This window comes from Phocoena sinus, chromosome 6, assembly GCF_008692025.1.
Source record: "Phocoena sinus isolate mPhoSin1 chromosome 6, mPhoSin1.pri, whole genome shotgun sequence".
Lineage (NCBI taxonomy): Eukaryota > Metazoa > Chordata > Mammalia > Artiodactyla > Phocoenidae > Phocoena > Phocoena sinus.
The window spans coordinates 82,770,474-82,825,438 of record NC_045768.1 but is presented as its reverse complement, the minus strand read 5'-3'; the positions used below and the strand labels follow the sequence as shown (position 1 = coordinate 82,825,438).

The 54,965-nt window shown below is 37.2% G+C and overlaps 1 protein-coding gene across 3 annotated transcripts; it reads left to right on the top strand.

Annotated features, from left to right (window-relative positions):
- The first annotated feature begins 4,862 nt into the window (after window positions 1-4,862).
- On the top strand, window positions 4,863-54,038 carry UBQLN1 (ubiquilin 1). 3 transcript variants are annotated; one of them, XM_032634057.1, is made up of 11 exons: window positions 4,863-5,596; window positions 33,458-33,609; window positions 34,702-34,817; window positions 39,013-39,275; window positions 39,746-39,904; window positions 40,077-40,311; window positions 45,769-45,911; window positions 48,843-48,926; window positions 50,133-50,248; window positions 50,506-50,674; window positions 52,041-54,038. In XM_032634057.1, the coding sequence occupies exons 1-11, from the start codon at window positions 5,414-5,416 to the stop codon at window positions 52,191-52,193; spliced, it is 1,773 nt and encodes a 590-aa protein (XP_032489948.1). In that variant the 5' UTR covers window positions 4,863-5,413; the 3' UTR covers window positions 52,194-54,038. The 3 variants fall into 3 exon arrangements, with proteins under 3 accessions (XP_032489948.1, XP_032489951.1, XP_032489949.1); XM_032634058.1 differs by having other exon boundaries at window positions 5,139-5,596; window positions 48,882-48,926; window positions 52,041-53,249; XM_032634060.1 differs by lacking the exon at window positions 48,843-48,926 and having other exon boundaries at window positions 5,130-5,596.
- The last annotated feature ends 927 nt before the right edge of the window (window positions 54,039-54,965 follow it).

Here is a 54,965-nt window from a genome sequence, read left to right as displayed (position 1 = left end):
ATAGTTCTGTATCCTGGCACCTAGTTATGGTTACATGCATCTATACATAGGATAAAATTGCATAGAACCACATACACACATGCACAAATCAATGAAGATTTAAAAATACGGTGAAAACTGAATATGGTCTGTAGTCTAGTTAACATATCAATTCCCTAGTTTGATATTATGCAGCAAAAATTTAAGATGTCACCATTGGGGGAAGCTGGGTGAAGGGTACAAGAGACTCTTTGTAGTACTATTTTTGCTACTTCCATCTGAGTCTATAATTATTTCAAAATAAAAGTTAAAAAGAAATGGTGAGGGGGCTTCCCTGGTGGTGCAGTGGTTGAGAATCTGCCTGCCAATGCAGGGGACATGGGTTCGAGCCCTGGTCTGGGAAGATCCCACATGCCACGGAGCAACTGGGCCCGTGAGCCACAACTACTGAGCCTGCGCGTCTGTCTCACAGCTGTGAGATCCTACTTAGCCTGTACTCTGCAACAAGAGAGGCCACGATAGTGAGAGGCCCGTGCACCGCAATGAAGAGTGGCCCCTGCTCGCCGCAACTAGAGAAAGCCCTCGCACAGAAACGAAGACCCAACACAGCCAAAAATAAATAAATAAATAAATAAATAAATAAACAAATAAAAAGGAATGGTGAGTGACTTCCCTGGTGGTCCAGTGGGTAAGACTCCATGCTCCCAATGCAGGGGGCCCAGGTTTGATCCCTGGTCAGGGAACTAGATCCTGTATGCTGCAACTAAGAGTCCGCATGCCACAGCTAAGAAGCCCGCATGCTGCGACTATGAGCCTGCATGCCACAACTAAAAAAAAAAGATCCGCATGCTGTAATGAAGATTCCGCGTGCTGCAACCAAGACCCAGCACAGCCAAAATAAATAAATAAATAAATTAATTAAAAAAAAAAAGAAATGGTGAGACTGGAGCAAAATAAGAACACAGGTGTGTTCTTCAGAGAGGTTTCTCTTCCCTTGTGCCTCTGCTGGCCCCCTCGTTGCTTCTGTGTGTTATGCAGTGGCTGGCACAGCTGTGAGATCCTACTTAGCAGCTTGTATTCAAAGCTTGTGGTGGCTGTAGATGTATTTGTACATTCTACCCAGTGGTCTAAAGTTTTAGTTGACAAATTAATAAACAACCATCCTCACCACCTATTCCGCAGTCCTAAGGCTCAGAAACTTATTGAACATTTTACCCTATTCCCTTTGATTTGGAAGTAGCCCTAGAGATATTTGTGGACTGTTCCTAGGATGTGGACCACAGTTTAAGATCAGTGTCCTAGCAGAGTTTCTATTTCTCACCACTGCATCTTTCTCATGAAGTTGCCCCTTTCAACATACTTAACGAAATCATATCCATTCCTCAAGGTCTGGCTCAAATCATTTCCTTTAAAATCCTTCTCTGACTCTCTTTCCTTCCCTGGCACCAAGCAGGGAGTGAATAATGTTTCTTTCCACTGAAACTATTGCAAAGCAAATAAGGCTCAGGTTATGTATGGTATGTATTATCTATCTATCATCTACCTATCACTGCACTATAAACCTTGGAGGAGACAAAGGAGTATAAACTATGATTTACTGATCTAAATGAATTTCTTCTCTAGTGGTAAAAATGACAGTTCAACAATTCATGTTAGCAGTAAATGCTCTCTTGCCAAGAAATTAGCTTAGGCATTGTGTGGTACTAATGATGATTAAGACTTGATCCCTGTATTCAAGGACCTTGTCTAATAAAAGAAATATGCACATAATTTAAGTGTAACACAAGGCAGAATGTGATAAGTGACAGCAGAAAGGTAATAAAGTCATATGGGAATATATTTAGAGAATATGTCTGATCAAAAAATGTAATCAGGGAAAAATTGTTAGGGAATATCACATTTCAGGTAAGTCTTGAAGGATGGGTAAAACAAGTCAAAATGAGAGGGAAGAATTTCTACTTGCAGTGAAAATGTTGTGTTGAAACCTACAGGCAGGAAAGCACAAGGCAAGCTTGGAATGCTTAGTGGACTCACTTGGTTGAGGGTAAGATATGAATGAGGAGCAAGGTTTTTTGGTCACAGAGGGCCCTGGACGCCATGCCACAAGTTTAGATATTATTCTGAAAGTTTGGTGAGAGTTAATGACAACTTTCTGGGTGTCACAATGGAAGCTTAGTTCTGGAAGGATAACATATGGCACCAATAGAAAATAGTTTTGAGGATGGTGACTTTAGACTGAGGCAAAGGAATCTGTAGGATGTTATTGTTGCAATCTAGGCCAGAATTAATGAGGGTGTGAACTAGACTGGTAGCAGGAGAAACAGTTTTAGATAATAGAAGATATGTTACAAGTGATGAATTGTCAGGTGAAGTGTACAAATGATTATGATGGTCAGAGGAAAAAATTATTCTGCTTGGGTGTTTTCTAAGAGAGAAAGCAGCAATAATGGACACAAACTCAGGGGGTGTAGTGACTTGAAGGAATGATCATAGGTGAGAAAACTACAATGTACATGTGCTTCTAGAGATGAGAGTAAATATGTTTGACTGCAGCAGATTGTATCTATAAAGTAATGGGAGTGAAGCTTGAAAGACCAGGAGTTAGTTGTAGAAGGCCTTGCATCCAGTTAAGAAGCTTGGGCTTCAGTTTTGAGACAATGGGAGTTTAGAATGGATCTCGAGTAGGGGAGTAACATGATGAAGGCGTGTTATTTACACCATTTATTTGACGTATGTACCATCTTGTGTTATTATGTAAGTTTAATCCTGGACACAGGATTAAAGTTTGCTCAATAAATTCTTGTTGATTGACTGAATTGATTGACTCATTTTGTCAAGGAAGAATTCTTCTACCACGTGAATAATAATCTCATTAATATACTTTAATTTTGAATATTGAGACTTATAAAAAGGGATCTATCCAGTTAGATCTGGCTCATATTGGCTTGTGAAAACTGAATGATAAATTTTAGGAATTTTGTGAGCAAGGACCACAAGTTGGTAGCTTGAGATTGGCCATTTTGCAAGTATTTACATCAAGGAGATTGGGAAATGCTAAAAAATCAAAGCTTGTTTTCTGGAGAGTTGGTTATTAAACATATATTACCACGGCACTGCTTATCTCCACCTCCCTTCATTCTTCTAACACCCCCCCCACCCCGCAAGGTTTTTGAGGGCGGAGACTGAATCTTATTTGTCTCTGTATCCTCAACACAGTATTTAAACATTAACGTGCTCAATTAATGTTTATAGAATGAATGAAATATGCTCTTGTAATTTTTTTCCAGACTATTTAATAAACAAAAATCATTCAAAAGAAATTCAAATAGAAATCTAGATCTTGTGGGCCAAATCAGATCCTATGCCTGTTTTTGTAAGTAGTTTTACTTGGACACGGCCAGGCTTAGTCATGTATGTATTGTCTATGGTTGCTTTGTGCTACAAGGGCAGAGCTGAGTATTTGAGACAGGAAATGTATGGCCCACAAAGCCCAACATATCTACTATTTGGTCCTCTCTGAAAGTTTGCTGATCCCTGATCTAGACCCACACATCCAACAGTTTCTTAAAAGGTAGGATTGTTTCTAAAAAGGGCCATAATGAATTACTATACCGTATATTCTTATAGATAAATTATATTACTTCATAAATTGTGCATAGACATCAGAATTTTGTAGAAATTAATGTAGACACAGATAATTATAGAGCAATTTCATAAGCGTAGGGTTAGATATAAATGGTTTTCCAGTGGTGGAACTTTCTACCTTGAGAAGTAATGATTACTTCACATGTAAACATAAGCAAATAGTCATCCTTTAGCAGAAAGCCTTGTGTAATTTGTTCATGTTATTGAACAATGCTGCCAGAAACATAGCTGATATGAAATGATGTCTATATTGCAATTTATACTTTAAGAACTTCTCTTAGACACAGATTCCAAAATGGCTCTGCTAAAAAGTGTTCTTCATGCAAGAGTACTTATAGCCAGAACACAGTTGTATGGTTTAAGAACAGAAATACAGTGTATCTTTGCATACACGGTGTGGTGTCAAGAGTTTACATTTGCAATACTGTTAATAAAGTTCAGGTCCAGTATTGTACATTCCTTGCAAGTCATCTTTAAAGGCAAATGACGAGGTCATTTAAAATTTAGAATTCTCTACGGGAAAATTAACTTCCTGTTTCTTATTTGTACCCATACTACATCGATAATAATTTTTGAACAACTACCTTTAATGCCACCTAAAGTCTGAAATGGAGCAGTAACTTAATTTGATAGAATATAAAATGAACACCTCAGCTACATTAAACTGTCCCAGTTGGGTGGGCACTCCTTGGGTACCCTGTTTCTGCCCCAAACATCCTGGGGAACCGCATTCACAGAGAATTCAGGGGTGGGCTAGCAGGGCTGTCAGCGAAGGCCACTGTCAACACAGGTGGCCTGATCACCTGACCAAACCGGGCTGACCCGAGGGTGGGAAGCTCTGGTCGTGGAGCAATGACTCCGCGTAACTGCGCAGGGTAAGCTACAGGCGCGTACACCATTTTCCCTTCGTTATGATAAGGATTTTTTTTCCTCCATTAACCTTTCACCTCCGGCGCACTGGACTGTAAGAGCAAGCGTTTAAAATTTTTCAAGTATGCAAAACTTAAGCACATTTAAAAATGAACCACATAAAAAAAAATGAACCACAAAAAAACCTCGCAGGCATGTTTCAGACCCTCCTCCCAGTGGGGTATGCGAAGCCAGCACAGGCGCGGAGTGGGCGCGCACCGTAACCGCGGGGTGTGAGAGAACTGGGTGGAAGAAACTACCTAGCTCGCCAGCGCGCAGGCGTATTTCCGACCTCAGCGCCCAGTGGTCGAGCCCCCTTTCCAGTAATTTCGCTAGCCGTGACGTCATCCCGGTGCGCCCTTACGGTGCCTCCCAGAAGCCGCAAATTCATTTTTTGGTAAAGGGGTAAAAAGGAATGAACTGACCTCTTCCGCCCCACTTTGTTTTTAGTCCTTCTCTCTGAACGCGCCTACGCTTTGCAATGGAACGGGAGAGGGAAAGAAAACCGGCCAGAGCTCCAAGCGGCAGCAGGCAGGCATGACTCGGCGACGTCGCCAGCCACGTTACCCGGCGTGCCCCGCGCGGCGCCGGCGGAGGGACGTGGGGGGAGGGGTGGGGAGGAGAAGCGGCGGCGGCTGCGGATGTCGCTGCGACCGAGTGGCGACTGAGCACACGGCGGCTGCTGAGCGCCCGAGCCGGGCCTGCGCCGGAGCCCACGCCAAGCTCCGCGGCCCCTCGCCCGCTACGGCGGCCTTGCGCCCGTTGTCACTGAGGCGACGTGCCCCACATTCTCCGCTGCTCGGGCTGGCCGGCTCTGGCGTCCCCTGGCTCCCCCTTGCTCGCCCGCTCCCTCCTGCGCGCCTGAGTCACCGCCGCCGCCATGGCCGAGAATGGTGAAAGCGGCGGCCCTCCGAGCTCCCAGGACAGCGCCGCCGCTGCCGAAGGTGCCGGCGCCCCCGCCGCCGCCGCTGCCTCCACGGAACCCAAGATCATGAAAGTCACCGTGAAGACCCCGAAGGAGAAGGAGGAGTTCGCAGTGCCCGAGAATAGCTCCGTCCAGCAGGTGAGGGCCGCCCGAGGCTCGGGGCGGGGTGGGGATGGCGGCAGGACCTCCTCCCGCGGCGGGAGAAGCTTTTGCAAGGGCCTGGGAGGAGGGGGTCGTCCCCGGAGCTGCCCTCGGCTTTTCTCCCGGGCCTCCTCCCAAGTTAGATCACACCCAGGTTCGTGGGTTTGCACCTGGGGACGCCGCAGAGGTTTGTGGCGGGGCCGCGCGGCCTGTTTGCGGAATGTGCCGACGCCGCTTTCCACAGCGCCTTCCTCCTGCTCGGGCTTCCGCAGACCCCCAGCCGCCTCCCCCAGCTCCCCGCCCCCAGCCGCCTCCCTCCGGCTCCTCACAAAGGAAAGGGACCCGCCGCCTGGCTCCAGGCGGGGTGGAGGCTGGGCGAGGGTTTGCCTTAGCCTAGTCCGCGGTTTTGTCTCATGAAGGAAAAAAAAGAGGGGGTGCTCATTGTTTTACCTGCCTGCGGGTTAAGGTGGATTTTGGGGGGTGAGGATCACGTGTACATTTAGTTCTGCTGAAATCTTCCCCACCTTCCAGTCTTTAAAGAAAAAATTAACTATAATGTAGAAATTGCTTTCAGCCGCATTTTAATAGTACAAGGCTTAAGGAGAAAGGTGGATGACTTTCAGTTACGACTTGCTGGATTTCTTTTTAAAGTATATTTGTTATCCCTTAGATGCTAATCGTTGGGGAGGATTTTGTTTCATTTTAGAGGGATAGCTATGTTCTTCAGATACTAGCGCTTGCAATCTGATAAAAGAGAACGAAATTGGAGTTACTGGAGAAAAATAAAAAATAATTCACGGCTTAAAATCTGTTCAGGAATACAAATTTTGTAGTTAATAATCTTGAGGAATTTAACAAATCGTTTTAGTTTGTTGTTGAATATACGTCCCAGGATATTGCCCTAATTATTGAATTGATTTCAGGCAATGTGAACAGTTTATGAAGAAGCAAAAATTCCTGAAATGTACCTACAGATTTCCCTAGGAATAATAAATGATTGGGGTATTTTTTAATGTAATTCTGAAAGGTGGTGTGTAGTGAGAAACTTTGACCACCTATTGAATCACTTCTTTTGGTCTCTCAATTCTCCTATAAAAATTTTCCTTAACATTTTAATATTTTGCGGCCTACAGGAAAATTGAAATGTGCAGTGAACACCCATGTGTCCCTCACCTAAATTAGAGTTTTGCTTTATTTGCTGTATGGCACAATTAATCATTTACCAGTCAATTTGATTTTTTGGGTGCATTTCAAAGTAAGTTGCAAGTATTAGTACATGTTACCCTTAAAAAGCACTTAAGCAATGTGCATATCATTAACCTGAGTTCAATTTTTAACTTAAAATTTTTTTTTACGTAAGTTTGACTTGCAGTGAAATGCGCACGGTTGCCATTCCACGAGTTTACACAAATACATACACCTGTTTAATCCGAAGCCTAATGGAGTTGTAGAACTTCGTAATTAACTAGAAAGTTCCCTCTTGCCCTTTTCCAGTCAGTTCAGTCACTCCCCTCTGTCAACCAGTGTTTTGATATTTTTCCTCCATGGACTTGTTTTGCTTATTCTAGAATTTCACATAAGTGGGATTATATGGTATGTACTCTTGGGAAAGGCTTTTTCATTCAGCTTAGTGTTTTTAAGTCTCGTGTATCCTCAGTAGTTCTTTCCTTTTCAGTGCTGTGTTGTCTTCCGTTGTATGAATATACCACCATAATCTATCCATTTTCCTGTTGAGGGTCACCTGGGCTCTTTCCAGTTAGTTGCTATGAGTACTCTTATACAAATCTGTATTGTTGGACAAGTGCGTTTATCTCTCCTGTTACAAGTGCTTAGAAGTGGAATGACTGGGTCATAGCATAGCTGTAGGTTTAGTTTCATAAGGAGCTATGTTTTTTAAAAGTGCTTGTACCATTTTACAGTCACACTGACAGTACATGGGAATTCCCGTTGCTCCACATTCCTCCTAACATTTGATAGTATCAGTCTTTTTTTAGTGGGTGTGTAGCCATATTAACTTTTGAAGCCTGTAGTTCTATCTAGGATTCCTGGTTCAGGTCTTCGCCATCCTGGCTACTTTCAGTATTTTACTGTAAAAGATTAGAAATAAAGTCAATATTTTGTAAATAGAAGAATTCATTTAGTTCAGTTTATTATGCTTTTATCTGTGAGGATTTTTTAACTTTTTGTGATGGTGAAACTAGAATTTCAAATTCTGTGCAAGTTTTAGTTTTACTCCTCTGTAACCAAAGTAAAATTTTAATAGATAAAATTAAAGTCTCTGTAGCAACTTTTTGTCATGGCAGTTGAATTTTTGTTTTGACGAATACTTTCTGTTGAAGCAGAAAACGTGATAAAGATTGAAGCTCATCACTGCGTCAAGAACCAGAAGACAAATTGAACTACCTATGGGCTCTGTTAGGGGAAGTACATACAGAAAAATGTACAAGAATAAGAAAAGTAGTTTTCACATGGTTTGTAAAATTCCACCTGAAGCACAAAAAAAAGGATCTGTCATTTTATAATTTTAAATTTTTTCTAAGGGTTTCACAGATTTAAACTATTTGCTACAGATTAAAATTTGTCATTAAAATAAACTTAATGACGTTGAGATTTCACTAAAAATGTTTAGTAAAAAATTGGGAAGTATTTGGTTCAGAAAATTCTTATCTAATCTTAGAGGTAAAGAGGGTAAGCAAAAGACCTACAAAAGGATGATATTGAAAGCTTAGGCTTTCTATCAGGCAAATCCCATTTTCTGCAATTTAAAATTTCTTTCACTGTTTCTATATAATGTAAATTCTCAATACATTATGCTGAAGTAGTATTTATATGAACATGTTCTAATAATTGATGAAACTATATTAAATCTCTTAGGAATAAAAAAGTTGTAAGGTGGTTATTAATTTTCTTGTTTTTCCCTCAATTTCTGTTTGTATATAACAGGCAGAAACAAGATACTTTAATACAGTTTGTATTTAACACTCTTAACTTGTTCAATTGATAATAAAGCTTATACTTTTTTAAAATTAAAGTGAAATTTATTTTTCATTGCGTACTCAGAATCAGTTGAGTAATGTTTAAATTTCTAACTAAAGGTGGTTAGAATATAAACTTCACTATGTATGTTCCAAGATGATTTCATTAATAAGGGTTTTCATAATATAAGTAGATAGATTTTTAAAAATGTGTAATGGCAAAAAGTCCCTGTGTATGAGATTATGTTTTCTATTAATTATTCATTATTTTCTGTTGGAAACAGTTTGAGGATTTCTAAGTGTTAAACAAGATGAAGTCCAGAGGAATGTTGTCTGTGTGTGAGTGGTTAAAATTAGTGCAGAGAATGGGAAGGGCCGTTTTGTATACTAGCTCCTAACTAGCTTGTTCTGGGATTTTTGTGGCTCTCTAGATGATAGTGTAAGATTTTGAAATGCAGTCACCTGAAGTATTCAGGCAGTGTGTATTCTAGTTTTAGAAAATACCTTTGTCACTTGAATCTTTTAGAAAAATACTAGCATACTTAGACATAACGTAAATATTATGTATTGAATAGAAGTGAACCTTTCCTTGATAAGAGAAATTATATTGCATCAGTGTCATCATCACAAACATCATTTAAAATTATAGTTTATAGGGTAGATCTAGAGCTCTTGTCCACAGTGGTGCCACCAGCCACATCTGACTGTTGAACACTTAAAATATGGCTAGACTGATTTGAAATGTGCTGTAGGGATAAAATACACACCAGATTTTGAAAACTTTTGGCTTGTTTCTTTGCATAATGTTTTCAACATTTATCCATGTTGTAGCATGTATCAGTACTTCCTTTTTATTGCTGAATAATATTCCCATGTATGGATATATATGTTACATTTTATTTTTCAATTAGTTGAGGAACATTTGGGTTGTTTCTACTTCTTCACCATTATGAATAACGCCTATGTGAATACTTATACAAGTTTTTTGTGGCCATATGTTTTCATATTTCTTGAGCATATGCCTGTGAGTTGAATTACTGGGTCATGTGATAGCTCTGTGTTTACCTTTTTGAGGGACTGCCAAACTATTTTCCAAAGTGGCTGTACCAATTTTTATTCCCACCAGAAGTGCATGAGGATTCCAATCGCTTTCCATTGTGTATAACACTTGTTATTGGTCTGTCTTTGATCGTAGTCTTCCTAATTGCTATGAAGTACCTTACTGTGATTGCTTGGCTTCCTGTTGCTCAAGCAGCAGTTCTTAATATGGTCTGGGGGGTCACCAGGGCCCTTCTCGGAGGATCATAAGATCAAAATTAGTTTCATGATAGTTCTGAGAGGTTATTTGTGTTTTTCACTCTAGTTTTATCACAAACAAGCAGCGTACTTTTTCAGAATCTTTTAGATGTGAAAATCCAATTGTCTTCTATTATGAGACTAAAGTGATGTGCAAAAATTTAAAACAGTGCTATTTGGGCTTCCCTCGTGGCGCAGGGGTTGAGAGTCCGCCTGCGAATGCAGGGGACGCGGGTTCGTACCCCGGTCTGGGAAGATCCCACATGCCGCGGAGCGGCTGGGCCCGTGAGCCATGGCCGCTGAGCCTGCGCGTCCGGAGCCTGTGCTCCGCGGCGGGGGAGGCCGCGACAGTGAGAGGCCCGTGTACTGCAAAAAAAAAAAAAAAAAAAAAAACAAAACAAAACAGTGCTATTCTTCAAACTAGGAAAATAGCTATTTTTCATAAAAAAGGTATTTAATGTAATGAGTTTGTTATCTTGAATGAATTTTTCAAAGATTTCTCAGTTTTAATTTCTAGTATATCAATAGATATAACCTACATAAACAAAAACTCTGGGGGTTCAAATTTGTAAGAGTTGTGTCCTGAGGCCAAAAATTGCTGCAATGGAGTATTTAATAGATTACGTAGATACTTATAAGATTGAGGATTGGGCTTCCCTAATGGCGCAGTGGTTGTTGGGAGTCCACCTGCCAATGTAGGGGATGCGGGTTCGAGCCCTGGTCTGGGAAGGTCCCACATGCCATGGAGCAACTAAGCCCGTGAGCCACAACTGCTGAGACTGGCGTGCCACAACTACTGAAGCCCACGCGCCTGGAGCTGTGCTCCATAACAAGAGGAGCCAACTCAATGAGAAGCCCACGCACTGCTACAAAGAGTAGCCCCTGCTCGCTGCAACTAGAGAAAGCCCGTGCGCAGCAGTGAAGACCAAGGCAGCCAAAAATAAATATATAAATTAATTAATTTTAAAAAAGGATTGAGGATTGACTTCAATAAATTACCGTTATTTCTTGCCTAGAAACTGTGGTAGCCTACTGGTCAGTCTCCCCCATTAATTCCTAGAGCAATCTCTGAAAAATATTAATCGGATCATTTTATTCTCTACATAAAACTAACAGCTCCCCATTGATCTTGGACTTATGTAATGTGGCCATGAGGCCCTGTGAGATAAGATTCTATCCTGTGTCTCCATTCTGACACCATCTTTCCTCCTTGGCTCTTGCTTTATTGACTTCTTAGTTCCTTGACCTGTTAATCACATTTTTTTTCCTGCCTCAGGAGTTTTGTGCAGTTTGTTCTTGCTACCTGGAACGCCTCCTACTCTTTGCCCATTCTCAGTGCAAAGGTCACTTTCTCAAAGAAGTATCCCTGATTTTCCAGAGTTGATTGGGATTCCCCATCGTACTTTCTCACAGCACCCTGTTTTTGGTCATAATTTATTACAATTTAAAGTCTATATGTGATTATTTGATTAATGCTTTTTTTTTTGCTAGAGAGGATCTGTGATTGTTCACTATTGTGTTACCAGAGCTTAGCACATAGTATGTGTTCAGTAAATATTTGTTTACAAGTGAATCTGTCATATGCATGATGTGTAATTAATAATTACTACCAGTTGTTCAGTCATTACTGAATGCAGTACAGTTGTCCCTCGCTATCTGCCAGGGATTGGTTCCAGGACCCACTGTGGATACCAAAACCCACAAATGCTCAAGTTCCACAGTCGCCCTCTGCATTTGTGGATTTGGATGGCTGAGTGTGTACATAATCTCATTGGTTTCTAGCCCTCCTCTCACGGCTTCGTTTTAAACTGCTTTCGCCTTAGCTAACCACTCTTGACTGCCACAGGGTTCACTCTCGCTTCTGGTTACTGGAACAATTCTAGAATAGCCTTTCTTTTTTTTTTCCTTTTTTTTTTGCGGTACGCGGGCCTCTCACTGTTGTGGCCTCTCCCGTTGCGGAGCACAGGCTCCGGACGTGCAGGCTCAGCAGCCATGGCTCACGGGCCCAGCCGCTCCGTAGCGTGTGGGATCTTCCCGGACCGGGACACGAACTCGTGTCCCCTGCATCGGCAGGCAGACTCTCATCCACTGCGCCACCAGGGAAGCCCGAGAAGTTAATTCTTTACATAAAGTAGGGTGTGCTGCTAAATGTTTTATCAACTAGTTCTTTGGGGAAAAACAGCACTGATTTACTGTAGTGTTTGCTGATTTCCATTTGTAAATACCTCTCACCATGGAAGATTTTAGGCTACTGATTTTAAACTGGCTTACACAATTCCTGAAAATTCAGCAGTCTAGCTGGTAGGAGCCATTGCTTACAGTGGGTGTCTTAAGGCAGGTGTCAGCAAACTAGAGTGGGCCAAATCCACCATGCCCATGCACGTCTCTATTATCTATGCTTTCAGGACAGACCATGTGGCCCACAGAGCTGAAAGCATTACTATCTGTCCCTTTACAGAAAGTTTGCTGACCCCTGCCTTTAGGGCATTAGGGCTTACTGGATCTCGATTTTGTCACACTTCCTCAAAACCCTTCTCATTGGAAAATTTTGCCATGACTTAAGTTTAACAGTGTGACCAATAGAGATAATGCAAGCTACATATGTAATTTAAGTTCTCTCAGCCACTTCAAAAATAAAATTAATTTTTTATTAGAATATTTAGAACATAAAATTTACCCTCTTAACCATTTTTGAGTGTACAGTTCAGTGACATTAAATACATTCATATTCTTGTGCAACCATCACCACCATCCATCTCCAGAACTCTGTTCACCTTGAAAAACTGAAACCCTGTACCTGTTAAACAATAGTTCCCCATTATCTCCTCCTGCCAGCCTCTGGCAACAACCATTCTACTTTTGGTCTCTATGAATTTGACTACTATAGGTTTCTCATAAGAGTGGAATCATAGTATTTGCCCTTTTGTGACTGACTTTCACTTAGCGTAGTGTCCTCAAGTTTCACCCATGTTGTAGCATGTGACAGAATATCCGTCCTCTTTAAGGTTGAATGATGCTCCATTGTATGTGTATACCATTGTATGTATATACCCACTTTGTGTATCCATTCAGCTGTCAGTGTCACTGGGTTGTTTCTATCATTTGGGTATTGTAATGTTAAATATGTTTTATTTAACCTAGTATATCTTAAGTATCATTTCAACATGTAATTGATATTTTAAAAATTGAGATATTTTACTTTTTTTTTCATATTAGGCATTCAAGATCTGGTGTGTATTTTACACACACAGCACATCTCAATTTGGACTAGCCCCATTTCAAGTGCTCAATAACCACATTTGGTTAGAGACTTCCGAATTAGATAGCATAGCTAATAAAGTCTTCATGCTTCATTCCCTACTTACCTCTCCCCCTTTATTCACTGCATTTCAGCCATTTTTAAGTCTTTCCCTCCAACTATCACTAGCTCTTTCCCTTTCTGAGCTTTTGCCAATGCTGCTAATGACAGTAACATAACAGTACTTATTCCAGGCTTATCAAGGCATACTGCATTATTGTTATTTTTTTTAAGTTTCACTTTATGGTGAAAGTACTGTTGTTTCCTCTTTTTTAAAGTGAAGAAACCGGAACTCAGATTAGTAATGTGATTAAATTTATACGCCTGTTAAATAGTGCAGCCTAGATTGAAATCCAGTGACTAACTTTGGAGCCCACACCTAACCACTGCTCCAAGCTGCCTTGACTTTCCTCTGGTTGGCTTTTCAGCCTTTGGGTTTATTTAAATGTCAGTTCATTAAAGGTTGATTGGACTCATCAATCTAAATTAGATCAATGACTATAATCTCTTGATACCATTTTGTGATTATATGGACTTTTTCCTCTCCACCCCATACTGTCAGAATTTACAAAGGTAGGGGTGTTTTGCTTACCTCTTAATCCCATTGTACCTACCTCGTATTGCACTTGGCACACATTGAGTAATGCAAATATTTATTGACTGAATGAACAAATAGTGTTTTAAAGATTTATTTGCAGTATTTTGTACTTAGTTGGGACTATTTTAACAAAGTGATTTACTTAGAAAAATGTGACGTTTATTCGTCAAATGTCTAAAGGCATTATTTTAGTTGTTTTTGTATCTGAGCAGCTTAAAAAGAAAATCCCATTAAAATTAGGATTGGGAATTTATTAAGAGACTAAAGTTGCTATCTTCAAATCTGTTTGATGCAAATATTACTGAGTTAACATACCGAACAAATTCCATTTATTATAAGCATAAATAAAATGTATATATATGCGCCTCTATCTTGCAAATACTTTCATTACAAGAAGATATGAACTCTGGTTTGTTCCAGGTAAGTTCATGCCATTCTGAGTTAGTTTGATGTTCTGTAGATATGACAACACAGACTGCTTGGTTTATTGATTAAGCAGCTTCTATACAGATTTCTAGACTAGTAAAATGTTTTTGATAAATTTTGTATAGCCTTTAAAGCTCTCTCCAGTTTTCATAAAGGATATGGCTTTATTCATTTTTAAAATACAGACTGCAAAGAAAATGAAATACATTATGCATGCTGTTACTTTAGGAAGTTCAAATGATGTAGAAAAGTATGAAACAAGGGGACCCGTTCAAAAAAAGTTACTCTAAATGTGTATCTATCTATCTGATTCGGTCCGGAAACGTGTTTCTCTATTTACCCATATATAATTTTCTATTTATTCCTGTTAAGCAGATGGATTATTACCCACACTTTTACCTTACTCTTTTTATTTGTATCTTTGCAGTCTTTCCATATTGGCATGTGTAGAGCTAACTCATTCCACTATTTATGATTATTTGTGTTTTTATTAATATTTTGAGAAGTAGGGAAAGGGTGTTGTCATTATTAACATTGAAATGTGGTCTGCATTTTGGAGAGAGCATGAACCTTGGAATTTGAGAGATCTGACTTTCGGCAAGGCGCTTGACGCCTCTGAGCCTCACAGGCCACATTTTTTTTTTTTTCTTAACAACTTTATTGGGGTATAATTGCTTTACAATGGTGTGTTAGTTTCTGCTTTATAACAAAGTGAATCAGTTATACATATACATATGTTCCCATATCTCTTCCCTCTTGCGTCTCCCTCCCTATCCCACCCCTCCAGGCGGTCACAAAGCACTGAGCTGATATCCCTGTGCTATGCGGCTGCTTCCCACTAGCTATCTACCTTACGTTTCCTAGTGTATATATATCCATGCCTCTCTCTCGCTTTGTCACAGCTCACCCTTCCCCCTCCCCATATCTTCAAGTCCGTTCTGCAGTAGGTCTGTGTCTTTATTCCTGTCTTACCCCTAGGTTCTTCATGACATTTTTTTCTTAAATTCCATATATATGTGTTAGCATACGGTATTTGTCTTTCTTTCTGACTTACTTCACTCTGTATGACAGACTCTGTGTCTATCCACCTCATTAGAAATAGCTCAATTTCGTTTCTTTTTATGGCTGAGTAATATTCCATTGTATATATGTGCCACATCTTCTTTATCCATTCATCTGATGATGGGCACTTAGGTTGTCTCCATCTCCGGGCTATCGTAAATAGGGCTGCAATGAACATTTTGGTACATGACTCTTTGAATTATGGTTTCCTCAGGGTATATGCCCAGTAGTGGGATTGCTGAGGTATATGGTAGTTCTATTTGTAGTTTTTAAAGAAAACTCCATACTGTTCTCCGTAGTGGCTGTATCAATTTGCATTCCCACCAACAGTGCAAGAGTGTTCCCTTTTCTCCACACCTTCTCCAGCATTTGTTGTTTATAGATTTTTTGATGATGGCCATTCTGACCAGTGTGAGATGATATCTCATTGTAGTTTTGATTTTCATTTCTCTAATGATTAATGATGTTGAGCATTCTTTCATGTGTTTGTTGGCAGTCTGTATATCTTCTTTGGAGAAATGACTATTTAGGTCTTCTGCCCATTTTAGGATTAGGTTGTTTGTTTTTTTGTTATTCAGCTGCATGAGCTGCTTGTAAATTTTGGAGATTAATCCTTTGTCAGTTGCTTCATTTGCAAATATTTTCTCCCATTCTGAGGGTTGTCTTTTGGTATTGTTTATGGTTTCCTTTGCTGTGCAAAAGCTTTGAAGTTTCATTAGGTCCCATTTGTTTATTTTTGTTTTTATTTCCATTTCTCTAGGAGGTGGGTCAAAAAGGATCTTGCTGTGATTTATATAATACGGTGTCCTCCCTATGTTTTCCTCTAAGAGTTTGATAGTTTCTGGCCTTACATTTAGGTCTTTAATCCATTTTGAGTTTATTTTTGTGTATGGTGTTAGGTAGTGATCTAATCTCATACTTTTACATGTACCTGTCCAATTTTCCCAGCACCACTTATTGAAGAGGCTGTCCTTTCTCCACTGTACATTCCTGCCTCCTTTATCAAAGATAAGGTGACCATGTGTGTGTGGGTTTATCTCTGGGCTTTCTATCCTGTTCCATTGATCTGTCTTTCTGTTTTTCTGCCAGTACCATACTACCTTGATTACTGTAGCTTTGTAGTATAGTCTGAAGTCAGGGAGCCTGATTCCTCCAGCTCCATTTTTCGTTCTCAAGATTGCTTTGGCTATTCGGGGTCTTTTGTGTTTCCATACAAATTGTGAAATTTTTTGTTCTAGTTCTGTGAAAAATGCCATTGGTCATTTGATAGGGATTGCATTGAATCTGTAGATTGCTTTCAGTAGTGTAGTCATTTTCACAATGTTGATTCTTCCAATCCAAGAACATGGTCTATCTCTCCATCTGTTTCTGTCATCTTTAATTTCTGTCATCAGTGTCTTATAGTTTTCTGCATACAAGTCTTTTGTCTCCTTAGGTAGGTTTATTCCTAGATATTTTATTCTTTTTTGTTGCAGTGGTAAATGGGAATGTTTTCTTGATTTCACTTTCAGATTTTTCATCATTAGTGTATAGGGATGCAAGAGATTTCTGTGCATTAATTTTGTATCCTGCAACTTTACCAAATTCATTGATTAGCTTTAGTAGTTTTCTGGTACCATCTTTAGGATTCTCTATGCATAGTATCATGTCATCTGCAAACAGTGACAGCTTTACTTCTCTTCCGATTTGGATTCCTTTTATTTCCTTTTCTTCTCTGATGGCTGTGGCTAAAACTTCCAAAACTATATTGAATAAGACTGGTGAGAGTGGGCATCCTTGTCTTGTTCCTGATCTTAGTGGAAATGCTTTCAGTTTTTCACCATTGAGGATGATGTTGGCTGTGGGTTTGTCATATATGACCTTTATTATGTTGAGGAAAGTTCCCTCTATGCCTACTTTCTGCAGGGTTTTTATCATAAATGGTTGTTGAATTTTGTCAAAAGCTTTCTCTGCATCTATTGAGATGATCATATGGTTTTTCTCCTTCAGTTTGTTAATATGGTGTATCACATTGATTGATTTGTGTATATTGAAGAATCCTTGCATTCCTGGAATAAACCCCACTTGATCATGGTGTATGATTCTTTTAATGTGCTCTTGGATTCTCTTTGCTAGTATTGTGTTGAGGATTTTTGCATCTATGTTCATCAGTGATATTGGCCTGTAGTTTTCTTTCTTTGTGACATCCTTGTATGGTTTTGGTATCAAGGTGTTGGTGGCCTCGTAGAGTGAATTTCGGAGTGTTCCTCCCTCTACTATATTTTGGAAGAGTTTGAGAAGGATAGGTGTTAGCTCTTCTCTAAATGTTTGATAGAATTTGCCTGTGAAGCCATCTGGTCCTGGGCTTTTGTTTGTTGGAAGATTTTTAATCACAGTTTCAATTTCAGTGCTTGTGATTGGTCTGTTCATATTTTCAATTTCTTCCTGATTCAGTCTTGGCAGGTTGTGCATTTCTAAGAATTTGTCCATTTCTTACAGGTTGTCCATTTTGTTGGCATAGAGTTGCTTGTAGTAATCTCTCATGATCTTTTGTATTTCTGCAGTGTCAGTTGTTACTTCTCCTTTTTCATTTCTAATTCTATTGATTTGAGTCTTCTCCCTTTTTTTCTTGATGAGTCTGGCTGATGGTTTATCTATTTTGTTTATCTTCTCAAAGAACCAGCTTTTAGTTTTATTGATCTTTGCTCTTGTTTCCTTCATTTCTTTTCCATTTATTTCTGATCTGATTTTTATGATTTCTTTCCTTCTGCTAACTTTGGGGTTTTTTGTTCTTCTTTCTCTACTTGCTTTAGGTGCAAGCTTAGGTTGTTTGAGATGTTTCCTGTTTCTTAAGGTGGGCTTGTATTGCTATAAACTACTCTCTTAGAACTGCTTTTGCTGCATCCCATAGGTTTTGGGTCGTCGTGTCTCCATTGTCATTTGTTTCTAGGTATTTTTTGATTTCCTCTTTGATTTCTTCAGTGATCACTTCGTTATTAAGTAGTGTATTGTTTAGCCTCCATGTGTTTGTATTTTTTACAGATCTTTTCCTGTAATTGATATCTAGTCTCATGGCGTTGTGGTTGGAAAAGAGCCTTGATACAATTTCAATTTTCTTAAATTTACCAAGGCTTGATTTGTGACCCAAGATATGATCTATCCTGGAGAATGTTCCATGAGCACTTGAGACAAATGTGTATTCTGTTGTTTTTGGATGGAGTGTCCTATAAATATCAGTTACGTCCATCTTGTTTAATGTATCATTTAAAGCTTGTGTTTCCTTATTGATTTTCATTTTGGATGATCTGTCCGTGGGTGAAAGTGGGGTGTTAAAGTCCCCTACTATGAATGTGTTACTGTCGATTTCCCCTTTTATGGCTGTTAGTATTTGCCTTATGTATTGAGGTGCTCCTATATTGGGTGCATAAATATTTACAATTGTTATATCTTCTTCTTCGATCGATCCTTTAATCATTATGTAGTGTCTTTCTTTGTCTCTTCTAATAGTCTTTATTTTAAAATCTATTTTGTCTGATATGAGAATTGTTGCTCCAGCTTTCTTTTGGTTTCCATTTGCATGGAATATCTTTTTCCATCCCCTACTTTCAGTCTGTATGTGTCTCTAGGTCTGAAGTGAATCTCTTGTAGACAGCATATATATGGGTCTTGTTTTTGTATCCATTCAACCAATCTGTGTCTTTTGGTGGGAGCATTTAGTCCATTTACATTTAAGGTAATTATTGATATGTATGTTCCTATTCCCATTTTCTAAATTGTTTTGGGTTCGTTATTATAGGTCTTTTCCTTCTCTTGTGTTTCCTGCCTAGAGAAGTTCCTTCAGCATTTGTTGTGAAGCTGGATTGGTGGTGCTGAACTCTCTCAGCTTTTGCTTGTCTGTAAAGGTTTTAATTTCTCCATCAAATCTGAATGAGATCCTTGCTGGGTAGAGTAATCTTGGTTGCAGGTTTTTCTCCTTCATCACTTTCAGTATGTCCTGCCACTCCCTTCTGGCTTGCAGAGTTTCTGCTGAAAGATCAGCTGTTAACCTTATGGGGATTCCCTTGTGTGTTATTTGTTGTTTTTCCCTTGCTGCTTTTAATATGCTTTCTTTGTATTTAATTTTTGACAGTTTGATTAATATATGTCTTGACGTATTTCTCCTTGGATTTATCCTGTATGGGACTCTCTGTGCTTCCTGGACTTGATTAACTACTTCCTTTCCCATATTAGGGAAGTTTTCAAATATAGTCTCTTCAAATATTTTCTTAGTCCCTTTTTCTCTTTTTCTTTTGGAACCCCTATAATTCGAATGTTGGTGCGTTTAATGTTGTCCCAGAGGTCTCTGAGACTGTCCTCAGTTCTTTTCATTCTTTTTTCTTCATTCTGCTCTGCAGTAGTTATTTCCACTATTTTATCTTCCAGGTCACTTATCCGTTCTTCTGCCTCAGTTATTCTGCTATTGATCCCATCTAGAGTATTTTTCATTTCATTTATTGTGTTGTTCATCATTGTTTGTTTCATCTTTAGTTCTTCTAGGTCCTTGTTAAATGTTTCTTGCATTTTGTCTATTCTATTTCCAAGATTTTGGATCATCTTTACTATCATTATTCTGAATTCTTTTCCAGGTAGACTGCCTATTTCCTCTTCATTTGTTAGGTCTGGTGGGTTTTTATCTTGCTCCTTCATCTGCTGTGTGTTTTTCTGTCTTCTCATTTTGCTTATCTTACTGTGTTTGGGGTCTCCTTTTTGTAGGCTGCAGGTTCGTAGTTCCCGTTGTTTTTAATGTCTGTCCCCAGTGGCTATGGTTGGTTCAGTGGGTTGTGTAGGCTTCCTGGTGGAGGGGACTAGTGCACAGGCCACATTTTTAACATGTGATATAATATCTGCTTCACTAGATTGTTTGGAGGATTTCATGAGATAATATGTAAAAGTACCTGGCTCAGAGTTTATATACTTTACTTGTATTGGTTTCTTTCCTCCTGTACGCTTTTGTTTGCCAGTGAATTGAGTCTTAATTTTTTTGTAGTAGAAGGAAGAATGTGAGCTTGTGTAAGTGAAGCATTTAGTTTGTGGATGTTAGATTTAGGTCATAGAAACTCCTAGAAATTACATTTTTATTGATAATGCACTATAACATTTTTGACTGAGTGTTCAGTTTTATATTTATAAGAAGGTGCCCTTTTCTCATATAGCTGCTTATGTCTCTAGTTTATCTTATACCCAACATCTTCGTGTAAGATTTATGCAATGTTTTTTTTTTAATATATATTTTTAAAATTTATTTTTGGCTGCGTTGGTTCTTTGTTGCCGTGTGCGGGCCTTTCTTTAGTTGTGGTGAACGGGGGCTACTCTTCATTGGGGTGCGTGGGCTTCTCATTGCGGTGGCTTCTCTTGTTGCGGAGCACGGTCTCTAGGCTTGTGGGCTTCAGTAGTTGTGGCTCACGGGCTCTAGAGCACAGGCTCAGTAGTTGTGGCACACAGGCTTCGTTGCTCCGTGGCATGTAGGGTCTTCCCTGACCAGGGCTCAAATACGTGTCCCCTGCATTGGCAGGCAGATTCTTAACCACTGCGCCACCAGGGAAGCCCCTATGCAATGTTTTTTAATGAGGGTACTTTAAGGTTACTCAGACTCAGGCATTTGTTGCAATAAGTTTTATGTTTCTGCAGACGAATAGTGTTTGTGGACTGCCTCTGTCTAAAGCTGCTTTGAGAAGTTTTAAGATAGCTAATTGTTTTTTTTCCTGAGTCAGTATTACTTAGTTTCTGATTTTTTGTTGTAGTATACAATAAAAGTTTAGTAAGTAAAACAGACATAGAAGTAAAGTTCAAATGTTAGAGATCAAATTTTGGAAAATTTGAAGCCACTGTAAGCTATTTCCTCTGCCTTATTTTAGAGTGCAGAATAGAAGTTTAAGGATATATGAAGTATGTGCAGGATTTTTGGCTCTTCTACAAACATAACATTGTTTAAGTTGATCATATTTGGATTAAAATTTTATAAAATGCAGCTTATTTGGAAAAGTATAGCATATCTCTTTGATATGGTACAGTTAAACACTAAGATTTATTCATTTTTGTTTCTAGTGGAGTGGCAGGCAGCTGAGCGTCATAATCCTTGGGTTTTGTAAGTTTGTTCCAAGCTTTGGGTAACTTACTCAGAGTAAGTGAATATTACATTAGTCTATTTGGGAGTAGTTCTAATACCTAAATTGTTTGACATCGGTTGTTTGAAATGTAAAATTTATTTGTATAAGAATTAGATTATAATAAGTAGTCAGATTATACAGTTTCCCTTTGTATGGCACTAGAAGTATAGCTGTACCCTATCTGTCATAATGCTCTCCAACTTTCACCATGAAGTGCTATAAACTCATACTTTTGAATTGCCTTAGGTGCCCCTCAGAACCAAGAGTTCAATGAGGCTAGAGGATCCTAGTATCAGTGATGCTAATTTTCAACAATGCTGTGGTTCTGTAGGAGGAAGTTATTTCTTATGGGTCTTGTTAAGGACTTTGGTTTCTTGAGATTTTGTTGTGAGGATTGAATGAGATGATGTGGGGGTGTGGTTCCAGGCACAGTGTAGCTGCTAAATTAGCAATGAATGTAAATGCTTTTTGAACTGTGTGCCTTAGGATTTTACTCTTTTGCATCTAGGATACACCATAGAGAAGCCCCTAGTCTGTCCAGAAAGCCCACCTATCCTTCCTAACACTGACAACTCATGGCTAGTAGGATTCCAGCCCTTAAATATTACTAAGGGCTCAACTAAACTATTCACAACTGTTCTATAAGCATTTGATGCTAGATAATGATGTTCATGGATGACCGTCTCTTACTCTTGAGTGATCATTCCTGCTGTGATTTACGCCTTATAGCCATTCTGGTCTGCTACCTAAAACTAAGGTATCTTCCCCCCCCCCCCAGACAAATTTTATTTATTTATTTTTAAATTTTTATTGGAGTATAGTTGATTTCCAATGTTGTGTTTTCAGGTGTACAGCAAAGTGAATCAGTTATACATATACGTATATCCACTCTTTTTTTACATTCTTTTCCCATATAGGTCATTACAGAGTATTGAGTAGAGTTACCTGTGCTATACAGTAGGTTCTTATTGGCTGTCTATTTCATGTATAGTAGTGTGTATATGTCAATCTCAACGTCTCAATTTATCCCTCCCCCTTTACCCCCTGGAAACCATAAGTTTGTTTTCTACATCTGTGACTCTTAAAACTAGGGTATTTTCATCCGAATTTGCTTCTGATGACCTACCCAAGACCAGGTATATGATAGATTTCTGGCTAGTTGAGTCACTTGAAATTGGATGCTCAGGAAAGTTGGTCATTTACATTTCGACTTTCTGCTGTTTCTTATGTGTAGGGCATTCACAATCAACTTTGAAACCTATTTTAATTTAAGTATAGTACAGAAGAATGCACACATAAATGTACAGCTTCATTTATTAGCACAAAAGTTAGAAGCAGAATATTATCAACTTCCCAGATGTCACTTGTGATCCCTTACAATCACCACCTCCTCTTAACTACAACTTTTCTCACTTTTGACACTATGGTTTTTGCCCCTTTTTTTCTCTTTTAACTTATGTTAATGATAACTTATGTTAATGAAATAACGTAGTTTATTGTCATTTGTGATTGGCTGCTTTTGCTCTACATTGATCCATGGTGACATGTGGTTGTAGTTCATGTGTTGTCATCATGTGTAACAGTCTATTGAATATATCACAATTTGTTCTACAGTTGAAGGTTTGGGTTGTTTTAAGTTTTGGGGTAATAAAGTTTGAACTTCCTTGAACGTGTCTTTTGGTGTACCTGTGAACACGTAATTCGTTAGATAAAATCCCAGAAGTGGAATCGTTGAGTCATACAATAAGCATAAATTCAGCTTCTACTGTGAAATGTTTTTCTGAAATATGTGAATTTATACTTCTGTTTGCAATATATGTGGATTCCAGTTGGTCCAAATCCTCTGCAACAGTCTGTAACAGTCTTTTTAAATAGTACAACCAGTTTGTTTATTTATTTATTTATTTAGGCTGCATCAGGTCTTCGTTGCAGCACATGGGATCTTTTGTTGCGGCACCTGGGCTTCTCTAGTTGTGGCCAACGGGCTCCAGAGCATGTGGGTTCTGTAGTTATGGCGTGCGGGCTTAGTTGCCCTGTGGCATGTGGGATCTTAGTTCCCCCACCAGGGATCGAACCCTCATTCCCTGCATTGGAAAGTGGATTTTTAACCACTGGACCACCAGGGAAGTCCCTGTAACAGTCTTCATACTGGACTGTTCAGTGGGTGTGTCACTGGTTTTAAAGTTACCTGATGTTGTTAATTAGGATGAGTCCCCTTTGTTTGTATTATTGGCCATTTAGATTTCATTTTTGTGAAGTTCCTATTTCAGTCTATTGACCAGTTTTCAGTTGGGTTGTGTCTTGCTGATTTTCATGCTTTATGTATAAAATCTGGATTCAAGCTCTCTGTTGGTTTTTGGTATTGTAGATATTTTTTCTCTGTTGCTTATCTTTTTACTCTATTAATGATAGTTTAATTTATTGTGCCTTTTTTATGGCTAAATCTTTTTGTGTCCTGTTTAGGAAATCTTTTCCAATTGAACTAATATTTTATTGATTCATCTTTTTGGTACTGTTTAATTGCAAGGTACTGTTTAATTTGCATGTAGTTAAAGTACATACTCCATATGATTTAAAATTTTTGAAATATGTCGACTTACTTTATGGCCCAGTATATAAGTTTGTAAATGTATTTATAAAGAATACTTATTCTGTAGTTGTTGGGTACAGTGTTCTATACATGCCAGTTGGGTCATCAGTTAATTTTGTTGTTCAGAGCTTTTATATCTTTTTTTTTTTTGCCCTATTTTATTCTATCAGTTACTGAGGTAAATATGCTAAAATATCTTACTGTACTTTTGGATTAGTCTGTTTTTCTCTGTAGTTCAATTTGATTTTTGCTTTATGTATTCTGAAGCTATATTATGTACATATACACTTAAAGTTTTATCTTCTATGTACATATACACTTAAAGTTTTATCTTCTTGTGAGTTGAACACTTTATAATGTTGAAATGTCCTAGCTGCTTTTGTATTAAAGTTTGCTTTTTCCAGGGAACTATATTCAATATCGTGTGATAAACCATAATGGAAAAGAATATGAAAAAGAATGTATATATATGTATAGCTGAGTCACTTTGTTGTACAGCAGTAATTAACACAACACTGTAAATAAACTACACTTCAGTTTAAGAAAAAAGTTTGCTTTGTCAATTAGAGTAGCCTCATTAACTTTATTTGGTTAATTTTTACATGGACTATCTTTATTCATTCTTTTTATTTTCAATCCTTCTTTTCCTTAGTAGTTTATGTATATATCTTTTTTAAGCAGCATGAAGTTGGGTTTTTAAATCCAGTCCGGCAGTTTTATCTTTTTAACACATAGTCTGTTATGTAATCACTGATACATTAGGTTTACGTTTACCATTATACTATTTGATTTCTGTTTTTCCTGTCTCTTATGTTGCTTTTTTCTCTTTCTTTTGTATTGTTTCGTATTATTCCAATTGTTCCCCCCCTTTTTCCCAGTTTCCCCTTTTATTAGGTTGGTAGATGCATGCTGCTTAAACTATTCTTTTAGTAGTTATCCTAGAGATTACTATATGCATCTTATAAAATGTCTAAATCAGTAAGTACTTGTACTTTCCAGTTAATTCAAAAACCTTAAAACAGTTGAACACTGTTCACCTGCCTGTGGACTACACTTGATCTTCCTTCCTTCCTTCTTTCCTCTCTTATTTTCTTCCTTCCAACACAAGACATTGTTACTAATGCTTTATAAAGTCGGTTTTTATTTCAATTTATTCTTTCTATTTTTTTATTCCTTCATCTAGGAGAGGATCATTTTCTTCTGTCTGAGGAACATTTCCTGTAGTCTGTATATGCTGGGTAACAAATGCTGTTTTTGTGCGTCTGAAAATGTCTATTTTGATTTCATTTTGAGGGATTTTGCACTGGGTATAAAATTTTAGTTTGGCAGTTAATCTTCCCTCTTTATAATTTTTTTCTTAATTGTTTTTTTCTTGTTTGTGTGTGGTACTCGGGCCTCTCATTGTTGTGGCCTCTCCCGTTGTGGAGCACAGGCTCTGGACGCGCAGGCTCAGCGGCCATGGCTCACGGGCCCAGCCGCTCCGCGGCATGTGGGATCTTCCCAGACCGGGGCACGAACCCGTGTCCCCTGCATCGGCAGACAGACTCTCAACCACTGCGCCACCAGGGAAGCCCTTTTCTTAATTTTTAAATCATGGATAATTTTAAATATACAGAAGTAGAGATAATCCTAAATTAGCTCCACCATGAATCCTTCACCCAGCTTTGACAATTAATTTTGGAGCCAGTCTTGTTTCAGGTGTACTTTCCCTTAAGGCCCCTCTACATACCGCATTATTTTGATGCATCTCTTATGCCTTATATCACTTCATCCTTTAATATTTCAGCATGTATCTCTAAAAGCTAAGGATCCCTTTAAAAAATGCAATATATTATCCTGCTTTACCAATTAATAATGTCTTAATTTCACCAGTCCAGAATTTCCCCATTGTTTCAAAATGATTTTTTAAGTGTAATGTTGGCATGGATTTATTACTATGTAGTTTTAACTTTTGAAAAATACTTTACTTTTTTGAGCAGTTTTAGATTTACAGCCAATTGAGCAGAAAGTACAGAGTTCCCATACTCCCTGCTCCCCCTACTTTAACCTCCCCCACCATCGACATCCTGCTCCAGAGTGGCACATTTGTTACAATTAATGGACCTCTATTGACACATCATTATCACTCAAAGTTCATAGTTTAAGATTCACTCTTGGTGTTTTGACAAATATATAGTGTATGTGCTCTACCTCTAACCTAACTCTTGGCAACCACTGATCCATTTACTGTCTCCATAGTTTTGTTCTTTCCAGAATGTCGTCTAGTTGGAATTATACAGTACGTAACCTTTTAGCTTGGCTTATTTGACTTAGTAGTATGCATTTAAGGTTCCTCTATGGTTCTTTTCATGGTTTGATAGCTCATTTCTTTTTATTGCTGAATAATATCCTATTGTCTGGATGTACCAAGGTTTATTTATCCATTCACCTGTAGAAGAATTTCTTGGTTGCTTCCAAGTTTCAGCATTAATGAATAAAGCTGCTATATACATCTGTGTGCAGGTTTTGTCTGGACATAAGTTCTCAATTCCTTTGGGTAAATACCAAGGAGAGGGTGATTGCTGGATCGAATGGTAAGAGTATGTTTAGTTTTGTAAGAAATTGCTAAACTGTCTTCCAGAGTGGCTATACCATTTTGTATTCCTATCAGCAGTGAATGAGAGTTCCTGTTGTTCCATATCATTGCAGCATTTGGTAGTGTTATCTGTTTTGGTTTGGCCATCCTAGTAGTTGTATAGCGCAGTCTCCTTATTTTAATTGGCAGTTCCCCTAATGGCCTATGATGCAGAGCATCTTTACAGATATGCTTATTTGCCATCTGTATATCTTCTTTGATGAGATGTCTGTTAAAATGTTTTGCCCATTTTTTAATTCAGTTGTTCAGTTTCTTGTTGAGTTTTAAGAGTTCTTTGTATACTTTGGGTAACAGTCCTTTATCAGATGTGTCATTTCCAAATATTTTCTCTCAGTCTAGCTTGTCTTCTCATTCTCTTGCAAAATATTTTTTTTTCAAGTGGGATCCAAATAAAGCTCACACATTGCAAGGGACTGATAAGTTTCCTATTTTTCCTTTTCTGGCAAGTATGCTTTTATTTCTTCTTCCTGCCTTGTTGCATTGGCTGATGTTTTTAATATGCTGTTGAATAGAGTGAATAAAGAGCAGACATCCTTGTTTTGTTACTGATCTTAGAGGGAAAGCATTCAGTTGTTCACCATTACTACACCAAATTGTAGATATTTTGTAGATGCGCTTTATCAGATCTGGGTAGTTCCCTTTTATTCCTGATTCCCTGGGACTTTTGTCATGAATGAATAGTTTCAAATCCTTTTTTACTATTGATTGATAAGACGGTGTGGATTTTCTTTTGTCAGTGTGGTGAATTATTGATTTTTCAAATGTTGACTTACTTAGCGGCACATTTCTAGGATAAACCTAACTTGGTAATGAAGAATTACTCTTGTTCTATATTGCTGGATTTGTTTGCTAGTATTTTACAGAGGATTTCTGCATCTGTGTTCATGAAGGATATTGGTCCCTAGTTTTCTTTTCTGGTTTTGGTATCAGGGTAATATTGGCCTCACAAAGTAAATTGAGCAGTGTTTCCTCTTCTGTTTTCAGAAGAGAGTGAATGAGTTCTGGCAGCTTGAATCTTTCAAGAAATTGGTCCATTTCATCCAAGTTGTCACATACTTGCATGTAGTTTTCCTTATTCTATTAATAAAATCTGTGAGGTCTGTACTCATTTCCTTCTGTTGTTCCTGATATTGCTAGTCTATGTCTTCTCTGTTTTTTCCTTGGCCATTCTATCTAGAGGTTAATCAATTTTACTAATATTTTAAAAGATTTTTCTCTGGGCTTCCCTGGTGGCGCAGTGGTTGAGAGTCCGCCTGCCGATGCAGGGGACACAGGTTCGTGCCCTGGTCTGGGAAGATCCCATATGCTGCGGAGCGGCTGGGCCCGTGAGCCATGGCCCCTAAGCCTGCGCGTCCGGAGCCTGTGCTCTGCAACGGGAGAGGCCACAACAGTGAGAGGCCCGCGTACCGCAAAAAAAAAAAAAAAAGATTTTTCTCTTATTTTTCTGTTTTTATTTTGATTTCTGCTCTTATTTTTATTTTTTGTTGGGTTTCATTTGCTTTTTGTCTAATTTCTAAAGGTTGAAACTTAGATTACTGATTTGTGATCTTTCTTAAATTTAAGCCTTTAATACTATAAATTTTCCTAGGCATTGCTTTAGCTGCATCTCAGAAATTTTGACATATTGTAACTTCATTTTTGTTCAGTTGAAAATATTTTCTAATTGCTCCTCAAGACTTTCTTTTTGACCCATGAATTATTTAGAAGTATTTTAATTTGGGAGTTTTCCAGATATCTTTCTGTTACTGATTTCTAGTGTAATTCCATTATTGTCAAGGAATATACTTATATGGCTCAATTATTTAAAATTTCCAAGGTTTGTTTTTATGACCCAGTTTATGGTCTTACCTTGGTTGAGTGTCCCTTGTGTACTTAAAAGTATCATTTCATCTATAGGTTCCCCTCTGCTTTTTCCTCATAGCAATTTATTTGTTAAGGACACCTTTTTTGTTGACTTTAGTAGCTGTATCCTTTTAATGTCACTTAATGTATTCCTTTGTTGCCTACAAATCTGGGGGAAATTTATTAGACCTAGAGCAGGCAGTGGTTCTTAGTAGTATCCATCAGAATCACCTGGGAAGCTTGTTAAGCCATAGATTACTGGGCCCCATCCTCAGAGTTTCTGATTTGGTTGGGGCCTGAGAATTTGCATTTCTACCAAGTTAACCTGAGAATGGTGAATGTTGCTCACCTGGGGACAACACTTTGAGAAGTACAGCAGTTTCTCAATCTTGTTATTGATTACATTTTGAGTTGGAAAATTCTTTGTTGTTGGGGCTGTCCTGTGCATTGTAGGACGTTCAGCGTCTTCGGTCCCTACCCACCAGTGGTTAAGCCCTGTTGTGACAACCAGAAATGTCCTTAGACATTGCCAAATGCTTCCCAGGGCAGATAGAGACCTCCATTCACTTTAGGAACCGCTGCTTTAGGGTGACTAACTGGGGAAAACTCTTAGATCTTTATCTCTAAGTTCTTTTATTTTAGCCTGGTTAGATTCTCCTTGGAGACACTATATATTACAATCTTTCTGCTTGGATGTTGAAGGTCCAGATGCCAGCATTCTGTTTGATGGGTGTGAGGTGAAGGGGGAAAGGCTCAGTATCTGGTATGTCTCTGTTTACTTAATCTTCTGTTTTTAGTGTTTTATGTCTGTTCTTAATGTGTCTGGTGTGTTCTTTAGTTCAGAGACCCTCCGTTCCCCTTCCAGAGAGAAGAAAAAACTTCTAGTCTTTTGTTGGGTTTGGGGAGGGACAGTTGCTTACTTAGTGTGCAGTGAAGATGTGTCTGCTTCTTAGACTTTCAAATCCCGTTATTTTAGCCCTTAGGCACCTCTCACCTTATACCTTATCCTCAGCCTCTGGTGGTACCATGTCGAGTCTTCCAGGAATTCCGTAGATTGTGGGGATTGAATTAGCTTTTAGCTTGGCTTTCTGTATTGCCAGTTCAGGATTCAGTTCTCTTGGGTCCACTGGATGTCTGGGTTGAAAACTTTGTTCCAGTTAAGACCAAAAGGTCTCAATTTGTTCTGTTGTATGAGTTTCTGCTTTAAAAATTTCTTTGTGCAGATCGTATGTCTGATAAGACTTGTATGTAGAATATATAAGGAATATTTACAACACAATAATAGGAAGGCAAATAACCTAATTAAAAAATGACAAAGGATGTTAATAAAGTTCTCCAAAGAAGATATATAAATAAGCACATGAAAAGATGCACAACATTGTTAGCCATCAGGGGAATGCAAATCAAAACTACTGCACATCTACTAGGATGGCTATTAAAAATACCAGTCAGGTAATAAATATTGGTGAAGGCATGGAGAGATTAGAACCCTTATACATTGCGGGTAGGATTGTACAATGGTATAGCCATTAGCCACTTTGGATAACACTTTGGTGGTTCCTCAAATGATTAAATCAAGAGTTACCATATGACCCAGTAATTTAATTCCACATCTAGGTATATACCCAAGAGAAATGAAAACATTTGTCCACAGAAAAACTTGTACATGAATGTTTATAGCAACATTATTCATAGTAGCCCAAAGGTGGAAACAGCCCCCATGCCCATCAGTTGATGAATGAATAAACAAAATGTTGTATATTCATACAATAGAATGTTGTTTGGCCATAAAAAGGGATGAAGTATTGATATATACCATGACATGGATGTACCTTGCAAACATTGCATATTATATGATTTCACTTATTGTGAAATGTCCAGAATAGGCAAATCTACTTGACAGAAAGTAGATCAGTGAGCGGTTTCTTTTTTTGTTAAATTGGTATCTGTGGAGTCACTGACTTTTTTTTTTTTTTTGGCCGTGCCACGCGGCTTGCAGAATCTTAGTTCCCCAACCAGGGATTGAACCTGGGGCCCTGGCAGTGAAAGTGCCTAGCCCTAACCACTGGACCACCAGGGAACTTCCCGATTAGTGGTTTCTTATGGTTTGGAGTGATGGGAGAATAGGGAGGTGATAGCTAAAGGGTACTGGTTTCTTTTTGAGAAGATGAAAATTTCAAAATTGACTGTGGTGATGGTTGCACGTATCTGTGAATATACTAAAAACCATTGTACACCTTAAATGGGTGAATTGTATATGTGAGTTAGTTATATCTCTATAAAGCATGAAGAAATCTTTCATTGTTTTTTCAGTGGGCATTTGAAAGGATGTAAGAGATGTGTGTCATCAATCTGGCATCTTACCTTCAAGTCCTAAAATGTGCTAAAATGCTATATAATTGTATGTTAAACAATTAAATTATATGTTTTGGAATGACATGAGGTGTATCAAGGATTCTGAAAAGGATATCTTAGTTTAAGGTTAAGAAACACAAACTTAGATTAACCTCATTTTACATATGAAAATGTTTTGATGTTCTTGAAGTCAGACCTAGATTTCAAGCTTAACCTAGCAGTTTATTAGCTGTGTCACTGTGAGAGGAGGGGGACATATTGAACCTCTCTGTTTCTATATCTGAAATAGGATTAAAAGTCATCTTCAGGGCTTCCCTGGTGGCGCAGTGGTTGAGAGTCTGCCTGCCGATGCAGGGGACGCGGGTTCGTGTCCCGGTCTGGGAGGATCCCACATGCCGTGGAGTGGCTGCGCCCGTGAGCCATGGCCGCTGAGCCTGCGCATCCGGAGCCTGTGCTCTGCAACGGGAGAGGCCACAACAGTGAGAGGCCCACATACCGCAAAAAAAAAAAAAAAAAGTCATCTCTTCAGTTACTCAGGATTAAAAGAGCTGGCATTGTAGTAGCTACTATTTATTGACCACCATGTATGTGACTGATGCTTGAATTTTACATACATTCTCATTCAGTCCTTATAAAAACGTGTGCTCTGCTCGTTACCTTATGACTATTTCTAATAGCTGCCAAAGGGAGAATGAGATGTTTAATAATAGGAGAATGGTTAAATCATGATTTGACTTAACTTCTTTATATAGAATATTGTGCTAATGGTACTTTAAAAATATTTTTCTTGTTGGAAATTGCTTACCTTAGGTAAAAGGGTTATATATCATTTATTTCCTTTCTTTTTAAATTAGTTTTTATTGGAGTATGGTTGCTTTATAATGTGCTAGCCTCCACTGCACAACAAATGAATCAGCTATACACATAAAGACATCCCCTCCCTTTTGGACTTCCCTCCCATTTAGGTTACCACAGTGCATTAGGTAGAGTTCCCTGTGCTGTACAGTATGTTCTTATCAATTGTCTATTTTATACATAGTATCAATAATGTATATGTGTCAATCCGTCTCCCAATTCCTCCCACCCCACCCCTTTCCCCCATACATTTGTTCTCTATGTCTGTGTCTCTATTTCTGCTTTGCAAATAAGATCATCTGTACCATTTTTCTAGATTCCACGTATATGTGTCATTATATTTGCTTTTCTTTTTCTGACTTACTTCACTCTGTATGATGCTTTTTAGGTCTGTCCATGTCTCTATAAATGACCCAATTTCATTCCTCTTTATAGTTGAGTAATATTTTGTTGTATATATGTACCAGATCTTCTTTATCTGTTCCTCTGTTGATGGGCATTTAGGTTGCTTCCATGTCCTGGCTGTTGTAAATAGTGCTGCTGTGAACATTGGGGTGTATGTGTTTTTTTGAATTATGGTTTTCTATCATATATTTTCAAATGAAGGAAAGTCAGATGGAAAAGGTTCAGAATATTTACTGCGGTATAATTTCGCATTATCTATATGATTTTTTTAAAAACCAGTTGGTTACATTGAATGTTGTAACTTGATTATGGAAAATTTCATTTATACACAAAGGTAGAATGTGATGAACTTTTGTGTACCTCTCATTTTCAACAGTGATTGACATATGGCCTATCTTGCTTTATATTTGTATTCCTCTTCATCTCCCCTCCTGCCCCTGCAAGAAAATGTTAGATATCATTTACTGTGTCTTTCCACTTACTGTGACAACCAAAAATATCCCCTTTTATTTCCAAAACATTGTCTTGGCGATAATGCTATCATCTATCGAGAGCCACTTCTGTAGGGCATTGGTGTCTGTAAGGCATTGGGGTAAGATGTGATTCTTTGAATTTCTTTACCACCCTGAGGTTTCCTGACTTTGACAGTGGAGTAAAAAAACCTAAGTATACAGGTGATTTTGATGAAGGTTTGAGAAACTGATCTAGTGTAGAATAAGTAAGCCTTTCTTATAGTATGACACTCTTTTCTATTCTCTGTTTTTGCATTTTATTCTTGTCCCTGGGAAGCCTTTCTTCAGGTTTTCCTGGCTACTTTATAATTAGTTTTCACTGGAAAACTTTCTCTAACTACCCTTTGTGCTTCCTCTGTACTTTGTGGTTTACTGACTGCTCGCCTTCAGGGAAAGACTTTTGCTTTCTATCTTTGCATCTGCATGATACTGCTTGTTAATAAATGTTCAATGAAAGAGGTGGGGCGTAAAGTCAGTATAATTGGCTTTCTTTATATTGAACTAGAAAGGAGCAGGATTTGAGATGGAAATCTGAGGAAAAGATTATTGTAAACTTGGTAAGAGCTATGTGTGGCTTGAACTACGTTTAGCACCATTGATATAAAAAGAATAAGGCTATGACAAAGAAGTGAATTATTGGATCTTAGCAGAAGATTGAATATAGGATATGTACATCTATAATAAAATGTTTGCATTAGAGATGAGTGAGGTGGTAACACTCATTTCCCACTAAGATCAAGATATGGACACAGAAAGACTATGTCTTTATATTTGAATTGTTGCAGTATCTGTAGTGGGGGCTTCTTTTGAGGTACTTTTCTAGAAACTAGACTAGATGATGTTATACAAACATCCGTAATACATATTTATTTTATCTTATTTAGTTCAAGGAAGAAATCTCTAAACGTTTTAAATCCCATACCGACCAACTTGTGTTGATATTTGCTGGAAAAATTTTAAAAGATCAAGATACTTTGAGTCAGCATGGAATTCACGATGGACTTACTGTTCACCTTGTCATCAAAACGCAAAACAGGTATGTTTGTAGAAGACATTCAACTTTAAACCATGAATAAACGTTTACATTTCTCTCTTAAAAATAACCAGTCTTGGCTTTAAATGGCTTTCTGTCATTAATATGTAAATGGATTAAAATTCATTTATTTGCTGCTCACGTAGATAGCAAATGTTTTAATGATTCAGTAATGCTAATGCTTACACATCTCATTTTAGAAGGTTTATCATTATTGAGTTATTATTTGAATTACAAAACAAGCAAATTAATGTTTTTAGCTATGTTTTTTGTTTAGAGAGATTTTTGGACAGAGATCAGGGGTGACTCATCTTCTTGGCAAAACACAAATTAGTAACCATGTTTCATTAAATCTAAGGCACCATTCAGTTTTTAAGAGATACCTTTATTTGTGTACCACTAAGTAAAAATATCGTCAATCAAATTGGTGTATTTTCTTTTCACTTAAAATTATTTTATACTTAGTGAAAGAGCTCCTAGAGCTCCCTTAGACTTATTTAGATATGGTATTTTATCATCATTCAGATGAAATGAGATTCAGAACTCTTAACTGGTGTCACATGGAATGGGTTTCCAATAAACTCTCCTTACTTTTTACTTAAGGATATTAAGTAATAATCAGTTATTACTTGTATTGATTTCTCAGCCTTCTTTTGGTGAAGTCTCTCTTTATTTTTTACTTTTAACTTTTTTAGTTTCTGAGTAAAAGTGCCCCCCCAACCCTCAAGAACTTAGAAAGGGGTAGATAAAAAGTAGCTTATATAGTCAAGCTTTGTGATTGTGACCAGTCATTGATTCTCTTCTGTGAGGTGACCTGTCTCCCTCTCTTACGTAATCAGTATGATTGAAAGTAATAAAATATTTATGACAGTATACTTCAGGAAGGGCAGTTGAAATATAGTTTGGATTTTGTGGGGTTTTACTATGTTTCTTTATATTTGTGTTCCTAGTGCTTAGTTATTTCAGGGTATTTACTCTATGATAATTTGAGTTGTTCTGAAAACTTAAACTTTATTTCTGCATATTGGAGTTCCAGAGGTTCTTTTGAAATAATTAGCTCCAGTGTTTATACCATGATATAATTATTTTTCCTAGGCCTCAGGATCATTCAGCTCAGCAAACAAACACCAGTGGAAGCAATGCTACTGCATCATCAGCTCCTAATAGTAACTCCACATCTGGTTCTGCCACTAGCAACCCTTTTGGTTTAGGTAAGTATCTTTAGTCATTTTTTATAAGGATTTTTAAAAAACTTCCTTCCCCCCAGGGTAGTTTTAAATAAAATGATAGAATTAAACATTAAGTCACTTTAGCAATGAAAACAAAAACTTGTATAGCTTATTTCTGTAGTTGTAGGTATTAAGGGAGTAGTAGTTGGAAATACAGATGTACTTGCTTAGCTTACATTTACATATAATAAGTGGTCAGTAAGTGACACATTTCTTTTCAATAATGAAATGTATGTATACCTGATCCGACCACCACATAATTGACTCTGGAGAGGATTAGCTAGTTGTTGATCATAAGCTAACCCCCTGAACACAATTTTCTTGTTTGTAAAATGAAGGGATCAGATTGCATTAGTGATTTCCTAACTGTTCTGAATGCGCACAAAAAGGCCTGGGCCTGGGAGCAAGCCCAGTGGTTAAGAATCTTCTGCATCAGCTAAAACTATCAATTGTTTTCTTATATCAGTTTTTACACTGAGGTTCTTTGGGAGTATTTTTTTGGGAAAAGAGTGGTCTGAAGCTAACAAAAGTTGAACTAGGTAGATAAATGGCTTAATGCTTCTTTCAGTTCCGAAGTTGTATGACAAGTATAGTACCTTGAAATGACATTTAAAAAAATATGTACAGTTTTCACATATCGAGGATCAAACCTTCCACCTCTTCCAGAAAAAGTTTTTTAGTAATGGCATGGATTCACATTTGCCTTTTTTTAAATGCTTGATGCTCTTATTTTTTAAAATGATCTTGGGTTAAATGTGTCTCTTTTGGTTGAAGCAGATGAGTTTTAGATGGCAAAATTATTAACATGAACAATCTAGAGAGATTAGGATGAAATTGTTTAGTGTTCGGACTCATGAAAGGTGTTTTTGAGGTAAGTCTCTCCCCTCTTCCCTCATTTTATAGGCAAAGAAATTGAAGCCCACGGAGGCTTTTAGTTAATTTGTCTGAGGCCATACATCTCCCTAGTCTCTTCATTTCTTATCTCATTCCCACCCTCTCCTATCTTAGTTACTTTTCTCCATCAGTTATTCCACTTACCCTACATATTCAGCTTTTCTTTTGCTGTCTCTTTTCGTTAAGGTCTATTCCACGTTTAAAAGCCACAGAATCCCACTACCACCTTTCTTTTGCTTCCTTTGTCAGCTATCTTTGGAAAAGGCATTTTCTGTTTTCTGTCTATATTTCTCTTTCACTAAGTTTGCTGTGCTCCATTTCTTGTCCCCATCACTTTACTGAAAATTCCCTAGATATAGTCACCATTGACCTCTTAGCTTGCCAAATTTAGTGGACACTTTTTTAGATTTTTAGATACTTAGATTAAAAGAAAGTGATTTAAAATCTAATTCACTCTCTTCCAATGCATACCAGTCTTTCCTTGAAATTTTTTTTTCTTTAATTCCTGATATTCTTTTTCCCTGGTTAATTTTCTGACCACTTTTTTTCTCTCTCATTTGTGGGTCTCTTCTTCCTATTCCTTATATTAGTATTGTTCCCCAGAGTTCTGCCTTGTTTTTCTTCTCTTCTTTTACTCTATTTTCCCCAAGTGACATTATCCTAACTATAACTTGTTGACTCTCAGATCTTTACCTCAGCCCACATCACTTCTGAACTCCTTGCCTTGTATTCAGCTCTCTTTGATACTGCCTGATGTTCTCTGAGTCCGTTAGCCTGTATGTGCCTCCTTAGAAAGCAAAGAAGAACAAAACAAATATAAAAACTCATCATCTTGTCTCAAACTACTACCTCTCCCCAACCAAATCTTTTAGTCCATAAAATCTTCTCTATCCCACCCCATGCAATTATTCTATTCTGTTGTTACTTCCTTGATGTAGCTCCTCAACTTTTAAAAATGTTTGCTCTGTGTCATTTCCACACTGTTATTAGAATATCTTAAGTGACTGTCTTGCTTTTAAAATCTTTCAAGACTTTGTGATGTAGTCCCCGTCTACCTCTCCATCCCCATTTCTTACCGTATCTCAACAGTTATACTAGTTAGGATAGGCAATCCTGTGGTAATAGATAACCCCAAACTCAGTGGCTTATTACCACAAGCTTAATTTCTTGCTCTAAAGCTTTTCTTCATTCTTCATTTTTAAAAAAAAATTTATTTAATTGAAGTAGAGTTGATTTACAGTGCTGTGCCAATCTCTGCTGTACAGCAAAGTGACTCAGTTGTACACAGAGACATTATTTTTTTATATTCTTTTCCGTTATGGTTTATCACAGGATATTCAGTATGGTTCCCTGTGCTATACAGTAGGACCTTGTTGTTTATTCATTCTAAATGTAATAGTTTGCTTGTGCTTCATGTTCTTCACTGGTCAGTGAGGCCTCCATCTACATAGTTCTCAGGGACTCAAGCTAATGGAATTCTGCCATCTTGTAGCTGCACCATTTGGAATGTGGCAGAATAGACAGCTAAAGTGTCCCAAGCTGGACCTTGTATTCTGTACTTGGGCCAGAAGTGACACACATCATTTCTTGCAATCCTTTGGCCATAACTAGTCACATGGGCCTGTCCAACTGCAAATGAAATAGAATGCTGCACGTGAGATGTTTGGTGAGCACTGCTGTCTGCCCTTTTGGTCATGCTGAATTGTTTGTGGTTTCAAGAATACAGCAATTCTCACATTTATATCTGTGCTTTTGTATATAATGTTTGTTGTGCCTAGTATTAAATCTTCCAGCACTCCCTACTTCTTGCAACTTACTCATTTTCCAAGTTCATTAAATGTCATCTTGTGGGAAAGCAGCCATTTCACTTAGGTACTATATTATCGTGATATCCTGTGAATGTCTCTTTTGAAGTACTTATTCTGCATTTGTTTTCTTTGTCAGTCTTTCCCACCAGATTGAGTTCTGAGGGTATACTTGTGTCTTTCTTGTCACCTTATTCCCAGCATGTAGCACAGGGCTCAGTAAGTGAGGAATGAATGCATTTGGCTGGTTATATAATTTTACAAAGTTTTACAATAAGCACTTAATCATCCTCTTGGATCTGTTAGGTTTCTCCATGATTTAATTCCTCCAGAGAGACATCTATTTTCATGATAGGCAGCAGCTCTGTTCCAACCAGTCATGGGTGAATTCTACTTGCTAAACTTAAAGTAGTCTTCTGGAAAGAGATTATTAGAAGTATAATCTGTATATTTTTCATTTCTTCCTTTGCGGACATATTCCGGGGTGTGTTTCTGACACCAGCCAGTTCTCCAACACTGCCTGGGTGGGTATCCAGTAGTTCAATTTGGACACTGCCTACTTGGAGTTAGTGTCAGATCCCACAAGTTAAAGGACTTAGTCCCCCATGACTGCTCCTACTTCAGATACCAGTCCAGGTCTCAGGCTACCAGTACTTCTGACTGGCAGGCTTTAAATCAGGTGTTCCCACAACCCCCTTATCAGGTTTGGTAATTTGCTAGAATGGCTCACAGAACTCAGGAAAACACTTTACTTAAATGTACCAGTTTATTATAAAGGATACGTCTCAGAAATAACTAAGTGGAAGAGAAGCATAGGGCAAGGCATGGGGGGTGGGGGAAGAGTGCGGAGCTTCTATGCCCTCTCTGGGCATGTCCTCCTAATAGCACCTAGATGTGTTCACCAACCCAGAAGCTTCTGAACCTCACTGCACAAGAGTTTCACAGAACTCCATCTCTATATCCTCTTCTAAGTCCTGGATGGGGCTGAAAGTTCCAACTCTCAAATCACTTGGTCTTTGTGGTGACCACCCCATCCTGAGGCTGTCTAGGGGCTCCACCCTAAGAAACATCATTAGCATAAATGAAGTGTGATCCAAAGGGGCTTGTTACAAATAACAAAAGACATTCCCTTCAGTCAGGAAATTCTAAGGGTTTTAGGAGGTCTGTGCCTAGAACCAGGGACAAAGACCAAATATATTTTTGTATGATACTACACATAGGAAATATATATTTATTTGGTTTTATTACTTATACTTAAATATCAAAGTGAGTGCATTTTTTACAAGTCTGAATTATAGAAATTAAACATGTACTTATGAAAGTAATAGGAATTCTATTTTTGCTTTAAACTGAATGGTTTTCTGTTAATAGGCTGTTGATTCAGTTAATATTTTTGCATCTTCATATTTTAGCCTAGTCGTATTAATGATAAAACTTCTGAATTTCATTTATGTGTGTTTTTCTCTTTATCTTCTTAGGTGGGCTTGGAGGACTTGCAGGTCTGAGTAGCTTGGGTTTGAATACTACCAACTTCTCTGAACTACAGAGCCAGATGCAGCGGCAACTTATGTCCAATCCTGAAATGATGGTCCAGATCATGGAGAATCCCTTTGTCCAGAGCATGCTTTCAAATCCTGACCTGATGAGGCAGTTAATTATGGCCAATCCACAAATGCAGCAGTTGATACAGAGAAATCCAGAAATTAGTCATATGCTGAATAATCCAGATATTATGAGACAAGTATGTGGAAAGTTTCATTTAGCTAAGAAATTATATACTTACTTCTTCCTATTTAATTTTCTGTATTTAAAGAGCTTGCCATATTTATAAGCTAAAAAAAAAATTCCTAATCCTTGTTCAGGAAAACTCAACAAAGCTGTAATTCGAACTATTTGAACTTTGAATTTTATGCTGTATTTTAAAGATTTTTGTAAATAGTTATTTTGCAGATTTAAGAAATAAAAAGAGTCCAATTCAAGAGATGGACAGTCATGCATAGCAAAGTGCTTCTCTTTTGATGTTATTTGAATGTTAGCTTTTTGAGGTGATTTCCAACAGGAATTATTCAGAATAATTTTCTGATTTAAATATTGAAGATTGCTAATTCATAGAATTAGAAAACTTATGAAATTAACTGTGGCAGTTAATAGCTAAAATAGTTCATGTGTATTTCAGCACCTTTTTCCCCCCCCCGGAAATCTTTTTCTTAGACATTGGAACTTGCTAGGAATCCAGCAATGATGCAGGAAATGATGAGAAACCAGGACCGAGCTTTGAGCAACCTGGAAAGCATCCCGGGGGGATATAATGCTTTACGGCGCATGTACACAGATATTCAGGAACCAATGCTGAGTGCTGCACAAGAACAGGTAATAACACAGGCTCTGAGGCTCAGGCCAAGGCTCCTGTTTTAACATAAATATGTGTGTGGTTGAGGGTTGCCTTTATATGCAGAAATGCAATTTTCATTAACAAAGAGTTCCATATCTGTTACTTAAAACAAAAGCTTATTCTTTATAATTTTTGTGTCTTTTATTACAGTTTGGTGGCAATCCGTTTGCTTCCTTAGTGAGCAATACATCCTCAGGTGAAGGTAGTCAACCTTCCCGTACAGAAAATAGAGATCCATTACCCAATCCATGGGCTCCACAGGCTTCTCAGAGTTCATCAGCTTCCAGTGGCACCACCAGTGCCGTGGGGGGCACAAGTAGTGGTGCTGCCAGTGGCACTGCCGGGCAGAGTTCTACTGTGCCAAATTTGGGGCCTGGAGTAGGAGGTATGCTCATAACAACTGATACTTTTTCCCTTTGTTCTCACTTATTCGGACAATGAAAACATATCTTATACTGTTATCCGTAGTGCTTTTGTGTGTGTATGAGGAACAACTTTTGTGAACTATCTTTTCATGTTGCAAGGTGCTTTTTTTGTTTTTTAAGGATGCTTTAAATACATAATAATTAGTGTTAATCACTTGTGTGCATTTTAGTGCATGAGGTTACTTGAAGGTTTCCAGAGGCAGTTTTGTGGTTTTCTCTTCTCATAAGATGGTTTGGGAGAAGTGGGTTGTCTTCTCCTTTCAACAGCATAGGAAAACTGAAGTGTAGGGGTAACACAGTTACCTGTGTACTTAATCACTGGGACACATTTTCCTTGGCTTTAGTCCAGTTTTGTGTTCTTTTATAGAAAACAATGGGTATCCACTCCTGACACCAGGACTAAACTAGCTGCATCAGAGTACCTGCCAGTTTTGTTTAAAAATCAGATTTCTAAGTCTTAACCTCAGACCTTAAGGATCAGAATCTGCCACAGTGGAGTTTAAGATCTGTGTTTGTGTAAAGTTACTAGAGATTCTGATGTGTGAGCAGGTTAGGAATTTACTTTTGGTCATTTTTCTGTAGACCAGACTCAGTAAGTGGATATCCTTTTCAACTATTTAGATGTTTAACATGTTAAGAATTAGGTCCAAAATCAGTAGCCAGAATGATGATTTTAGTCCTAAAAGTTAGCATTTAAATGAGAAGAAATGAAAGCACAGAGCCATGTCCCTAAGGTGAGAGTGATTAGGTATGTTTAAAAGGATACCTATGTTTTGGCAGAGGAAATAGAAAAATGAGATGCTGGATGAGGAATTTAAAAAAATTCACTACTGAGAGGAAATAATCAGAATGGTCACCGTAGTATATATTCCTTTATAGAATACAGTGGATATCATCAGGTTTTTGGATAAAATACAAAATCTTTTTATAAAAATTTAATACCATTTAAAAAAATTAAGGTATGATTGACATATAACGTATTAGCTTCAGGTGTCAGGTGTAAAATGTAATGATACAATATTTATATAGATTACAAAATGATCACTGCGATAAGTCTAAACATCCAGATAATACCATGTTTAAAACAAGGAAAAGAATTATCCTGTTCTGATTTTACTTAATGCTTATTTGATTCTTATTGACAGACTTATGAGAGAGATGCTTTATTCACATTTTAGAGGTCTAAGAGCAGAGACAACAAAGGTTTAATTGGGTTTCCCCACTGATAGGCGAATTGTTTTTTTTTTACTGTAGCGTGGTGTCTGTAGTAACAACTTTGTCTTACAAACAAAAAATGGTTTTGCAACTTCTTACTCAGATTTTTTATTTAATGGCTTGATACAGTATTTAAGATTTCATGTTAATATTTCCATCAAAGGAAAATAAGAAACAACAAAAACTAATGTACCCTGATGGCTTAACATTCTTATTATATTTTTTTACTATTATAATGTTTACTCAACTCTTCGAAGTTAGTTAGGTATGCATATATATTCATAAGTACACCTCATATACCTGAAAGGTGAAATTTGTGACTCTTCTTTTGCCCTGTAAGCGCTCACTCTGGACGGTGAGGAAATCTTAGAGCAGGGGTCAGCAAATTTTTTCTGCAAAGGGATATAATACTTTAGGCTTTGCAGGCCAAGAGGCAAAATCAAGAATATCACATTATGAAGGGAATTCCCCAGTGGTCCAATGGTTAGGACTCCATGTTTTTTTGTGTGTGTGTGTGGTACGTGGGCCTCTCACTGTTGTGGCCTCTCCTGTTGCGGAGCACAGGCTCCGGACGCGCAGGCCCAGCAGCCATGGCTCACGGGCCCAGCCGCTCCGCGGCATGTGGGATCCTCCCGCACCGGGGCACGAACCTGTGTCCCCTGCATTGGAAGGCGGACTCTCAACCACTGCACCACCAGGGAAGCCCAGGACTCCATGTTTTCACTGCCTAGAGCGTGGGTTTGATCCCTGGTCAGAGAATGAGGATCCCGCAAGCCATGTGGCGTGGCCAAAAAAAAAAAAAAGAAGTATTACATTAGGAGAGAAAGCAAAGTTCCACAAGTTCTTTTATTGATGGAATTAAAAATGTAATAATAATTGGGTATAACATTTTCTTACACATAACAACTAATGATAGGAATGGAATTCTTTTTAGGGATGACATTTTGCTTAATTGATGTTCACAGTGTTTCCTTTTGTCAATTGCAAATCATTCGCAGATGTTCATCTGGTAATACTGATAGGTAATGAGATTTTACTTATTTCATTCAAATGTGTGTTCATTCCCAAAATATATTATTACAGTAGCATATTCATCAGTTGGAAAGCATTTATAGGATTCTGTTAGATTCTTTTTGGCTTTTAGCATGTCATGACAGATTAATCACTTCCAATTGAAGATTAGGTGTTAGTGCCTCAATTATACAATTAAATGAATTTTAAAATGTGGATATTTCTTTGCACTTGCACTGAGGTCCAAAAAATGCTGTTGGAACAATACTGTGAGCTCAAAACTATCTTTACTGCACATTTGTGGGAATGGAGAACTTGCTGCTTGTTTTAACTTGACAGCACGAGAATGTATAAAGCAGCCTGACATTGCCTGTGATTCAAACAATTTCATTTGTTGTCAGAATGACTTAACCACAGTATGAGTTTGGCGTATAAATGCTGTTTTGCCTTGTAATTTTGGGAATTCATTGAGAAACATTACCAAGTCTTTAGCAAAAGGTAATTTCCAAAGTCATTTATTTATTGTTTGATAATGGTGGTCGAGTGGTTCAGAAGAATTTCAGTCTTAGCTCTGAGCTAAAAAAAATGGCAGTAAAACTTTATCTCTTTAAACACAAACAAACAAAACCAGAAAACTTGACCTCTGTTAAGCCGTCAAACTGCTGTTTGGGCAAGTCAGCATATTTCTGACAAAAGTTCATGATATTGACTATGGCTGAGTTCACCGGAGTGAAGTGAAGTTCATCATTGATACTCTTACCAGTTGAATAACGTGAAAGTTCAAAATATGTTCCAGAGTACCTGCTGATGAATAAGACAGTGATTAACTATAGTCTTCAAATACCTTATAAGCATTTAAATACTTATAAGCATTAAAAATACTTTATAAGCATTATATCTTTGTCCAAGTAATTCTTTTAATACTCCACATGTGTTTTTATCATCATCAGATGTAGCACATCTTAGCAGATTCTCCCTCAGGTTGTACCAAATGAGTGTTCTCTCAACTTTGAAAATAGTTTTTGCCTGTTAGTCCATGGAGACTGTTTATAAAAATTAATTTTTCAGTTACTTCAAACTTGACATTGACTCCTCAAATACAAGAACTGAGCAGTATCAGTAACATTTGTCAAGAAGCAAGGAATACTACTCAAAATAATTTTCATTTAAAAAAAATTATGTAGTTTCATATTCTGTATAATTTTTAAAAATATATTTATTTATTTGGCTGCGCCAGGTCTTAGTTGTGGCACGTGGGATCTTCATTGCCACGTGTGGGATCTTTGTTGTAGCATGCAGGATCTAGTTACCTGAGCAGGGATCCAACCCAGGCCCCCTGCATTGGGAGGACAGTCTTAACCACTGGACCACCAGGGAAGTCCCTGCATTGTTTTTTAATTGATTATTGATGTAGAGCCCAACGTCCTTTAACTCTTGAGAAACTGTTTTCCTTGAAATGCTAATGGTCTCAAGTTTATTTTCTGTGGACACATTTATTTGGCTGCCGCAGTCAAGATTTAAATAATCATGGTAATTAATCACCACTAGTGTACTGCTTTCCTTGCTTGGCTAACAAAAGAACCATTTGGGAACCTAACTTTGGTTGCAGCCTTATTTTCATTTTTTATTTTTGTGAAGCAGTTTGGCTATGATGAGATAATTGTATTTTAGATTTTGTATTTTTCTCACTTTACTGTGAGTTGGGAATACTGTGATAAGTGTTGTAGCAGTGTTGAAGTGTATTGTATTCTTTCAGTGTCATTGCATAGTAAATACAGTTTTGCCATCTCATTAGATAAAGTAATCCATATTCTTCTGTGCCTTAAAAGCAGGGCATTCATAGTCCAATTCTCCCCTTTTTCTTCTTGTTCTGACATAATTGGTATGCAGTGGTAATGAAAAAAGAAATAACAGCATGCTACAGTGATTTGTATGGCATGAGGTATAACTGACTCACTGATTTGTGGTATGCTGAACAGCAGTATAGAGCAGTATGATAGTGCCATGTGGAGCCTCTGTCGAAACGACTCTGCTTTTGTAGTGCAGAGGCAGCTATAGATAATAAATGAGGGAGCATGACTATGTTCCAATAAAATGTTACTTACGGATCTTGAAGTTTGCATTTCATACAGTTTTCAGATTTTATCATTATTATTTTTTCAACCATTTAAAAATGTAAAAACCATTTTTAGCTCATGGGCTGTACAAAAACAGGTCATGGGCCATATTTGCCCTGCAGGCTATGTTTATCAGCTATCTTTGAATATCCTTGGACTCTAGGATGTGGGGGGAAGAAACCTAAATTGAAATAACATGAGAGAATAGGAAAAGCAAAAATTATTACAGAAAAAGAGCAGAATTATAATAAACTAGAAAGGTAAGCTGGAAGAGTCAAATGTTTTGAGCCCATTAAACTACACTGGGTGGAATAAGAACAGAAGGGAAATGAAAAAGCTAATCAGTTGTAAGTTTACTTGAGTTTGAGTATATCTAGCCAGCAGGTGAAAATCTGGATATATGTGGAACAAATTAATTAGTTTTCAAAGAACATTGAATTCACGTAAATTTAGCTATAGCTGTCTACAAAAAAGAATAATAGTAACAAGCATCTACACGTTAATTTAATTGTAAAAACCACTCTATCAGGTAGATACTGTTTACCCCATTTTACAGATGGGGAAACTGAAGTAAGAAGAAGCTCCCTTAATTTGGGGTTGAATTCATTGAGTGCCAGGAGTCAGTGAAAATGGGGTGGAGGCCTGGGCGAGAAGGCTTCCTTCTTTCTTAAGTGGGAACATATATTGAGTGCTGAATATGATTCTAATTAAGCGATCCTGGAGGAAAAGTTGGCTCAGACTTCTTCACTTAATGAGGTTTTTTCAGTAATTTTTACCATATCAAATTTTTGCTTTAAATTGATTTTTTAGAACCTAGCCTTTCCATAAGATGTGATTTTCCTATAAATGCAACCAGAATGTTTAAAGTCCATAAACCCTCCTTTATTGGTATATGTTGGGCGTGTAGTTTTGGAGATCTTAGTTTTAGAATTCTTTCTTAGTTCAATTGATAAGTAATATGTGTATTTATCTGCAGTTGCTAAAATTATGCACAGTATATGTGTTTTAAAACTTTATTTTATGTATCTTTTCCTTGATAAAATGTCTTTTTTTTTTTTCTAAACAAACTTTCAGCTAGTATGTTCAACACACCAGGAATGCAGAGCTTGTTGCAACAAATAACTGAAAACCCACAACTTATGCAAAACATGTTGTCTGCCCCCTACATGAGAAGCATGATGCAGTCACTAAGCCAGAACCCTGACCTTGCTGCACAGGTGAGTTTATAATTGTATTATAAAGGACTGAGCACTGTGTATTGAAGTGGCCTAATCAAATAATTGTGATTTTGGCACATTTGTGTGTGCTGCCTTAACACACTAGAAAAGTATGCAAACTGCATCTCGAATTTTTTGGACAGTTTGTTTCTTTACAGTAAATTAATACTTCACAATATAATTAAAACAGCTTCATTTCCGCTGTTCACTCCCTTCAGAAAGAAGTGCAGGTTTAGTTTGTATCTGCATATGTTGATATAGGAGATGAATACAAAAGTTTTGAATTGGTCTCCCTTTTGAAGCCTATTCTTTAGTGTAAGGTAAATCTTGAAGGTGATTTAGAAGTGTTAATACATTTGATACTTTTATTTATTAGATTCTGAATAATAGTCATGTTCAAAATGGCAGTTATAAAATAGCCTGAAATTGTTTACTATTGGTGAAGAGAGATTTGTGGGAACAGTATTCTCATTCTTTCCGTTACAGATCTCCACCCAAAGTTAGTATACTGGTCCTTTATTAAATAATTCATTTTCTAACTTGTTTCTGAACAGACCATAACTAAAAAAAATGAGTGGATCTCAACCCTAGCTTGACATTTAGAATGACCTTGGGAACTTTAAAATTAAAAAAAAAAAAAATTCTTAGCCCTGTCCTGAGAGATTTTGGTATAACTGTATTGAATTTTTTTTCCCCCAAGTTCCCTAGGTGATTCTGATATACCCATAGAGTTAAGAACCATTGGGCTTGAAAAACCTTGGAGAATGTGAACTAAACCTTGATCATCTGTGATTTGTATTTGCTATTTATTAAGAATGGCTTCCCTTCTGTGGAATGTTGGGAATTTGAAATAGTTTCCTTTATAGTCACTTTCCATTTCCAGAATTTTAAAAGCTTTTAAAGTTAATCACTTTCTTCATTATGTCAAATGAAACAGTTTTTATACTTCTAAAATTTGGAACCATGTTGATTCAAGTATATAGCAGATACCTTTGAGTTGCAAGCCTCAGCAACAGCTTCTGTCCTCTTAAAATTTGTAAAATTGGAAGTAAGGATATTTTAGATAAATTTTTTGTATACTTTAAATTTTGTATATTGTAGGTACGTTTTATGAAATACTGTTTTATTCATAAGAAAATTATTAGACTCAGTTATTACTATTAAATGCTTCAACTTACTGTGATAGTACTTTTGTTTAAAATAAATGGAAAATATGTATGCAGAGTGATCCTATTTGTATGGTTTTAAATGTATATTTAGCTAATTAATAATAAGCATTAAATGTGCGTCTTGCTTTAAAATTTTGACTTTAACAAGCACATTCCCGGCCATTTAACAATTTTACATTTATAAAGTGATTGAGCACTTTTGTATGCTGCTTTTTTACTCTAAAACAAAATGTTGGCAAAAGAAAGCTAGGTATGAATCGTCCTTTATTATATATAGACAGTTGTTAGAAATGCTTACAATGTACTTTGGTTACCAGCAGATCAAAGTTTGTAGTTTCTCTATTCTGATTTTGATTTTTAAGTATTCAAAGAAGTCTGATTGTAAAAACTGTTGTTATATACGGTCAGGTACGTTAGGAGAAATATCCTAATCAAACGAGATACAATTTTCTGAGAAGGAATGAATCAGTTTAAGATGACACACTTGTTCAAATAACATGAATCCTGAAAGATAAATGTGATAACTTTATTGATATATGTTCATAATAAAAAATATTTGACTGGAGCCGTTAAGCAGGTTTGTTGGTCTCAAGTAGGTTTTACTTTATTTACTGTGAACTTATTGGTCACTTTGAAATAAATGCTGTATATCCATAAAACATTGTCTGACTTCTTCCTACTTTATTTTGTTGAAATTAATCTACTTTGCAACAATTGATAAACTAAAGGAGGGAGGGAAGAATTCTCTCTACTTCTAGTAGTTAACATATAATTTCTCTCAAATATAGTTAATTACTTGAGGGCAAGGATCATCCCCCCACCCCCCCCCCCAGACTTTGGATGTGGACTGGTAAATAGGCTATCAGTAAATCATTGTTAGTTGACTTTTCACTCCATCTGGGGGAACTGATATAAAAATTTGTCTTTTTTGAAGCTATGAGAATTTACTAGTTTCTGGTTATGCTGATCGTGTATTGTAATCTTATTTTCAGGTATACAACATCATGTTAATATTGACCCTGACTTTTTAACTCTTAACACCCATTTGAAGGTTAGGAGGCATGCCATTTTTCTCATCTGTGGTGGTAGTGAGGTGAAATCCAGAGGCTAATCTTCGTGTTCTCAAATGGATTTACATCTTTTAAGGTCTTTTTAAAGCATTTTAATACTTTATCCCCAGAGATCTATCGGTGCTAGTCCTAGGCTTATATTTACCTAGCAGCTCCATTTCTCTGGCAAGTTGGTTGCTGTTCTGCGGTGTTATTTTTCTGGACCTAATATTATCTGTTTTGCAGTAGGCAGGTAGATATAGCAGTTCCAGATGTGGATTTTCTCTGTGCTTGCCACTTGTGTGTTGAGGTGTCTGTGCAAGCCATGTATAGTTTCATGTATTGATGCTTATGTTTGTTCTGTCAGTGTAGCAGAAAATATATCTTCATGAATGCCAGTTACTCCCATTTTTCTTTCAAGGGCAAATATTCACCTTAAGGAAAAGTCAAAGAAATGGTTGCTTTTATTTTTTAGGATATTGCATGTCATTATCATAATCACCATTCCCATTGAGAGAGAAGATGCCTCGTTTTTGTTTTTGTTGTTTTGGCAATCCCTTTTGTGGACAGTATCTTCCCTTTTTTATTCATGTTCTACCTTCCTCCCTGTTAAGTGCCAGATTAGGCACTTGGGGGAAGATAGACTATTAAACAAGGTACATTACTTGTTTCAGATATTTCCAGTTAAAATTGTTTGAACACTTGCCCCATAGATGATGCTGAATAATCCCCTATTTGCTGGAAATCCTCAGCTTCAAGAACAAATGAGACAACAGCTCCCAACTTTCCTCCAACAAGTGAGTAAGAAAAGATGCTAGCTATCTTCGGTAATGATTTGCTTGAAAAAGTTTGGTGATAAACATTTTCCTTGCTTTTCTCTGGCTGATAGCAAAATGTAGAATACAGTCTGCTGTCAATTTGCAGAGAATTCAGCTTGATCTTAATTGAGCCCCATTTCACTGCTGAACTTTTGCTTATATTTTTTAAATATAAATTCTGAGGAAAGGACCATTTGGTTTTTGCTTTTGAGGATTTAGGATTTTGAATGCTTCGTTAATACCATAAACCATTTCCTTTCACTTTACTAACTTTGAAGTGCTTCATTGTCATGTTACACTTTATGGTTTAACTAATCTCTAGGAACAGGAAAGAGCTACCCTATCCTATTTTACATGTTTGATTTCTTTGTAATGTTTCAGGTACTCCAAATTAATAGAATGCCTGTTTTCCAAGGGGTAGATCTCATTCCTCAAACTCGAATTAGCAAGATTAAAATTGTCGGTGTTGTCATATAAAGAAGGTTTTATTATTAGAAAAGTACTTGAGATGGCCATGGTAATTTTATTATTTAAAAAGAAGAGAAGTCAGTCTTGGCATTTTGAAACTGGTAGTTCTAGGGAGGGATTTTAAATATTATGCAAATGATCCTCAGGCCTGTAAACCATAATCCAAGGTTAGTGTCCTTGATCTGTTGTAATGATGGAAGCCTATCTTTTTTGGTTAGTCATGTGGTGTATATTTGGAAGTAGGGAAGCTGAACCGGACACATGTATTAACTTCACCTTTGGAACTATTGTTTTAGAGTGTATCTGGTAAAATTGTTACATCAGCAACGGATAACACTTGGTCAGGAGGAATATGTGGCTTTCACCATTATTACCATGTTATATAAACTGTGCTTTTGGAGGTTGTCTCTCAGAAATAATACTTTTATCTGTTGGTAAATGGGGAACAGCTGTGGCTTCCAGAGGAGCTCCTGATTGTCTTTCATTATGAAAAATGGCTTTCATGATGGACTTGGGAGGAGGTCAAGTAACGATTTGCACACTAGATTGCTGTCAAAGAGGAGGTGCTTGTGTTTATTTTGGGAAAGAAATAATGGATTCACAGTGTCTAGGAGTAAGGTATTAGATTTTCTCAAGAAGTGTAGCAAAGAAAACATTTAAATTTTACCTTCACTGACTTTAATTCCCTCGTAACCACTGGTTTTCTTTCTTCCTTAGATGCAGAATCCTGATACGTTATCAGCAATGTCAAACCCTAGAGCAATGCAGGCCTTGTTACAGATTCAGCAGGGTTTACAGACCTTAGCGACTGAAGCCCCTGGCCTCATCCCAGGGTAGGTTTGTTTGGGGAAGATTATGAAGGTGCACAATGTTTTTTTTCTCTGAGAATTTCAGACTTAATGCCATCGTGCCTTTTTTTGGTTGAGATTGTTTTATTTAAGACAGAGTTTTCAAAGTTAAAAATGGTTATTTTAAGAAGATAACTTGGCTAATACTGTGTTGAAATGTAACTGATTTACCATCAGCTGGCCTGGTCTGGCCTCTTGTTTTGCAGGAGTTTAGGTTTACTAACAATTTACGCTTTTTCTAGGTTTACTCCTGGCCTGGGGGCATTAGGAAGCACTGGAGGCTCTTCAGGAACCAGTGGCTCTAATTCTGCGTCTGGTGAAAACCCAAGTCCCACAGCAGGAACCACCGAATCTGGACACCAGCAGTTTATCCAACAAATGCTACAGGCTCTTGCTGGAGTGAATCCTCAGGTAATGATTCTTTTCTGCTCTTCTTAATGTTAGAAATTTAGAAATTTCAAGAAAAGAAAAGAAGGTGGCCATCTTTTTGGTTTAGCCTGTAATGAAAAGTGCAATCTTAATTGATTCTAAAAAACAGGCATTACAAAAATGGTTAACTTTGGTACTGTATTGGACACTAAAGGAAACGTTACAGTTGAAGGGAAGAAATGCTTTGCCTTAATTTTTGAAAGTTGCCTTTAAAAATGCATTCTTTTTTGCAGTCCCTGTTTGAAAATTATTTGAAATAGGTTATATTTTATAAAAGTTTGTCAGGGAAGAATAGAAACTTGGTTATTCTCAGTATCTCCTGAATTCTATCTAATCTTTGTACTTGGATGTAAAAGAATTCCTAACTACCTCACCCCACCCACTACTGCCTCCTGTGGTAACTTTTGTTACATATATACACCTCACAGATATGGCTAAAAAATGTGAATGCCTAATATTCTTGCATCTGGAATCATTTATTTACTAAGAATATGCCATTATGATTCCCAGTTCAAACCTATTACAGTAGATTGTCCTTAAACTTCTATGTGGTGAAAATACAGCATAGTTTTTTTTATTTTAAGCCTTATTAAATACAATAAAAACAGGTCAGAGTTTTATCTTATAAAGAATTTGTACTTCCGATACCTAGCATAACTTCTGGCTCAGTAAATATTCTTGGAATTAATAAGAAAAAACGATTTCGTGTATTAGGCCAAATTGTTATCTAAGTTGAACAATCTCCAGGCCTCGCCATTATCAGGTTGCCCAGAATTGAGTGATCATTTATGTATTTTTGTCTTACATCATTTCTGAAAAGGAGGTGGAGCTGAACAGTCAGAAGTGTAGTCTGTGCATGTGAAACTGGAACTCTTTTCTCAAGACTTGATTGGCTGATACAGAAATTAATTCTACATTCTAAGCCTCCTTAGAACTTTAGAATTTTATACATGAGGACACTGGCTTTTATAATTACCCAATTGCTCAGTAGCTACAAAATAAATGATCTAATTCTAAACTATTGGCATACATACTTTTTAAAGTTTGCCTATATGTTCATGAGCTTCTTAAGTAATGGTTGAAGTCTATTAAGCTTTTTTTTTTTTTAAAGCAGAGTTATATGATCTTTGACATCATTGTTTAGGTATAAATTAGATTGTTTAAAATAAAGTGCTAATTGAACTTTTAAATATGTTGAATATGTTTCTAGAGAGGCCAGTTCTTTTATAGCTCAGTAGTCTAGCATATGTTATTTTAAAAAGCAATTAAAATTTTTAAAATTATTTAGGTGTGACATGGACTGATTTTCCTTAGAGCTTTTGTTTGTTTGTTTGTTTTTCTTTAACAGCTACAGAATCCAGAAGTCAGATTTCAGCAGCAACTAGAACAGCTCAGTGCAATGGGATTTTTGAACCGTGAAGCAAACTTGCAAGCGCTAATAGCCACAGGAGGTGATATCAATGCGGCTATTGAAAGGTTACTGGGCTCTCAACCATCATAGCAGCATTTCTGTATCTTGAAAAAATGTAATTTATTTTTGATAACGGCTCTTAAATCTTTAAAATACCCGCTTTATTTCATTTTGACTCCTGGAATTCTGTGCTGTTATAAACAAACGCAATATGATGCATTTTAAGGTGGAGTGCAGTAAGATGTGTGGGTTTCTCTGTGTTTTTGTTTGTTTGTTTTTTGTTTTTTCCTGGAACAGTGGGAATCAATGCTTTTTCATTTAAGGCTACTGCATGCATCAACCACTTCTGCATTTATTGTAATTTTTAAAAAACATATCACCTTTTATAGTTGGGTGAACAGATTTTTGTCCTGCATCTGTCCAGTTTATTTGCTTTTTAAACATTAGCCTATGGTAGTAATTTATGTAGAATAAAAGCATTAAAAAGAAGCAAATCATTTGCGCTTTGTAATTTGTGGTACAATATTGCTTATTGTGACTTTGGCATGTAGTTTTGCAAACAAAAATGCTGTAAGATTTATACTACTGACAGTTTTTGCTTTATTTGTATACAGAATGTGTATGCACATTTGGGACTGCATTTCTAGAAACATATTGCAATAGATCATCTGAGCAAAAACATCTGTAACCAAAAAAGTGAAGATAAGGAAATACTTTAAAGCTGAGTATTTCCTGATTGTGTAGAATCTTACAGCATCTTTGATACACATCTCAGCAAAAGTACCGGTTAGTCAGGTTTGTTGAAAATATAGTAGAAAAGTTGATTCTGGTTATCTCTTTAAGGACATTTAATTGTACAGACAAGATGATGTAACATTGTCTCAACATTCACAGATTGACTGTAAATTACCTTAATCTTTGTGCATACTGAAGGAGCACTGTAGTATAACCCAAAAGTGCATTTGCCTAGGACTTTTCAGCTTCTCCCATAGGTAGTTTAACAGGCATTACAATTTGTAATTGAAATGTTGCTTTCACTGAAAGTGTCTTGATGTTTCAGTTATTTTTAATTGCCATATAAAAATAGAACTGTCTTCTGGGTTTATCATTTTTCTTATGCACAGGCAATACATGAATTTAAAATGATTTGTGAGCCACTTGTTTCTGAAGTGTTTTGGTAGTTCTATTAAGAAATAGTTAAATATTGTGCTTTTCAGAGCCTGAGAGAGGGGAATTTTGGGGGTGGGGTGGGGATCTATCCTGGATTGGGCCAGCCTGAATAATACTGGCAACCAAGATTCTGTTAGGATTTCTGTGCATATAGTGTAGTAAAGAAGTATCTTTCAGGGGTGAAAACAAAGAGCCGTTTTAACAATGTTGAGTACATTTGGCTGTTCCACAGCTTTTTTCTTCCCTCCCCAAAGAAATTCTGTTTGCCTAACTCTCAAACTATTGGGGTGGTACATTCCTTTAGGACCAATTAAAACATAACTTTGGGGTCAGTAATGTATTTGGCTGACTCTGGTTCAGTATTCTCTTAGGTCATTATATTCTCTCATGTACAGTTAAAGGATGTTAAAGTAACCTAAAGTGAATTCAGACCAGTAAAATCAAGGGGAAATACAAGTTGAATTCCATTACTTCTGTAAGTTTGCTTGCTATTAAAAAAGGTAAAGAGGCAGGTTGCCCACCATTTCATGCACTGTTCTGACACTTTCCCCTGGAAAAAAACATGTACAAAGGTCAAGATGGAGGCATGGCTAAGAGGAAGTTGTTAAGGATGATATTCATGTGTCTGCTCTCTCTGCCTTATGCCTCAGTATGGTTTAAAAACTTTTGTACTGGCGAATATGGTGGTATACAGTGTGGGATAGTGTCATAACCAATTTGACAATTTATTAATCACAAAATAACAATAAATCTCTAGCTTTTACACTTGTTTGTCTTGCCTTTTTTGTAGAAAGAAAAAGGTGTCTTCAGTTTACTTTCTCTAACCATGTCTTTTAAAGACTATTGGAGTTGGTTTACCTGATTTTATTACACTTGAGATTATTTTTCATTAACTTCTTGTTTCCTCAATCAAAATATGTGCATATATACTATATTGTGTGTTAAAAAGAGAGCCAGCTGGGAAGTCAGGTGGCCTGGGCTTTGCTTGCTCTTTTTGGTACTTGACTAGTTATTTTTGAGTCAGGACATCATGATTTCTTCACTGAAAGTGGTGGTAAGGCCTGTGCGGCACACCCAACTGGGTGATCTCTTAAGTACCTTTTAGTTGTTGCTCTGGTGTGATTTTTGTTGTTTGTTTGTTTGTTTCTAATATGTTTATCTTAGTTCAGGAGTTCAAAATACTTAAAATTCTCAAAAGCATTAAAAAAAACTCTTGAAATAATATAGACTTAAATTGTTCTTGTATGGGGTTATTACAAAATGAATAAAGAATAGAGTGGTGAAAATAACATTTCAGGATTTTATTTCCCAGGTGGAATATTTGTGATCCTAAACAAAGTGCAGCAAATCAGATAAATGACAGCTGGCCTCTGTGTATTCAGAATTGGAGTTTCAGACTTGGCTTAAATATAGTAATGAAAGGAGTTTTTTGTTTGGGGAGACATTATTACTATGTTAATTTAATAGGCAAGTTACAACAAATTAGGACAGATAAGAATGTCACTAACATTAGTGATAAAAGTGAAGCTAGGGCGCATGTCTGTGTCCTTGTGCAAAACAAAAAAAGGTTATGTTGTTAAGGCAGGGAAATACTGCATACTCTATTAACATTAAACACGTTAAGTCAATAAGAAGTCCTGCATTAAAGAAACCTGTTTAATACAGCTTTGTCCTATCCTCTGCTGTCCTTTT

Excerpts from the sequence above, each read along its gene's own strand:
- UBQLN1 (XM_032634057.1), top strand. The coding sequence starts at position 5,414 with ATGGCCGAGAATGGTGAAAGCGGCGGCCCTCCGAGCTCCCAGGACAGC. Across the intron at positions 45,912-48,842 it reads ACCCTGACCTTGCTGCACAG|ATGATGCTGAATAATCCCCT; the intron begins GTGAGTTTATAA and ends CTTGCCCCATAG. Across the intron at positions 50,675-52,040 it reads TTGCTGGAGTGAATCCTCAG|CTACAGAATCCAGAAGTCAG; the intron begins GTAATGATTCTT and ends TTTCTTTAACAG.